Raw genomic sequence first — 72,089 nt, 5'->3', positions numbered from 1 at the left:
AGTAAGATCCTTATCAAACTTGATGTTTGGGATTCCTCTAACCAAATTTCTTTTGACTAGCTTAGAAATTTGATACATGCTAGCATGTCCCAACTTTCTATGCCAAAGCCATTTTTCAGATTCAAAAGATGTAAAGCATGTTACATTTTGTTCCTTTAAATCCTCAAGAGTTAATCCATACACATTGTTACATCTTTTAGCTTCAAGAAGAACATTCCCAGTTTTTTCACACACAACTAAACAAACAAATTTCTTAAAGATAACTTCAAAACCCAAATCACAAAGTTGACTAACACTAAGCAAATTATGTTTCAAGCCATGTACAAGGAGAACATCATTTATACAAGCAGAAAAGTTTTTACCAACTTTCCCAACAGCCACAATTTTTCCTTTTGCATCATCACCGAAAGTGACAAGTCCTCCATCATAGTCATCAAGCTTTATGAAGAAGGTTGCCTTTCCGGTCATATGCCTAGAGCATCCGCTGTCCATATACCACATATTTTCCTTCCTTTTGGATGCTAGGCACACCTACAAAACAAGCTTAAGTAACCTTAGGTATCCAAATCTTTTTGGATCCTTTTACGTTAAACCATCTTCTATGTCCTAAGCCATTGTAATCAAAAACAATTTTATAAACCTTGTCACCAACCACTCTTTCACCGAAAAAGCATTGAATGGGAAAGTGTCCATTCCGATTGCATAGTCTACAAAACCTTGGAGTTGCCTTTTTGTTAAAGTAGGTGGGATCTTGAAATCTTGTGTCATTAGAAGATGAAGCAATATTTTCAAAATGTGAATTTTCAGATTTATAGAATCCCAACCCAGCCTTATCATAAAGAGGTTTTTGACTAGCCAAGATGTGATTTAAACTTTCGGAACTTTGTGTAAACTTGGCCAAGTCTTCCTTAAGTCTTTTAACCTCTTTAAGCAACTCTTCATTTTGCTTAAAACAGTCCACATATGCAAGAACACAATGGTTACTTTCACAGCTCCTAACTTGGGCTCTTAACTGCTTATTTTCTTCAACGTCGGCCTTAAGAATGGTAATTTGCTGTTTAAGTTCTTGATTTTCCAGCAGAAAACATCTTATTTTTTCAGAAAGGTGGTCTATCATAAGATGAAGATCTTCAGTGTTAGGTTTATGAAAGACTACCTGATCTATGTGGTCTTCCATGAGACATGTTTGTGACTTGGTCTCGGTTTCTTCATCATCATCATCAGAGTCATTCTCCAAGTCTTCCCATGTGGCCATCAGTCCTTTCTTCTTTCCTCTTTTCGGCTTTTCCTCCTTCTTCATCTTGGGACAATCAGATTTGAAATGCCCCGTTTCCTTACAATTATAGCAAGTTACCTTGCTAAGGTCTTTCTTTACTCTCCTTGTGCTGCTGCCTTTGCCTTTGAGCTTAGCCATTTTCCGGAATTTTTTTGCAAATAAAACAAACTCATTTTCAGAAGAGTTATCACTGGATTCATCATCCAGAGGGTTAGTCACAGAAGAAAATGCAATTCCTTTCTTTTTTGTATTCTTTTTCAAATAGGTATTTTCAAAAGCAAGAAGATTTCCTCTCAAATCATCAAGTGTCATGGAGTCTAAGCTACTGCTCTCAGAAATAATTAAAGCTTTAGTTTCCCACTCTTTTGTGAGACATCTCAACACTCTTCTCACTAGCACAGAATCAGAATGTGTAATTCCCAGAGCATCTAAGCCAACAATGATAGCATTGAACCGTTCGAACAGTTCATCAATGGACTCTCCTTCCTTCATTGCAAACATTTCATATTCTCTATTTAGCATATCTGTCCGAGTCTTCTTGACAATGGTGGTTCCTTCATGGGTGATTTGCAATTTGTCCCAGATTTCCTTTGCCGTTGTGCATCTTGATACCCGACGGTACTCTTCGAAGCTTATAGCACAGTTGAGCAGATTTATTGCCTTGGCATTTAGCTCTACCTTCTTCCTATCTTCTTTTGTCCATCTTGCTTCAGGTTTGAGAGAAACAACTCCTTCGGCACTTGTAACAGTTGGATATTGTGGTCCTTCCAAGATGATTTTTCAAAGTCTGTAATTCACTGCTTGTACAAATATCTTCATCCTCTCCTTCCAATAGGTATAATTTTTCCCATTGAAAAGAGGGGGTCTGTTGCTTGATTGACCTTCAGTTAGATTATAAGACACCACATTTGCGCCACTGTTTTCTGCCATGAGGATCTTTACTCCAAGCTGCAAAGCTTGATCTCTTTGAGACCAAGCTCTGATACCAATTGATGGTTTCAGTGGCTAAGAGAAGGGGGGGTTGAATCTTAGCCCCCTTTTTATGTTGCTAACGCTTGCTGAACTCAGAGGAGACTTTTCTGTTTTAGCTCGTCTCTGGACACGATACTTTTTGTTTTTGCTCGTCACTTGCCACGAGACTTTTTGTTTTGTCTCGTCACTCGGCACGAGACATTTTAGTTTTTGCTCCTGTGCAGTAGAAAACAGAAATGGAGTTGGAGAGAAGAAAGATTACACCCAGATATATCCTGGTTCAGTTGCTAAGTGCAGTGCAGCCTACATCCAGTCTCCATCACAAACATGATGAAATCTCACTATAATCAATCTGATTACAACTTGTAAAGTGCTAACCCAACTTACAAGGGGATTCCCACAGAATCATGAAACACAACATAGATGAACAAAGGAACTCTAAGACATCTATGGCTTTTTCTTTTAATTTTGCACTCTCTGCCTTTTTCCGCTCTATGGCTTTTTCATTACAAACCTCACTGTTTGCCTTTTTTCATGAGACTCAAGACATGACAAAATTAAACAAAAAAATACAAAACAGAATACATTGAAGGAGAAGAGAAAACTGTTAGCTCAGGTAGCTCTGAGAACACTGTGCCTTGCACTCTCAAATTTTCTCCTTGCTTCAAACAGTAGCTGTCCACCCTTATTATAGAAGAGGGGAGCCTCCACTTATTGAAGCCAAAACCGAACCAACTTCTTCCTCCTTCAACAAACAGAACCGGTTCGGCCACATAGAGAGAGAAGAGATAACCATGTAAAACCCAACATGCAATTACCTCTGGACCTTTCTTGATCATCACCCTTCATCAATCCGAGCTCTCCATCCTTGGCTTGCTCTCCAAGATGGATTTTTGGCCCTTGATGCTTCATGATGATGATGACTTCATCTGCTTCAATCTCTGCCTTCAACCATCACTTCGCCACTCTAGCAACTCCCTGTGGTGGTTGAGCAGAATCAAAGACAAGCCATGCTTCAAGAATCTCTTCCATGCTGGCCGAATCTTCTTCGTCCATTTTTGAGCATGAGAGGCTCAAGATACATCACCAAATCTAACCAAATATAGTGAATATCTCAGCCACAGCTCATTTTTATTTTAGTATGTTTTCTTGCCATCATTAGCTTGATGGTCTTGATGCATGCAACTCCTTCCTTTTCTTTGTTGAAGAGCATTGCGTCCATAGCTTCCTGGACAAGGACCGAAGGAAGAAGAAGAAAGAGATGAGAGAGAATGTGAAGTTAAAGTAAAAGCAATTAAGTGAAAATGAAACAAGTTGATAGATTGCTTTTTACTTCCCTTGCTTTGAGTAGCGTATAGCATTAATCATAATGGTTCCCATCAAATCAAAGTCAAGTTCTCTCTCATGTTTCCAATGTTAACATATTAAAATTTGAAATCCATTCTTAATAAGAGATGGAATCCGTTGGAAAGCATGAAGCCATTTAGCTTTCATTTAAACTTGGTTTCGGACCAAGCTTGGAAACTTTTATCAAAATAATGTTGGGCTTGGTAGCATTAAGATTTAATCTGGCCCAAATGATAACATTTGCTTTCCTGATAAAATTGGGATCAAGCAATGAACACATAGGAAGGCTTTCTTTGGGCTTATAGAGATAAAATATTATGGCCCAACTAATAAAACCATTTCAGCCAAAAATCACACAACAAGAATTACATGGGGCTGAAATTTAATTTATTGGGCTTGGTATCTTTCTTTTTATTTCGGCCCAATTAATAACCTGCAACACAAAATTATTAATTAACATATGTTAGTTGAAGATCAAAATTAATAATTTTGTAATTAAATATTTAATAATGTTTAGTCATCACAAATATTAATTTAGAGTTTTCCAAACTCATCAACGTGAAAGTTAACGTGGCTCCTTGGGGGGTTGTGTGGTTGTTTCCAACGTTAGTTACAATGTTGGGTGTCACTAACGTTGTCGACCATGCTTGCTTCTTACGTTAGCTCCCACGTTAACCAAGTTAACGTGGGAGTTAACGTGGTATATTTCTCCTTAGGCCAACGTTAGTGACAATGTTGAATGTCACTAACGTTGGCGCTTCTCCCCTTTTCTAACGTTAGAGGCCATGTTAACTAAGTTAACGTGGACTCTAACGTGGCCACTTATGAGCATTTGCCAACGTTAGTGACAATGTTAAGTGTCACTAACGTTGGCTCAACTTCCCTTCTCCACGTTAGAGTTCACGTTAACTTAGTTAACATGACTCTTAACGTGGTCAATGATGGCTTTGAGAGCGTTATTGGCAATCACTTTTCTCATTAACTTTGCAAGTTACCTCCCATTCCTTGCTTCCTTTGGTCCTGAAATCAAGCAATAGAGTGCATCAAAGTTCTAGTCCAAGTCATGGGTAATGCAACATACAATTTGTCACTAAACTCATGCAAAATCCTCATGAAATAATGTAAAATGCACAATGTATGGTTGAATCAAGGTGTAAGTGAATATCTACCCAAAACTAGATTATTTCCTAAGGAAATGCATGAAACTAACCTAAAAACAGTAAAGAAAAGGTCAGTGAAACTGGCCAAGATGCCCTGGCATCACATACCAAGCCCTAGGAGCTTGTCTCAAACCATATAAGGCCTTAGCTAGTTTGAAAACATGGTTAGGAAAAGATTTGTTTTCAAACCCAGGTGGTTGAGTCACATAAACATCTCTATCTATTATGCCATTGAGAAAAGCACACTTTACGTCCATTTGGAATAGCTTGAAGCCACAATGAGCTGCATAAGCAAGTAGCAATCTGATGGCTTCCATTCTAGCTACAGGCGCAAAGGACTCATCGAAGTCAATCTCTTCCTCTTGATCATATCCTTGAGCAACCAATCTAGCTTTGTTTCGGACTATGGATCCATCTTCACCCAGTTTGTTTCTGAAAATCCATTTAGTGCCAGTAACTTTCTTTCCATTTGGGTAAGGCACCAATGACCAGACCTGATTTTTCTCAAACTGCTGCAATTCCTCTTTCATAGCTAATACTCAAAATGGATTAGCAAGAGCTTCTTGGATTTTTGAGGTTCAATCTTTGATAAAAGAGCTAAGTTTTTGGATTCATCTCTTTTCAAAGATGACCTTGTTGAAATACTTTTGGAGGGATCACCAATTGTGAATTTCTCAGGATAATTTTTCAGAAACTTCCATTCACTGGGCCTTCTGATTTGTGTTGAAGATCCAGGTTTCTCTTGATCAACAATAGCTTCTGCATCAGTATTTTCAGCTGTGACAGGAGATAATTCCAAATTGTCTCCTGCAGAATTGGAATTTTTGCAGTTAACAAGTGTAACTTCATGAGAACTTGGATTTTGTGGAACTGGTTCAGTGTTCTTTGGTAATTCAGCTTCAAAACCTGGACTATCATCAATGCAAACACTGGGAACATTGTTAGATTCACAGAAAGTGACATGCATGGTTTCTTCAACAGTTTTGGAGTTTTTGTTATAGACTCTATAGGCCTTGCTATTTGTGGAATAACCCAAAAAAATGCCTTCATGTGTTTTAGGATCAAATTTTCCTAAGTTTTCTTTGATATTCAGAATGAAACACTTGCAGCCAAACACAAGAAAATAACTAAGATTGGGAGGATGCCCTTTCCAAAGTTCATATGGGTTTTTTTTTCAAAAACTTCCTAATGATGGTTCTATTTAAAACATAGCAAGCTGTATTCACAGCTTCATCCCATAAGAACTTGGGGATTTCATATTCACATAACATAGCTCTAGGCATTTCTTGTAAACTTCTATTTTTTCTCTCAACAACACCATTTTGTTGAGGTATTCTTGGACAAGAGAAGTTATGCGATATGCCTTGTCTATCACAAAAAGATTCAAAGTATTGATTTTCAAATTCTTTACCATGATCACTTCTAATTGAAACAATTTTTGAACCTTTTTCATTTTGAATCTTTTTGCTGAACTTCTCAAAAACAGAAAAAGCCTCATGTTTATGAGCAAGAAAGAACACCCAGCCAAATCTAGTATAGTCATCCACAATTACCATACCATAACTCTTTCCTCCAAGACTTTGAGTTCTATTAGGTCCAAACAGATCAAGATGTAACAACTCCAATGGTTTCTTAGTAGAGACATCTTCCTTGGGTTTGAAAGAGGTTTTAATTTGTTTTCCCATTTGACAAGCATCACAAATGATGTCCTTATCAAATTTTATATTAGGAAGACCTCTAACTAAGCCTCTCTTTACTAGCTTAGAGATTTGGAACATGCTAGCATGTCCTAACTTCTTATGCCACATCCATTTTTCAGATTCCATTGAAGAGAAACAAGTTACATTTTGAACTTTTAGATCATCTAGAGTGATACCATAAACATTGTCACTTCTTTTGGCAACAAATAAAACAGCCCATGTTTTCTCATTTATGACTCTACAATCAGATTTTCTAAAGGTTACATCATATCCAAGATCACACAATTGACTTATGCTCAATAGATTATGCTTTAACCCATCAACTAAAAAGACACTATCAATGCAAGTTGAAAAATCTTTGCCAACCTTACCAATGGCAATTATTTTACCTTTACTATTATCTCCAAAAGTGACAAATCCTCCATTATACTTGTTGAGTTTAATGAAGAAATTATCCCTTCCGGTCATATGCCTTGAACATCCACTATCAAGATACCACATGTCCATTTTCTTCTTGGATGCAAGGCAAACCTGCATGTTCTTCAACTAACCTTAGGTATCCAAATCCATTTGGATTCTTTGATGTGAAATCTTCTTGGTTGCCCAAGAGCATTAAAATCATGAACAACTTTATATAATTTACTATCATTACCAAAAGACTTAAGAAAGATGAAACATTGAGGAAGATCATGACCATTTCTATTGCACTTGTAGCATTGATTCTTGCTTACTGATTTTTGAGGTTTGCTGAATCCTTTTGGTTTGAAAAGCTTGGAAGAGGAGGCTTCAGATTTTTTAAAGTTTTGTTTGAAGATAGCCTTATTTTCCTCTATGAATCCAAGTCCAGATTTTTCAGACCCAAACCTTTGACTAGCAAGTAGTTTGTTCATATTTTGAGAACCTTGAACAAACTTTACTAAGTCTTCATTCAAATTTTTTATTTGTTCATTCAGCTTTTTGTTTTTAGAAATCAAATCAGTGGAAGCAGTAACTTCATGCTTGAGTTTGAATTTCTCTAATTCAGCTCGCAAGGCAATGTTTTCTTCTTTTAAAAAATTTTCATTACCAGTTTCATTTGCCTTAACCTTTTTTAAAAGAAGATCATTTTCTGTTCTCAAACCCTCATTTTCTTTCTTACATTTTGCATACTTATCCAAGAGTTTCTTAGAGTTCACAGAAATGTCTTTGATAATGTAGTGCAGTTCATCAATAGATAAGTCAGAGAGATCTACCTCATCTTCATCATTATGATCTGCCATCAGACATAGTTGAGCTTCTTGATCTGAGCTGGTGTCGTTCTCCAAGTTCTCCCATGTTGCCAGCATCACCTTCTTTTTGTCTTTCTTGGACTTTTCGCCTTTCTTAAGTTGAGAGCAATCTGACTTGAAGTGACCAGGCTCCTTGCAGTGATGGCATGTGAACTTGACTTGATCTTTCTTGACATCTTTGGATGAAGAGCTTCCTTTGCCTTTTCTTTTGTATCTCAGTAGTCTTCTCATTTTTCTTACAAAGAGAACCATTTCTTCATCTGAGAAACTGTCATCAAATTCTTCTCCTTGGGCTGTCATTCTTGATTTTAGTGCTATGCTTTTCTTTTTGTCATCTTTGTCTTGAGACATGTGAGTGATTTCATAAGCCAGCAGCTTGCCTCTTAGCTCATCATAGGTTATTTTGATCAAATCATTCCTTTCAGAGATGGATGTGCTTTTTACTTCCATTTCTTAGTAAGACTTCTCAGGATCTTCCTTACTAAGGTTTCTTCAGAGTAGTTTCTTCTCATGGCGTCCAGATTGTTGATGATTATTGAGAACCTTTCGAACATTTGATCGATGCTCTCATCCTCCTTCATACTAAACATTTCATACTCCTTCATCAGCATGTCAATTCTGGTTTCCCTCACTTGCTTGGTGCCTTCATGAGTGAGTCTGAGCTTGTCCCAGATTTCTTTAGCCGTTTTACACCTTGACACCTTCCTGAACTCTTCAAAACTGATTGCACAGTGTATCAGGTTGATTGTCTTGGCATTGAGTTCAACTTTCTTCTTTTCTTCATCTGTCCATTCACTATCTTCCTTTGCCACAACTTCTCCATCAGCATTCTGCTTAGTAGGAACGTCTGGACCGTTGAGAATAATCTTCCAGATGTTGTAGTCGATTGACTACACGAAGATTCTCATTCTCTCCTTCCAGCAAGAGTAGTTACTGCCATTGAAGTAGGGAGGTCTATTATTAGACTGTCCTTCAGTGAGAGTGAAAGCCACGATGTTGGGACTCATGTTGTTGGCCATGGATCTTTGCTCCAAGCTGTGAAGCTTGCCTTCTTGAGACCTTGCTCTTGATACCAATTGATGGTTCTAGTTGAATTTGAGAAGGGGGGTTGAATCAAGTTAGCTTAAAACTAAAGTTTCAAGCTTTGTTTTTGCTGTTGCTCGAGTTGCAGGAGATTATTTGAAATTATCTCATATGCAGAACATTAAAAGAGCAGAGAAGAGGAGAAAGAGGCCAGCATGTATCCTGGTTCAGATTCTCAGTACCATGAATCCTACGTCCAGTCTCCACCACAAACCATGGTGGAATTTTCACTATAATTCTGAGATTACATACACCAATACTATTGAATTACTCCCTAATTCAACTAGTTTCTACCCCTAAGCTTTCTTCACCAAAGCTTAGCAACCCCAAAGTGCTGTCCCAACTTGGAAGGGGAATCTAAACAGATTCAATCTCACCAAGTGCTAACCCAACTTGGCAAGGGGAACTAATCCTAGTTCATAAACCCAAATTACATCAGAAATTAGTGGCTATTTTGCATCACTCTTGCCTTTTCTCTCTTGGCTTTTGAACCTCACATAATTGCCTTTTAAAAACAGAAAATAATGCAAGACAGCCATAACACAAAGATCAGAATTAAGCTTGAGTAGAAGAAAAAGATTCCAGCTCAATGTATGAGATGGTGCTCTGTATGTGTGCTTTCTTTTTCTTAACTTGAAATGGTGGAGTGAAGCTTATTATATATCTTCAACTTGGCTTCATTGTAGCTTCATCCTTTTGCTTGTCCTTGCTGTCCGTTGGAGCTGGCACAGCTAGCAAGCTGTCCTTCTTCATCATGCTCCACTACCCTTGCTGTTGGAGGAGCTCGTCCACCACCTCTGTGGTCCTTTTCCTTGCTTTCTTCCATGGCATGCTCTTCTTTTGCATTCTGCTCCATTTCCTTGCTGCTACTCTGTGCTCTTTGCTCGTTTGTGTTTTGCTCAACCACGATCCTAGTATTGCTCAACTGATGTCCTTGGGTTAGTGGTTGTCTTAGTATCCTTTCTTGCTTTTACAGAACCACACCTGTCCTTGCATGATACAGTTGTCCTCCTTTAACATTTAGCAAAGCATATAACCATTTTATTTTTGAACGTTGCTATGAGGATGAGCTTTGGCTCTTTTTCATTGCTGAAGCACTTGCTGGACTTGGACTGAAGCAATATAAACTTGGACATATGAGCCTGCATCATTAAACCACACATTAAATAATATTGGGGTTTCAACCCAAATGAATATTTGTCATCATAAATTTATCCAAAATCAAACTAGACTCAACACTCATAAAACTGAAAAAAAAAATATGTAAAACTATATTCATAGAGACATTTTAAATGAATCATAATAATGGCAAATTAATTTAAAAAAGTTTCAACACGTTAATATCATAAAATACAAACACTTAAAAAACAAATGTAAAAAGATAATGGTAAGTTGGAAAAGACTAATTTAGCCTATGAGAGCTAGGATTATAGCTCTTAATTGTTGAACGTGAGCTCAAACTTATGACGAGCGAGTGAGAATCGGTTCTTTCATCTGCACCAGACATTTGGCAGTTAATAGAGAGAGTGAGTTATTAGAGATCATAAGGTAAAGCTACTCAAGAGATACATTTTTCAGTCACAGGTCCTAGTTGGTAGAGTTAGTTACTAAAATTCTTAGTCTAACCGAGTCTTTTCTAGTTTACTCGATTATGAAAAATTTTAAAATAAACTCTTAGAAAATTAAAAAACAAAGGAAAAAAGAAAACTCTAAAGGCAGATCGTGGACTTGTGTATATTCTTTTCCAATGCTAAACAACAAACATTTAAAGATAATTAGCAATGCTATAGCTATGGCTATCTATATTTATTTATATTATATAATATATAATATTATCCAAACAAATAGCAATTATCTTTTTCGGTTAATTAGATTATTTTTCATTAACAATAGATATAGATTCAATTGAAATTAGTTAATCACTTTAACATATACTAATTAGAATAAAATTAATTTAGCTTGCTAGTTATTTAATATATGATTGTAATTAATTTTATAATAAGAGTACATACAAAGTATATAAAGTTAACCACCTAATAAACACTCTTTTAAATTTTCATTTAAAAAATTTTTTTTTAAAAAAGGCTCACTTTTTTTCTCTCTCAATCTTCACTCTTTTTCTCTTTCTTTTCATTCATCAAACCATTAACACATCATTTATAATCACCTATACATACCATATTCACATATTTAAATGAACATCTTTCAATTTAATATATTTACTAATTTTTTCACACACCGTTACACCCACTAGCACACCACACACTAACACTATATCTTCATCACAAAATTACGACGTCACATATAACTACATCACTAAAAAATCTAAAAGAATAAAGAAATTGCCTGTTTATATGAAAAAACTACCATTATATAATAACCCACACAACGTACTTTGAAAATTTTGTCAACTCTAACACTTTATATCCTATCTCACAACACTTATCATAAGATAAACTAACCCTAAGATATAAGTCCCTTTATCTAGCCATCACCTCAAATTCGAAACCTAGCACCTATGAGAAAGTGGCTATACATGAATGCTGGAGAAAGGCAATACAAGCTGAATTGACAGCTTTGGATCAAAATAGAACTTAGTGTCTCACTAAACTCCCACAAGGTAAGAAAATCATGGATTGCACATTGAAAGGTATCAGATCTTGAATCTGATGTAGTGCTTCAGAGAGAAAGGGATGAGAAGAATCTAGAGAGAGAGAAAAGAGAAAGAGTTTGGAATGTTATTGAATCAAGCTGCTATGTACAACTACAGTTAGGGTATCTATATGGTTAGCTAAGCATAACTAGTAATTGCTGATTAGGCATAACTACCTAACAACTATCCCTCTAATTTGTATAGTCTACATGCTCATCTGTATTGACTATTGTGGACTCACATACACTGTCATGCCCCCTTAAACACAAGGTTGGTGAGACAGCAACCTTGAGTTTGTCACGGCAATCAAGGAACAAGGGGGAAGGAACGGCCTTGGTTAGTACATCAGCAAGTTGAGCAAAGCCTGGGATATGATTGACTCGAATTGTGCCATTGTCTACGTAGTCCCGAACAAAATGGAGGTCCAACTCAAAATGCTTGGATTTAGAGTGAATGATTGGATTAGCAGCAAGTAACACAATATCTTGATTTTCACAAAAGAGCTGGAGAGTAGCTGTTAAAGGACATAGCAACTCAGTTAGCAGGTTTCTAACCCAAATCATATCAGCCACAGCTACTGCCATAGATCTGTATTTCGCCTCAGTGCTAGAGCGTGTCACAACTGTTTGCTTCTTGGAGGACCAAGAAACTGGATTGGGACCAAGGAAGACACAAGTGCCACTGGTGGAATTGCAATTATCAGGGTCACTGCCCCAATCCGAATCACAGTAAGTTAGGATGGACAGATTCCTCCCTTTCTTCAAATGCAGGCCATGATACAAAGTACCACTCAAGTATCAAAGGATGCGTTTCACCACCTTCTAATGGTCCTCGGATGTGGACTGCATAAATTGGCATACCCGATTTACGGAGTATGCAATTTTAAGCCTAGTCATAGTCAGGTATTTTAAGCTACCAACCACACTTCTGTTTAAGGAAGGGTTATCAAAGGGAACACCCCCGGTGGCAGTGAGTTTCAGTGTGGAAGGTAATGGTGTAGAGTAAGGTTTACAACCTTCTAGCCCTGCTTTCTTCAAAAAGTCCTGGATGTATTTCGTTTGTAAAAGGGAGAGACCTCTATCTGCTGTCTTGACAACTTGCACGCCAAGAAAATACTGCAAGTTTCCAAGGTCTTTGAGAGAAAAGTTAAGATTCAGTTGCTGAATAACTTGGCTAATGGCAGAGCCTGAGTCACCAGTGAGAATTATGTCATCAACATAGACGAGAGCATAAAGCCTGGACTGAGGGGTGACTCGTGTAAAGAGGGAAGTATCTGATTTGGTGGGGGTGAAACCCAGGCGTTTGAAGGCACCCAATAGCTTCACATACCAGGCTCGAGGGGCCTGTTTCAAACCATAGAGGGCCTTGGTCAGCTTACAGACCAAGGTTCCATCTCCCTGCTCATAGCCTTTTGGTTGGGACATGTACATATCTTCAGATAAGTCACCGTGCATGAAGGCGTTGTTGACATCTAACTGCTTGATAGGCCACGAGTTTGCAAGAGTAAGAGACAACATAATGCGAATCGAAGCAGGTTTCACAACGGGACTGAACGTTTCCTTGTAGTCCAGCCCTGGTCTTTGATGGAAGCCCTGGGCAACCAGCCTGGCTTTATACTTGTCAATGGATCCATCAGCATTGTACTTGATCCGAAACACCTACTTGCTACCAATGGGCTCCTGATTTGGTGGCAATTTCACCAAATTCCAAGTATGGTTCTGCATGCGGGCAGAGTACTCAGCATCCATGGCAGCCCACCACTTTGAATCAGACAGGGTCTGTTTCACTGATTTAGGCTCAAGGTGAGCATGAAGAGCTCGGGGAAAACCCAATTTTTCTCTGGTAATCATGGGATGAAGGTTCTGAGTCATAGGGTTGGTAGATAGAGGTAAGACCATTTCAGGGGACTGAATGGGGTTAGGAACGGCCTGGGCAGTAGGTGCATCTAAGAGTGTAGCTATTGAGGGGTCAGATCCACTAAGGGGGTTATTTGAGGGTGAAAGCATTTGGGGAGGTGAGAACACAACAGGAGTTTGATGAGTGGTGTTAGTGGATAGGCTTGGAGAAAGGGAATGGGTGGGTGTTATGGTAGAAGGCTGATCTTATGGCATGGGAGGAGCAATAGGGGAGAAGAAGGATGGTAGGGAATGAGGGTCTGTCATCAGATGTGCTATTGATTTTAGTTGCAGGCTGAAAGGGGAAAGTGAAATCTTTGAAGGGAAAATGAGTCTCATCAAAGATTACATGTCTGGTCATCACAACTCTCCCCGATGGCAGTAGGCACTTGTATCCTTTGTGCAAATTGCCATAGCCAAGGAATACTGCTGGTTCAGATCGAAACTAAAGTTTGTTGTGGTTATACGGCCTCAAGTGAGGGTAGCACAGACAGCCAAATACTCTTAAGGCATCATAGGGAGGCTTCTTGCCAAACAAGGTCTCCATTGGCATTTGGTTCTGCAGTGTGGGAGTTGGTAGGGCATTGATCAAGTAAACAGCAATTTGGAAGGCTTCACCCCAAAATTTTGCTGGCATTCCAGCCTCAGCCAAGAGTGTGAGTCCCATCTCAACCACGTGGCGGTGCTTTCGTTCAGCATTGCCATTTTGCTGAGGGGTATGAGGGTAGGAGAACCTGTGAATCCATCCACGAGATTGCAAAAACTTTGACAAACTAACATATTCAGGTGCATTATCACTTTGAAGCATCTTAAGCTTAGTATCTAATTGCAATTCCACCATTTGCTGAAAATGATTAAATACTGATTTGAGTTGAGATCTAGTTGTTAATAGGTAAAAGCAAGTGTATTTAGAAAATGCATCAATGAAGTTTACAAAGTAGACATTTCTATTAGAATCAGGGGAGGGAGCTGGTCCCCAAATATCCGAATAGACTAGTTGTAATGGAGCTGTGTACATTGTCTTGGAATCAAGAAAGGATAATTGGTGTGATTTTCCTAAACAACATAAAGAACAAACAGATTTGGGGAGGGGAATTGACTTATTACAATTGTGCAAGACCACAGAGAGGACTTTATTTGAAGGATGACCTAAACGACCATGCCACAACAAGGAATCACTAACTGAATCAATATTTGTAAAAAAATGCAGCAGCTCCTTCTGCATTGCTTTGGGTATTTGCAAGGTTGAAATTGAGAAACCGATAAAGACCTTTATCAACAACTCCCTTGAGAACAACTTCTCTAGTTTCCTGTGATTTAACATAACAACTATCATGATGAAATTCAAAATAAACATTGTTATCACAGCAGAATTTATAAACACTCATGAGGTTCTTTGTGATATCTAGAACATGTAAAAGTTTCTTCAATAACAGTTTCTTGCAACTCAAATCAGTTTTAATAAATGTATTTCCAACAAGATTGATATTCAAACCTGTACCATCTCCAATTATGACTCGCTCATGACCTGCATAATCTCCCTGATCAGTTAAATTTCTTGCATCATATGTCATGTGATGAGTGGCTCTAGAGTCAAGATACCAGTCTTGATCTTGAAGAGGTGGTGAATTTGCCAGAACATTGCTTAAGTTGGCTCTTGGAGCTATATTTTCTTGAGAGGATGATTTAGCATTTTCTGCCCCATCATATCTATACCAGTAGTGAACTGCAACGTGGCCCGGTTTGCTACAGAGCTGACATTGAGTTCTTAAGACCTGGCCTCTATTTCCTTCATGTCCTCTTCCTTGCCTTGTATCATAATTTCTAGATTCAGCATACTGACTTCTATTTCCTTCATATCCACTTCCATGCCTTGTATCATAGCTTCTAAATATAGCATAGTTTTTATCATAATTTCTATTTTCACCATAACTCGACCATAGCCTCCTCGCATTGTTCTAGCACCATACTGATGAGCGGATATTTTATACGCTTTTTGGCATCATCTTCAAATAGTTTTGGTTATGTTTTGTTTAAGTTTTATTATATTTTCATAGGTTTTAGTGAAAAATTCACATTTTTAGATTCTACTTTGAGTCTGTGTGTTTTACGATGATTTCAGGTGAATTTTGGCTGAAATTGAGGAGCTTTGGAAAATGTCTGATTCAGAGACAAAGAAAGGACTGCAGATGTTGTCGGATTTTGACCTCTGTGCACTCGAAGGAGCATTTCTAGAGATACAGAAGTCCAAATAGCACACTCTCAATGGCTATAGAAATCTAACATCCAGGGCTTTCCAGAAATATATATTATTCTCTGCTTTGCGCTGGAAATGAAGGTCTAAAACTGGCGTTCAACGCCAGTACTTCACCCTCTTCCTGGCGTTGAATGCTCAAAAGGGAGCAGCTGGCGTCCAACGCCCAAAAGGAGTCTAAAGATGGCGTTCACGCCCAAGAAGGGTACTAGCTCGTGGAGTCACCCTTAGCTCAGCCCAAACACTCACCAAGTGGGCCCAGAAAGTGGATTTTCACACTACAAAACTAGTTTATCTTATTTCTGTAATTCTTAGTTATCAGATTAGTATATATAGACAAGAGTTCACCCTTGTTAGTAGCTCTTGGCCACTCTACACGTTTTACATTACTTTTCTGTAAGCTATGAGCAACTAAACCTCTTAGGTTAAGGTTAGGAGCTCTGTTGATTTTTATGGATTAATAATATCACTATTCTATTTCAATCTATACTTGATTCCATTCTAAGATGTATCTTCGTTCTTCATCCTAAATGAATTGGGAGTGTAACTTAACCATCATCCCTATTCTACATGGGTTCTTGCAAGTCCTTAACGGGATAGTATTGAACCATAAGCTTGATTATACATCTCTTAGACGACTAACCCACGACTTCATTGGGGACTTAGAGACATCAGTTCAGCCGAGGTACGGGGCAATTAGGGCCTTTGTGGTGTAGGCTAGAATCCATGGAGCAAAGTTCTCTGATCCAAAAGATCCGACCTTGTCTGTGGCGCTTTGAGTAGGATCACCAAGGGAATAGACTGCTAGAGCTTCACCCCCGTTTAGATTGGATGACCACTTACCTGGTATTTGATCTGAAGCAGAGGAGATTAATGACCACTGACCTGGCATTAGTCACTTACAGCTTGCCATGGAATGAATCATCAGAAGTTGAAGTAGACAGGGAGAAAAGTTGACCAGAAGGAGGAAGCATCTCCAAAGCCTCAACCGTTCTCTTATCACTGATTTCACACCAATTAAGTAATTCTATCTTTATTCTATTTTTATCCATTTTTCACAACAAACTATATTTTCTATCCGCCTAACTGAGATCTACAAGATAGCCATTGCTTGTTCAAACCAACAATCTTCGTGGGATCGACCCTCACTCACCTGAGCTATTACTTGGACGACCCGGTGCACTTGCCGGTCTATCTGTGCGAAACTTGCGGAGTCAATTTCGTGCACCAAGTTTTTGGCGCCGTTGCCAGGGATTGTTCGAGTTTGACAAACTACCGGATTATCTTGTTGCTTAGATTAGATACTTTTTACTATTTTGTTTTGAGTCTTTTGTTTTCTTTTTTAAAAACTTTTTCAAAATTCAACTTTTTTTTCTTTTGTTTGAGTCTAGTGTCCGTTCTTAAGTTTGGTGTCCTTTGTGTGTTTTTTATTTTCTTTAAATTTTCGAAAATTGTTCTTGAATGTTCTTCTTTGTATTCAAGTTGTTCTTATTTCTTTTCTTGTTTTGATCTTAAAATTTTTAAGTTTGGTGTTTTTGGTTGTTTGTCTTTGATCTAAAAAATTTTAAGTTGGGTATCTTTTGGTTGTTTTTCTCTTTCTTCATTAATTCAAAAAATAAAAAAATATCTTTTTATCTTTATTCAAAAATTTCGAAAATCTTGCTTTCTTTTTTTATCTTGATTTAAAAGTTTTTTAAGTTTAGTATTTTCTTGTTAGTAAAGTCAAATTTCAAACCTTATCTTTTTTAAATCTTTTCTTTTAATTTGATTCTTTCCTATCTTATCTTTCTTTTAAAATTTTAAAATTCAAAACTTTTTCAAATCATTATCTTATCTTATCTTAATTTTAAATTTCAAATTCAAATCTTTTCAAAATTCAAATCTTTTTCAAACCTTCACCATATCTTATCTTATCTTATTTTCAAATCTTTTTTAATTAGTTACTTGTTTTATCTTATTTTAATTTTTAAAGTTTGATATCTCTTTAATACTCTTCTTTTCTCTTCCCTCTTTTTCAAAACTTCCTAACTAATTCCTCTCTTCTATTTTCGAAAACTTCTTACCTTTCTCTCTCTTCTTTTTCGAAAATCATCTTTCAATTTTCAAATATTTTTAGTTAATTAGCTTTTAATTTCCTATTCAATTAATAATTAAAATAAAAACAAAAATATTTTAATTCTAGTTTTCCTTTTTACTTCTTAATTTTCAAATTCTTTTACCCCCTGTATTCGAATTCTTCTCCTCATTCCTCTATCTTCATTCTTCTTTCTTCTTCATATCTCACAGGGAGTTCTCTATACTTTGACATAGAAACTCCCATTTTCTTTCTTTCTTGTTTTCTTTTTCTTGTTCACGAGCAAGAACAGAGATAAAGAACCTCTCTTTGATCCTAATCCTGAACCTGAGAGGACCCTAAGGAAGCTTTTACAATAAGTTAAAGCACAACACTCCGGAGAAAACCCCACTGAACTTTTCAAACAAGAAGCTGAAAATACAAACATGGCAGCCGATTAGAATAATGGAGGAGATGCAAGGAAGGTTCTTGGTGACTTCACTGCACTAACTTCTGACTTCTATGGAAGAAGCATCTCTATACCTGCCATTAGAGCAAATAACTTTGAGCTTAAGCCTTAGTTAGTCTCTTTAATGCAACAAAATTACAAATTTCATGGACTTCCACTGGAAGATCCACATCAATTCATATATGAATTCTTGCAATTTTGTGATACTATTAAGACCAATAGAGTGGATCCTGAGGTCTACAGGCTTATACTTTTCCCATTTGCTGTTAGAGACAGAGCTACGATATGGTTGGATTCTCAACCTAAGGAAAGCCTAGACTCTTGGAAAAAGTTGGTCAATACTTTCTTGGCCAAGTTCTTTCCACCTCAAAAGATGAGCAAGCTCAGGGTGAAAGTTCAAACCTTCATACAAAAAGAGGGTGAATCCCTCTACGAAGCTTGGGAAAGATACAAGCAACTAATCAGGAGATGTTCCCCCTGACATGCTCTCAGAATGGACTATCCTAGGTATCTTCTATGATGGTCAATCTGAGATGTCCAAGATGTTCTTGGACCATTCTACTGGTGGATCACTCTACTTGAAGAGAATGCCTGAAGAGGCACAGGAACTTATTGAAATGGTTACAAACAACTAGTTCATGTACACTTTTGAGAGTAACCCTATGCACAATGGGGTAGCTCAGAAGAAAGGAGTTCTGGAGGTTGATACTCTGAATACCATATTGGCTCAGAATAAGATCTTGACCCAACAGGTCAATATGATCTCTCAGTATTTGACTGGAATGCAAGCTGCAACTGGCAGCACTCAAGACACCTCCTATGATGGAGACGCTTATGATCCAGATCAACCCACTATGAAAGAGGTGAATTACATATGAGAACTCTATGGAAACACCTACAACTCCTCATGGAGGAATCATCCTAACTTCTCATGGAAGGATCAACAAAAGCCTCAACAAGGCTTCAACAATAATCAAGGTGGAAGAAACCAAAATAGGTTTAAAAGTAATAAACCATTCCTATCTTCTCACTAACATATGGAGACTTCTAAGCAGAGTCTTTCTGACTTAGCAACCATAGTCTCTGAACTCTCTAAGACCACTCACAGTTTCATAACAGAAACTAGGTCTTCCATCAGAAATCTAGAGGTACAAGTTGGTCAGCTGAGCAAGAGAATCCCTGAGACCCCTCCTAACACTCTCCCAAGCAACACTGAAGTAAACCCAACAGAAGAGTGCAAGACCATCACTGTAGAAGTTGAGGCCGAATCTGAAGGGGATGCTCTAGCATTGAACGCCAGTAAGGAAGTCCCTACTGGGTATTGAACGCCCAAGGAGGAGCCATCCTTGGCGTTGAACGCCAGTAAGGAAGTCCCTACTAGGCGTTCAACGCTCAAAGAAGAACCATTCTTGGCATTGAACGCCAGTAAGAGAATCTTTACTGGGCATTCAACGCCCAAAGTGGTACATAAGCTGGCATTGAACGCCAGTAATAGGGCAGCTGGGCGTTCAACGCCCACAAAACACTTTCCTATTGAAGAACTGAAGGCAACTAAGACTCATGAGGAGAACATAGAAGTTCCATTGAATGCCTTATTGTAAATTATGGATTATGAAGATCACTTCTCCTCTGATGAGGAAGAGGAAACTAGGGAAGAGCAAGTTGCTCGGTACCTAGGAATTCTGATGAAGTTAAATGCCAAATTATGTGGAATAGAGACATTGGAGGAAGAACCTCCAGTGCTCACCAAAGAACTCAATGCCTTGGTTCAAAAGAAACTACCTCAGAAGCTGTCGGATCCCGGACACTTCCTAATTCCTTGCACCAAAGGCACCAGTACCTTTGAGAAGGCTCTGTGTGACCTAGGATCAAGTATAAACCTCATGCCACTCTTTGTAATGGAGAGACTGGGAATCTTTGAGGTACAAATTGCAAGAATCTCGCTAGAGATGGCAGACAAGTCAATAAAAAATGCATATGGTCTAGTAGAGGATGTCTTAGTAAAGGTTGAAGACCTTTACATCCCTGCAGATTTTATAATCTTGGATACTGGAGAGGACGAGGATGAATCCATCATCCTTGGAAGACCTTTCCTAGCCACTGCCAATGCCATCATTGATGTAGCAAGGGGAGAGCTAGTCCTACAATTGCATGAGGACTGTATCTTATTCAAAATACCTAACCCTAACTCTCCCTCTGACAAAAGAGAGACAATTGTGCAACTCTTAGTGTTCCAACCCTCTCTCTCTCAGTGCAAAGTTATACAGAGCCCCCAGACACCAATTCTAAGTTTGGTGTTGGGCAGCCATCATCAAGCACTAAGAATAAAGGTACTAAGAAGAAGGTATCTAAAGGCTGGAGGGACAAGAAAATCTCCACTGAAGGCCTCTCACCTGGCATGAAAGTTGTCTTCACTGACAACCCAGTCATTCCACATACTGTGAACAAGATCCGGTCTCTAGAACATGTGAAACTCATCCATGAGAGCACAGGCAAGAACTTCACTGTAAGGGGTGAAATTCTGATCCCTTATCCATCTCCATAAGGAGCTAACCATCAAGCTAGTGGCGTTAAAGAAGCGCTTGTTGGGAGACAACCCAACCGTGATTAGTTATTTCTGTTTTTCTTTAAGTTTATTTTAAATAATTATTTCTTTAAGTTTGTGATCATGTGAAATAGTTAGAACAGAAACAGAGACAGTCAGAACTGGAAACAGAACACCCTGGAGCAGGTACCTAGCTGGCGTTGAACGCCAGACAAGGAGGCCAGAGTGGGCATTCAATGCCACACAGGGTATCCTTAATGGGCATTCAACGCCCAAGAAGAGTAGTATTGCTGGCATTGAACACCAGCCAAGGAGCATGCAGCTGGCATTAAATGCCAGCCAGGAGGCAGAGACCTGGCATTGAGCGCCAGGAAGGAGGTCCTTTATGGGCGTTCAACGCCCTATGAGGAGCATAAAGCTGGCGTTCAGTCATGGTAAAATCTTGGTTTTTTTAATTATCAGGGACTCCCAAGCACACGAATTCTCTCTAACTAGATAATTGAGGGCTTGTTAGTCAACAGTATAACACGAGGCATATATTGGTGTCAACCAAGAAGATATATATCAATATATCTATTGAAAATGCTTTTATTCATCTAGATTGATCTAAATTGACTTTTTTTACCCCACTCTAATAAAATAAACAAAGAATGAAAATGATTATGAATTCACTATGGTATATACATATACCGTTATATAAATATAACTTCGACAGGTCAAATTCAGCCTTTAAACTACTGTTTAATTATTTCATTGTCATTCTCAATATAACAAGAATGGAATCACGCTCTGTAGGATTTGAACCTACGACATCGAATTTTGGAGACCCACGTTCTACCGAACTGAACTAAGAGCGCTTATTATTTATTTTTTTAATAACATAATAATATTATATTAATAAAATATTATTAAATTTTAAGTGACCCCAATACATCTTGCTTGCATATGCCATATACTATATATAAATATTGATATATATGTATCTCCAATTTGAATCGGTCTCAATTGATCCCTTGTTACTTCTCCTACGATAAGTATTAGTTCGAGATAGGGATGACAGGATTTGAACCCGTGACATTTTGTACCCAAAACAAACGCGCTACCAAGCTGCGCTACATCCCTTTCAATTGGTTTCCTGTGTCATTGTAAAGAATCTTTGTCTTGTTTTCCACATTTTCTCTATTGTATATATATTATATAATATAAAATAATATATAATATAATTAAGAATATAAAAATTCTTATATTCTAATCAGAAAAATTTTAATATAATAATCAAAGAAAGACTTCTTAAGTTAATAAATAATTTAAATAATAATAAATAGGAAATTTCCCTAACATGGAAATCTATTTCATTTTTATGGAATGTTCGGGCAGAAATAGACCCCTTTTTATTAGAAAACAAAAAAGCTATCGAATGAATCGTTGTACATTTCAAATTTGAATTAAGAATTCGGCAGAAAATCCATATACGAGCAGGAGCTGGGCATTCAATGCCCACAAAGGGCAGGGAATTCGAATTCCCTGGCCTCTCAGGACCAGTGGGTCCCACAGAATCTCCACCTACCCCCATCTTCTTCTCTCCCTTACTTTCCCTCTTCTCCACACACTCTTCCCCATAAACCCTCAACCAATCACATCCATATCTCTTCCCAAAACCATCACAACTACCACCAACTACCACCCACTTCAAATTAAAAAATTTAACACCTAATTCCCCCCTCAAGTTCAAAACCTAACCCATCCCACCCTTATAAATACCCCTTCTTCTAACCTTCCAACACACACTTCATACACACAAGCCCCCACTTGGCCGAACCATATCTCCCTCCATCTCTCTCTATTTTCTTTTTCTTCTACTATTTTCTTCCCTTTTGCTATTATTTTGCTCGAGCACGAGAAAAGCTTTAAGTTTGGTGTTGGAAAAGCCTTGCTTTTTGCTTTCCATTCACACTTATGGCACCCAAAGTCGGAGAATCCTCTAGAAAAAGGAAAGGAAAAGCTGTTGATTCCACCTCCAAACCTTGGGAGATGGAGAAATTCATCACCAAATCTCATCAAGACCACTTCTATGAAGTAGTGGCAAAAAAGAGGGTGATTCCTGAAGTCCCCTTTAGGATAAAAAAGAATGAGTACCCGGAGATCCGACGAGAAATCCGGAAGAGAGGTTGGGAAGTTCTAACCAATCCTATCCCGGAAGTTGAAATCTTGATGGTGCAAGAGTTCTATGCCAATGCATGGGTCACTAAACATCATGATACAAGTGTGAACCCAAACCCCAAAAATTGGAGCACCATGGTCCGAGGACGACCCTTAGATTTCATCCCGGAAAGTGTAAGGTTGGCGCTCCATTTTCCAGTAATGCAAGGAGACCCACATCCTTACACTAGAAGAGTCAAGTTCGATCAGAGGCTGGACCAAGTCCTTTTAGACATTTGTGTGGGAGGAGCTCAGTGGAAGATGGATGCTCAAGGCAAGCCTATCCAACTAAGAAGGCTTGACCTCAAGCCTGTAGCTAGAGGATGGTTGGAATTCATCCAACGCTCTATCATCCCTACTAGCAATCGATCAGAAGTGACCATTGACAGAGCCATCATGATTCATTGCATCATGATTGGGAATGAGGTGGAGGTACATGAGGTAATACCTTAATAATTGTAAAAGAAAGCTGAATAGCCTTTCACCTTAGCAAGGTTGGCTTTTTCCCACCTTATATGTCACTTATGTAATTCAGCTAGAATTTTCATAGAAGGAGACATCCCCATTGAGGAGGACAAGCCCATTACTAAAAGAAGGATGGAGCAAACTAGAGAGCCTACGCATGCACCTTAACAAGAGCATGTGGAGCTGCCTCAACAAGAAATTTCTGAGATGCCTCAAGGGATGCGTTTTCCTTCCCAAGGCTATTGGGACCAATTACATACTTCTCTAGGAGAATTAAGCTCAAACATAGATCAGCTGAGGATGGGACATCAAGAGCATTCCACCATCCTCTATGAAATAAGAGAAGATCAAAGAGTTATGAGGGAAGAACAACAAAGGCAAGGGCGTCAAGTGAAAAGCTTAAGACTGAGTAGTTAAAGTCGTGATCCAAAGCAAAAGAGTATGCTTAAGAACTCTAGACACCACTGGCTGGGGATTCTAGCAAAGTTGAATCATAATCTAAAAGGATTCACCCAATTAAGTATCTGTGGCATTTATGTATCCGGTGGTAATACTGAAAAACAAAGCGCTTAGGGTCACAGCCAAGACTCAAAAGAAGCTGTGTTTAAGAATAAAAAAGAACTAAACTAGGAGAGTCAATAATATCATCCGGATTCTAAGTTCCTAAAGATGCCAATTATTCTGAGCTTCAAAGGAAAGTGAGATGCCAAAACTATTCAGAAGTGAATAGCCACTAGTCCCGCTCATCTAATTGAAAATGAGCTTCATTGAAAACTCTGAGATTTATTGTATTCTTCTCTTTTTTTAATCCTACTTAGTTTTTGGTTGCTTAGGGACAATCAACAGTTTAAGTTTGGTATTCTGATGAGCGGATATTTTATACGCTTTTTGGCATCATTTTTATATAGTTTTTGTTATGTTTTGTTTAAGTTTTATTATATTTTCATAGGTTTTAGTGCAAAATTCACATTTTTGGATTCTACTTTGTGTGTTTTATGATAATTTCAGATAAATTCTGGCTGAAATTGAGGAGCTTTGGAAAAAGTCTGATTCAGAGACAAAGAAAGGACTGCAGATGTTGTCGGATTCTGACCTCCGTGCACATGAAGGAGCATTTCTGGAGCTATAGAAGTCCAAATGGCGCGCTCTCAATGGCTATGAAAAGCTAACATCCAGGGATTTCTAGAAATATATAATAGTCTATACTTTTCTCTGGAAATAAAGGTCCAAAATGGGCATTCAACGCCAGCACTTCACCCTCTTCCTGGCATTGAACACCCAAAAGGGAGCAGCTGGCGTCCAACGCCCAAAAAGGAGTCCAAAGATGGTGTTCAACACCCAAGAAGGCTACTAGCTCGTGGAGTCACCCTTACCTCAGTCCAAACACTCACCAAATGGGTCCAGAAAGTGTATTTTCGCACTACAAGACTAGTTTATCTTATTTCTGTAATTCTTTGTTATCATATTAGTATACATAGACAAGAGTGCACCCTTGTTAGTAGCTCTTGGCCACTCTACACGTTTTACATTACTTTTCTGTAAGCTATGAGCAACTAAACCTCCTATGTTAAGGTTAGGAGCTCTACTGATTCTTATGGATTAATAATATCACTATTCTATTTCAATCTATGCTTGATTCCATTCTAAAATGCATCTTCGTTATTCATCCTAAATGAATTCGGAGTGTAACTTGACCGTCATCTCTATTATACATGACTTCTTGCAAGTCCTTGACAGGATAATACTGAACCACAAGCTTGATTATACATCTGTTAGACGGCTAATCCACGACTTCGTTGGGGACTTGGAGACATCAGTCCAGCCGAGGTATGGGGCGATTAGGGACTTTGTCATATAGGCTAGAATCAATGGAGTAGCATTCTCTTATCCGGAAGATCCGACCTTGTCTATGGCGCTTTGAGTAGGATCACCAAGGGAATGGACTGCTAGAGTTTCACCCCCGTTCAGATTGGATAACCACTGACCTGGCATTTGATCTGAAGCAGAGGAGATTAATGACCACTGACCTGACGTTAGTCACTTACAGCCTGCCATGGAATGAATCATCAGAAGTTGAAGTAAACAGTGAGAAAAGTTGATCCAGAAGGAGGAAGCATCTCCGAAGCCTCAACCGTTCTCTTATCACTGATTTCACACCAATTAAGTAATTCTATTTTTATTCTATTTTTATGCGTTTTTCACAACAAACTATATTTTCTATCCACCTAACTAAGATCTACAAGATAGCCATTGCTTGTCCAAACCAACAATCTCCGTGGGATCGACCCTCACTCACCTAAGGTATTACTTGGATGATCCGGTGCACTTACCGGTCTATCTGTGTGAAACTTTTGGAGTCAATTTCGTGCATCACATACCTACCTCTTGAACCTCTGAATGCACCTCTAAAATGCCCTTTGGTGCCTCCTCTATCATTGTGATAGGCCAGATTTGCTTGTAGAAATTGCTCAGGCTTTCTGTATCTCTTTAACATGCTTTCATGAGACAACAATACTGCTTCTAGTTCAGGAACCGGAATTCCTCCAGGTCTTGTTATAATTGATGTGATTAAGGGCACCAACCGAAGTTAATGCATCAACTGTGCTTTTTATCTCCAATAGATACTCGCTCACCGAACCAGAGATCTTGATTGAGCTGAGTCTGTTCTTGAACTGCATCACTTTTGCCTTAATGTGAGAAGAAAAGTGAGCTTCTAATCGCTTCCAGACTTGATGCGTGAACACACACCCAACCATTCTTGTTGTGAATGGTTCGGTCATGGATGCAAGCAACGAGGACTTCAACAGTGCATCCTGTCTCTTCCATCGCATATACTCAGGATTGATAGATTCAGAACTAAAAAGATACATCGTTCTAATATTCTCACCAGTGAGATGATCGAGGAGCTCGTTTCCTTCAACAGTTGATTCGGCTTGATCCTTTCATTGTAAAAAATTGTTTTTATCGAGATTCATTGAGATTGGTACTCCTGTAAAAGTGTTTGATTGTGTAGCAGAAGCCATGGTTTTCAGATCAAGGCTCTGATACCATAAAAGGTATCAGATCTTGAATCTGATGTAGTGCTTCAGAGAGAAATGGATGAGAAGAATCTAGAGAGAGAGGGAGAAAAGGGAAAGAATTTAGAATGTTATTGAATCAAGCTGCTATGTACAATTACAGTTAGGGTATATATATGGTTAGCTAAGCATAACTAGTAATTGCTGATTAGGCAAAACTACCTAACAACTATCCCTCTAATTTATATAGTCTACATGCTCATCTGTATTGACTATTGTGGACTCACATACACTGTCACATATAACTTTTTCTAATAAAAATTCAATCCCGATGGCATCATAGAAAGACACAAAGTCAGGCTAATTGCAAAAGGATTCACTAAAGTGCAAGGAGTGGATCATAGTGATACTTTAGTCTAGTTGTCAAAATGACTACTCTACGAGTAATGTTAGCATTAGCAGCGACAAAGGAATGCTATTAGAGACAATATAATGGGACGCCAATACTGCCTTTCTTCACAAAGATTTAGACAAAGAAGTTTATATGAGGATACCACCAATTTGGATATGTCACAACCAGGTTTTGTCTACAAACTGTAAAAGTCTATATATGGACTTAAGCAAGCAAGCAAGTAATGGAATATTAATCTCACTTAGACTCTTGTTGATTCTGGTTTTAAGTAGTTTTTCTATGATCATTCACTTTTCATCAAGAAACAGTCTAAAAGCTTCACTGTCATCCTAGTATATGTGGATGACAAATTCAAAATATTTTGGTAATTTCAAGTACTACTTGAAAATAGAAGTAGCACACTCCAAGTTTAAAACTCATATTTATCAGTGGAAGTACATCATGGATCTTTTCAAGGATTTTGATTATCTAGATTGTAAGTCATTTTCTACTCCATTTTATTATAGTAAAAAATTTTTAAAAGAGTCAGATACTATTATTTTAACGGGCAACACTACTTATATTCTCTTGTTTTCAACTGCCACATAGGATAATTTTTCTATAATTTATAGTCATAATTTTTGGGTTTACGCCCAATTTATAAACTCAATCAGCACTATTGTTATTGTCTTAAGTAGTGTCATCATTGTATCTGTTTGGCTAAATTATTATTGTTGTTACTGTTGTAATTTTTTTTAAAGTTTATTAGTTATTTAGGCTGCTTTGAAATTAATTAGGATTTTTTAAATATAAATTAGGCTTTAAGTTAGGGGTTTCTTTTCAATCTGGGGTCTATTTCAATTTATAACTCTGGAAAAAAAAAGTCAAGTTGAAAAAAAAAAGAAAAATAGATTCAAAAATTTGATATAAAATTTAACAGATCATATCGGATTGCAAGTTTAAAAACACTAATATCTAATTCGATTTAAGTGCAAGTTAAATTATAAATTTTTTCAAACGGAATTCAACCCAATACATGTGCACTCTTAAAATTTGGTCAATTTACTCAGGAAAGAGAAGTACATGAGTAATTAAAATAATAAAAGAGAGATATGAGAAAAAGTGTATTTAACTGGAAAAAATGCGTTTGATTAACACTTATTTTGACAATGGAATCCATCTATATATAAGTTGAAGCAAGATAATGAACTTTTAAGTAATACTTCAAATAATTTTTTACGAAATTTTTATTTGGACAGTTGGATATTACATTCTTTAACAAATTTTAATTATAAAACTAGTAGTTTACAAATTTTTATTTAGTTAGATAAATTCTTATATCAAATTGTTTAACTATATGAATAGATGTATCTAAGAAATTTTAAAAATTTTTATAGATTGTTATATTTTTATTAAATAATGATGATTTATCTAATTTTATATCACAATTTGATGTAAAAATTATTTTATTTAACAAAATAAAAAGTTAGAGATTAATTTGGTAATTAAAAATTTTTAAGAATTAAATGTATATATTTTGAATATTAATCTATATCGTTTATCTAGATCGATCAATTTTTCTCTCAATTGATTTTGAAAAGTGTGATTTTATTATACAATAAGATTTTTCTCACATTTTTATCTTAATCGATTTTACTTAAGTCTTGTATGTTGGGTTTTTGGGCTCCCTTCTTATGTGGAGAAAAAGTCCAAATGTTAGTATCCAAACCCATGAATAATTGAAGTAACTGAGGTGAGTTAGGGTTGAGTGAGAGGGGTCATTTTGAAAGGAGAATACCAAACACTAGAGAGAAAGGAAGAGAGAAAGTTATTTTCACACATACACAAAGCTATCTCTATAAATTGGTCACTACAGATTCGTTAACCATTGGATCGAGCTCAAATTTGGACAGTGTATTCTAAACATCTGGATCTTTGATTCACCATTCAGATCTTCCATTCAATGTCTGTAGTTGGAGATATTGGCCACACACAGCAGCTCTATTTTTGTGGTATTTTCATCTTCTTGTTTTGAAAGCTTTGAAGCTTGAGTTATTTGACTTGTTGTATGCACGTTTTGTGCAGTAATTTGTGACTCTCTTGTACCCTATTTTTCATCATAGTGAAGCTATTTCCTGGTCTTGGTGACTCGTGATTTTTACTTCTCTCATTGAGGAAGTTTTCCATGTTAAAAATCTTGGTGTGTTAGCTTGTCTCTAATTTCTGGTTTATGTGATTTTTCCGCTGCTATTGGGTATTATTGTGCTGGTGTTAATACTTGTTGTGAATGGATATTGTTGTTCTTCTAATTCTTGCAAGTAGGAAATTGTGTGTTTTATTCCTATCAATTGGCATCAGAGCTCAGTTTTGGGTATTTAGTTATAACTTGCTTGAAAGATGGAGGCAAATAATTCTACTAGGATGATAAGTTTAAATGGCACTAATTACCATCTATGGAAGGGCAAAATGAAGGATTTGTTGTTTGTCAAAAATCTACATTTATCCGTATTCTCTACACAAAAACCAGAATCTAAAACGGATAAAGAATGGGAGTTTGAACACCAACAAGTTTGTGGTTTTATTAGGCAATGGATGGATGATAATGTTTACAATCACATTGCTAACGAGACTCATGCTAGGGCTTTGTGGAATCAAATTGAATCCTTGTATGCTTCCAAGTCTGGCAATAATAAATTGTACTTGTTGAATATGCTGATGAATTTGAGATACAAGGAGGGGTCACAAGTATTAGATCACTTGAATGAATTTCAAGGAATTCTGGATCAGTTGTCAAGCATGGGAATCAAGTTTGAAGATGAGGTTCAAGGATTGTGGTTGCTAAATACTCTACCAGATTCTTGGGAGACATTTTGTATCTCTCTTACTAATTTTGCTCCGAATGGTAAAGTGAGCATGCAACTTTTTAAATGTGGCATTTTAAATGAAGAGATGGGAAGGAAGACGCGGAATTCTTCGTTACACTCTGAAATGTTAGTCACTGAAATCAGGGAAGAAATCAGAATAGAATTCAAAAGAGTAGAGGTAAAAGCAGGAACAAATCCAAGGAAAGATACAAGAATGTTGAGTGTCACTACTGTCACAAAATAGGTCACGTTAAAAAATATTCTATCTTTGGAAAAAGGAAAACAATGGTAAGCAAGAAAAGAAGGAAGATAGTGGTAATGATCGTGTATCTTCTATTTCAGATGATCTTCGTACTGTTGATATTGCTGATTATGAGTACAAGGTCAATCTTGTTTCTGATGATGAGTTCAACTAGGTAATTGATAGTGGCGCCTCAATATATGTTACACCGAAGAAGGAGTTCTTCACTTCTTATACTCCAGGTAATTTTGGAGTGCTTAAGATGGGTAATGATGGCTTGGCCAAGGTTATAGGTGTAGGAGATGTTTGTCTTAAGACTAATATGGGAATGAAACTGCTACTCAAATATGTTAGACACGCTCCAGATGTTCGCTTGAATTTGGTTTCAGTTAAAAGGCTTGATAATGAAGGCTTTGTAAACACTTTCGGCTTTGGACAATGGAAGCTTACTAAAGGCAACTTAGTGGTGGCTCGAGAAAAAGGTACTTCAAGTTTATATGTGATGCATGCCATGATTGCAAAAGGTAGTGTGAATGTGATTGAAAGTAAAGAAGTTTGTAGCTTGTGGCACAGACGACTTGGTCATATTAGTGAAAAAGGACTTAATTATTTGGCTCGAAAGGATGATCTTTCCGGTTTGAAGAATGCAGAGTTAGAGAAATGTTCTCATTACATGGCTGGCAAACAAAGAAGATTATCCTTCAAGAAGCACCAACCTTCAAGAAAATCAGATTTCTTGGAATTGGTGCACTTCGATATTTGTGGTCCTTTGAAGGTACGGTCTTTTAGTGGAGCTATTTACTTTATTACTTTTATTGATGATCATTCAAGAAAACTTTGGACTTATGCTTTGAAAACAAAGAACCAAGCTTTGGAAAATTTCAAACAATTCCAAGCTTTGGTTGAGAGGCAAACAGGTAAAAAGCTTAAATGTATTTGCACTGATAATGGTGGTGAGTATTGTGGACCATTTGATGAGTATTGCAAGCAGCAAGGCATTAGACATGAAAAGACACCTCCTAAAACACCTCAGTTGAATGGTTTGGCAGAAAGAATGAATAGAACATTGATTAAAAGAGTTAGGTGTATGCTTACTAAAGCTAAGCTACCTAAAGTCTTTTGGGGTGAAGCGCTACTTACAGCGGCTCATGTGATTAATATGAGTCCTACAATTGCTTTGGACAATGATGTTCTGGATCATGTTTGGTCGGGCAAAGATGTCTCGTATGGTCACTTGAGAGTCTTTGGATGCAAAGTATTTGTTCATGTTCCAAAGGATGAGAGGTCCAAGTTGGATGTGAAAACAAGACAGTGTATTTTTATTGGGTATGGTCAAGATAAGTTTGGTTACATGCTTTATTATCCAGTTGAAAAGAAGCTTGTAAGAAGCCATGATGTAGAGTTTGTTGAAGACCAGACCATTGAAGACATTGATAAGGCAGAGAAGAGTTAATCACAAGAGAGCAGTGACTTGACTTATGTAGATCCAGTTCAGCCGCCTCCTTCATCAGAACAAACAGAGAATCAAGATCAGGAGCATATGCAGCAGAATGAGCCTTTGGTTCCCGATGACCAGGAGATGGGAGTTCTAATTGATGCTCCAGTTGATGATGTGCTGATAATCAACCTGAGCTACCTGAAGATCCACTAGGTTTCCATCCTAGGAGGTCTACTAGAGAGCGACGACCTTCAACGAGGTATCCTTCTAATGAGTATGTGATATTTACTGATGGATATGTGACCTTGACTGATGGGGGAGAACCTGAATGCTATGCAGAAGCTATGGAAGGCGACGACAATAAGAAATGGTTTGATGCAATGCAAGATGAAATGAAATCCTTGCATGATAATCAAACATTTGAGCTTGTGAAGTTGTCAAAAGGGAAGAAAGCTTTGCAGAACAGGTGGGTTTATAGGTTGAAGCATGAAGAAAATTCTCAGTATCCAAGGTACAAGGCTAGATTGGTGGTCAAGGGCTACAGGCAGAAAAAGGGAGTTGACTATAATGAAATCTTTTCACCGGTTGTGAGAAGATCTTCTATTAGGACTATTTTGAGTTTGGCTGCAAGTCTTCATTTTGAGATAGAGCAAATGGATGTGAAAACTGCTTTCCTTCATGGCGATCTTAAGGATGAAATTTACATGGAACAACCTGAAGGTTTCATGGTAAAGGGCAAAGAGGATCATGTTTGCAAACTAAAGAAGAGCTTGTATGGCTTGAAGCAAGCTCCAAGACCATGGTACAAGAAGTTTGAGTCTGTTATGGCAGAACAAGGCTACAAGAAGACTACTTCTGATCATTGTGTATTTGTTAAACAGTTTGCTAATAATGATTTTATTATCCTTTTGATATATGTTGATGACATGCTTATTGTTGGTCAGAATGCTTCTAGGATTGATATGTTAAAGAAGCAACTTGCAATGTCATTTGCAATGAAGGACATTGGGCCGGCAAAAGAGATTCTTGGTATAAGAATCGAGCGTGATAGAAAGGAGAAAAAACTTTGGTTGTCACAGGAGAAATACATAGAGACAATGTTGCACAGGTTTCAAATGGAGAAAGCAAAGGCCGTCAGTACTCCTCTTGCTACACACTTCAAATTGAGTTGCAAGCAAAGTCCATCAAGTGATGAAGAGAAGAAAGACATGAAAAAAGTTCCATATGCATCAGTCGTGGGTAGTTTAACGTATGCTATGGTGTGCACAAGATCGGATATAGTTCATGCTGTTGGTTGTGCTAGCCGTTTTGTTTCAAACCCAGGAAGAGAGCATTGGAATGCTATAAAATGGATAATGAGATATCTTTGTGGTACTTCTAGCATGAAGTTGTGTTATGGAAGTGATAAACCTATTCTAGTTGGTTACACTGACTCAAACATGGCAGGAGATATTGATTCTAGAAGGTCCATTTCAGGCTTCTTGATCAACTTTGCGGGTGGAGCTGTGTCTTGACAATCTAGATTGCAAAAATGTGTTGCTTTGTCTACTACCGAGGCCGAGTTTATTGCCATTACCGAAGCGTGCAAGGAGATGCTTTGGATGAAGAAATTTTTGAAGGAACTCGGGTTTACTCAAGAGAGGTATGTATTGTTTTGTGATAGTCAAAGTTCTATACATCTTGGTAAAAATTTTACTTTTCATTCTCGATCCAACCATATTGATGTGAGGTATCATTGGATACGTGATGTTTTGGATGCTGAGTTGTTGGAACTTGAAAAGGTTCATACTGATGAGAATGATTCTGATATGATGACCAAGGCATTACCAAGATGGAAGTTTGAAGTTTGTTGCTTAATCGCCGGATTGGCGGTTACCTCCACATAGTCGTGAGGGGGAGATTTGTTGGGTTTTTGGGCTCCCTTCCTATGTGGAGAAAAAGCCCAAATGTTAGTATCCAAACTCATGAATAGTTGAAGTGGCTGAGGTGAGTTAGGGTTGAGTGAGAGAGGTCATTTTGAAAGGAGAACACCAAACACTAGAGAGAAAGGAAGAGAGAAAGTTATTTTCGCACATACACAAAGCTGTCTCTGTAAATTAGTTACTGCAGATTCGTTAACTGTTGGATCGAGCTCAAATTTGGACAGTATATTTTACACATCTAGTTACTTGATTTCACCGTTCGGATCTTCGATTCGATGTCATTAATTGGAGATATTGGCCACGCACAGAAGCTCTATTTTTGTGGTATTTTCATCTTCTTGTTCTTGTTTTGAAAGCTTTGAAACTTGGGTTGTTTGGCTTGTTGTATGCACATTTTGTGCAGTAATTTGTGACTCTCTTGTATCCTATTTTTCATCATAGTGAAGCTATTTTCTAGTCTTAGTGACTCGTGGTTTTTACTTCTCTCATTGAGGAAGTTTTTCACGTTAAAAATCTTGGTGTGTTAGCTTGTCTCTAATTTCTTGTTTATGTGATTTTTCCGCTGCTATTGGATATTATTGTGCTGGTGTTAATACTTGTTGTGAGTGGATATTGTTGCTCCTGTAATTCTTGCAAGTAAGAAATTATGTGTTTTATTCTTATCATTGTATGGTATAAAATTATATTTATGAGATCAATTTATTAAAAAAATTTGAAAAATTCAGATACATTTTCAAAACAAACAGTAAAAGATAGATATTTGTTGCTTAATTATTTAATTAATTTAATATTTAATTCGAGTAAAATTTCTTGAATGGTAGTAGATTATATGCTACATGTTTGAGCCAATCTAACAATTTTTGTTCATATCCTTTTAAGAATACAAACATTTCTCTAGCAGGTTTAAACATCATTAGTTGACAACATCGACTATGAAAATTGGGTTCACTAGTGATCATTTCCATCTTTTGAATCTCAGCCATTACTTTCCAATAGATGCACCGGGTACTAGAAATGTAGACACAATAGTTGAGCGTGATTCAGATAGAGAGGCAATTCTAGTTATTGCATCTGCAATTTGCTTTGAGGCAGAGACTTTAAAATTTTTTTTTCTTTTTTGTTATTTCACAAACCACATCTCTCTTTCTTTTTCCAGTACTCTTTTGACTATTATTTTCTTGAGAAGAGCTAAGATTTATGTGTTGAAATTCAGAACTAACTCCCACATTAGCACCTATACCTTCCTTACTATCTCCATAACTTTCTTCTATGTCAACATGACCTTCCTCAAAGTAGGGAGCCCAAGCAAATTTGCCATCGGCCATAACATCTTTAAATAATATAGTTAACTCATCCTTAAAAGGAAGCCCTTTATTTCTGAATTTTCCATATAAGGAATTTTTCTACATGTGTACAATTAATCAACACATGACTTATTACCAAAATTAAAAATTAAAATTTTTACTTTAATAACAAGTTACTACGTACCAATTGTTTTCTCTCCCACCATTCATTTGGTGCATGAACAGTATGTTTAGTATAATCTCATCCTAAACCCGTTTTTTTGCCAAAAAGCTTGTACCATGCTGAACCATTTCTTCTTAAAATTGTCTCCCTTATTTTTTAATTGAATCTTATCATATTGCTTTTCAGTTTTTTTATTAAATTGAGACAAAACATCATTCCAACCTTTTTTTTGTAAGAGTGGTTCCATTATGTTGCTATTTAGCAACTTGATCTAAATATGCTTGGATAAATTGTTTAGTAGTCTCCATGTCTCATGTTGCTTTTGTCTTTAGAGATTCATCGTTACTCATTATTCTATTAAAAAAAATATAAATTTTAGATATATATATATATATATATATATATATATATATATATATATATATATATATATATAAAAGAATATTTAATTAAATATGTTACCTTTTTATATTGTACTCTCAATAATTTTATTTTAATAAGACTTTTTTGACATCCAACATTCATAGTTTTATTAATATTTATGAATAATTTTTTATTTAGTTTATCTTTTTTAATGGAATCAATTAATCTATATTTTAAAAAAACGATAAAAAATTTATAAAACAAACAATATATATCATATGAATAAAAGAAATATAATAAAAGATAAAAAAAATCATATAAACTATATCAAATAAGAAAAATAAAATAAACTTCGTATAAGATATAAATACAGTGCGTAAAAGGGAAAAAATAGAATTCATATGAACAAGAAATAATAAGAATACGATAAAAAAATTAATAACATACCTGAGAGATTAGAACACTGAAAAAAATAATATAAAAAAGGTCAATAATAAAAATAAGTCAAAATAAAAAGGAATAAAATCAAATAAAAATAAAAAAAGACACCTTACATATTAAACATAAAGAAGCAGTAAATGATAAAAAAAATTCATATGAACTAAAAAACAATAAGAAATAAAAATATAAAAGACAGTACTATACATTTTATAATGTCAAACAAAAAGAAAATATTTTATAATTTATTTTAGTGTCGTTAGTACTCTTTAATTTAGTATCATTTTGGACTATAAATTTTTATTATTTATGACTCTATTGTTATTTATAATTTGTATATAATAAAAACAAAAATAAAGTACAGTAAGAAGTACAATAAAAATAAAAAACAAAAACAAAAAAAAATCATACAAACATAGTATATAATAATTACAACCAACAATATATATCATATGAACAAAAAAATTATAATAAAGTAAATAAAATTCATATGAATAAAATCAAATAAAAAAATAAAAAATATTATATACAACATAAATATAGTACAATGAAAGATAAAAAAAATAATTTATATAAACAAAAATAATAAAAATATCATAAAAATTAATAAAAATAAAATTTATATCAATAATAGTTGTCATTTAAATAAAAAATACAATAAAAATATAATAATAAAAAATTAAAAAAATAATATCAGAACACTAAAAAAATACAAAAAAAATAAAAATCAAAATATGAAAAAAAGAACTAAAAATAATAAAAGAAAAATTAAAATTTTTACCTTGGCAGTGATAGAAACAAATCTGAAAGAATGTGATGAAAAATAAAAATCTGTAACGAAGAGCATAGAGAATTACTGAATTATGTGGTTATGTGCATCTTTTTATAGAAGAAATGAATGGTACAGTTGGTAGATATATAATAAATTTCTTACCTAATTTCTCCAACGGTAATTAATTTTTCCAACGCTGAACGCAGAAGCTAAAAATTTTAGTTTCACGTGATGTTCAAAGGTAAAAATACTTTTAGATTAGGAGTTCCAAAAAATTACCAAATGTAACAATTCAAGACGCTCAAACAAACTTTCTTATTGCTTTCCTTCTAAGATTTGGCCTTTTATATTAGTTAGTTAGGTTTTTTTTTAAATAAATGAAAAACCAACCAAAACTAAATGGGTTCTATCATGTTGGGATATATATATTAAAAAGTTATTAACTTTATTATTTTTAATTATTAATTAGTTATTAATATATAAAAATATAAACTAAAATAATAAAATATATTATTAAATTATTAAACTAAAAAATTAATAATAATTAAAAATAAAAATAATAAATAATAAATTTTAATAACCTCTAATATTTTTTTTATATAAATAAAGCTGAATTTGAACATGCAATGAAGTCAACTCTATAAAATGGCTTTATTATATAAAAATGATCAAATAAAGAAAACTGTTGTATTGACAATTGAAATAAACCACGGCATTTGTTCAATCGAAAAACTTCTGACTGTCTCAGCCTCAACACCCAACCTTCACTTTAATTAACGCGGTTCCTCTCTTAATTAATTAATTATCGCATCAATTAATGAATATTAAATAAGGTAAATTATGACTGTTTTTGGCCGATTTTTTTTGTTACCAAACATTTTCGTTCTTTATTACATGCATGTCTTATACTCACAGTGACTACAATAGAGATTTATTATTATTCTACTGCCACTTTATTATTGCCAGAATGAAAAAATAACCAATGTCAAATATAGAAGCTCATGTTTCAACAAATAGAATCGCATTTAACATAATTTAAGTTATTTATTTATAATAAAAATATTATATATAAACTAAAATTAATTACAGTATTTATATATAAATATATATATAATTTAATTTATTTATAATATATTATATTATAATATATATTTTATACTAATAACTAATTTTAATAGTTAATTTCAATTTACATCTAATATGGTTATATTTATAAAAATAGTCGGATCGGATGTGATATTTTAATTAACTGGATAGTCTACTATCTAAATGTATATTTTACATACTAATCAAAATAATAGCCAAGTTGAATTTGAGGACCACGATGCAAGTAGTATATATCAAAAAGCATAGGGGCGACTCACCTAACACCATTGAATCTCATATTAAACTTCCAAATATACTATATAACGAAAAGAACACGCTAAAAAAGTAGTACAATCATTATATGCAAGTTCTTCTACCTTTAGGCACAATGAGACTCGCTCTGTTTCTTCAATGTCTCTGCCTAGCGCTGCTTCTGATTCATCCCTCCGTTTTAGGGTAACCTTATTACTATGCTTATATATGGCTAAGTTGAATTTAATTTGCATCTGTATATATGATCACTTGCATAATATATATACTTGTTTGATATATTGCTGTTCAGAATTGTGTTTATTATTTATTTATGTTATCAAAGTGTTCATTAATGTTATATATATTTGAGTAATTATTCGATTCAGTCACAAAAATTTTTAAAATTTGATATTTTAGTCTCACAAGTTTTAAAATACACTAAATAATCTTCGAAAATTACTTCTAACAATTTAATTCTTAACCAATTTTTACTGTTTGTCAATAATTTTGTCTGCTGATGTAGAACCTTAAACTTACACACATGACCATACTTGATTTGGTGATAATTACATATAATCTACAAAGACACTTCAGATGTTGTCCCTGGCTTAACCCTTTGTTATCGGCAACATCGTAATTGGCCTTCTCTTTGCAACGGCTAGAACAAGCTAAACGTTATCCACTGCTGGCCATTAAAACAACGGCAGCTATAGGAGATGAAATAGGGTTTTTCATTCTCCGTCGCAACATGCTTAAAGAGGAGAGTGGAGATTGGGTTTAAAATAATGCCGTTTTCTTAAATAAGTTCAGGGACTAAATTGTCCATCTCGTACACGTAGATACTTAAAAGTCATGTGTATGTACGTTAACATTTTACATCAGCAGTCAATGTTATTGACAAATAACAAAAATTGATCGGGACTAAATTGTTTAATGAAAATAAATTTTAGAGACTATTTTATATATTTTAAATTTTAGGAGATTAAAATATCTAATTTTAAAAGTTTTAAATACTGATTTCGATAATTATTCTATATTTTTTTTTCCTTGTGCTTTAGGCGTTTGGATCACCGCCGAGGCCGTTACAGTGATAGCCCAATAAAGCCACCACCAAGACCACCCAAGGCTCCTAGCCACCACCCATGAATCATAAAAAAAGATTGAGTTGTGTCGAATGTATATAACTCACTATATTTTGTAGGTCAAATTTATTAATTTCTGTTATACTATTGAACTAGTTAAACACATAAATTAACTGAATCTCATACCTCATACCTCATCCAGTAAAACGACATGAATCAATTTGATATAAAAAAAAAAATATGAGTATGATTATATGTTATTAGTGTAGAGACCGAACATATAGAGCATATATAAAGTGCAGAACTAGCGTTAAGTAAATCAATTATTTCCTAAATCAATCAGTTGTTTCCTTTTATATTCAGTCTGTTAAAGTTAGTTGTAGTAGAATTGCCTCTTTAGGTTAGCCTCAGTCTCTGTATATAGTACAGAGTCATAACAGTGTATTACCCATCAATTTATAATACAATACATGCATGTTCAGTTACTTCTCTTCCAAGACTTTCCTCTTCAATCTTGAATTTTTTGATATATTGTATGAAAAAATTTAAAGAATTTCGTTAGGGAGACAATAAAGAATCTAAACAATGTGAACAATAGATTTTGAATTTGACTCAATATAAGAAAAAAAAAAATCTCCAAATTATCTAAGCCAAAAAATCCAAACAATTATTTCAAAAAAGCTATTTCAATCTTAATTTACCAAAATATTTTACCCAAACGCCCCTCCAAACCATCTGCCACCCCAATTCTTATCAATCATCCACCTCTCTAGCATTAGAAACTCTCTCACCGGTCATCATCGTCCACCTCTAGTGAAACTAATCATTCACTTAAAGATAAAAATAATAATTTGTATATCTTGAACATCCAGCATATTTTAATTATATAACTAAACTCAATTCAATCAAAAGTTCACATTATTCACAATTATTATTATTTCTCTATACTTTTTCATAAAGAATAAATTCAAAAAAGGGACATACAATAGAAGCTAAACATATGCCACTAAAACTTTACTGCCAAATTCACATGTTCTATAAGGACTAACATGTCCTTTTAAAAAATTCAAACTTAAAAGTTTTTAAATACTTAAAAATAGGAGTATTTAAAGGCACAAAATAAATCTAAGTAACGTGTGATGCAAAGTCATTCAACCACAATTTGGAGTTAGTTATTATTAATTGAAAAGCTTCCCTAGGCAGCTTTACCATCAACAACATGCATTCAACAAATTAGACGTCGCGCAAATGGCATGAACATCCATTGATGCCATGATTGAGGACCCACTTGAAAACCAGTGAAGAAGGTAACAAATGCCGGATAGTAACAATAACCAAATAGGACATGTATTCAACTGCAGTATGCTTTTAGTTTGGAAACATTTTCAGACAAGTGAAATTATAGTCACTGGTCAAAATAAACACAATTTGTCAATTTCTTTCTTTACTTATTCCCATGGATGATACTAATTTTTAATCCGAAAACATGTTCTTAAAATTAAGACTTTCAGTGCTGCTGCATCATAAGTTTCAAAGTCCTTGTAAGAAATTTAGTTATTGCAATCCACGTAAACTAACTTTAGCAGAGAGGAGAGAAAGTGAGGTGACTCTATCAGATAACTAACTTTAGCAACAGTAAACTAATTCTACAAGCTAACTAACTTACAACAAACCATCACTGCATGCAAGTTGTGATCAGTAACTAACTAAGACCACGTGTTAATAACTTAGCCCTTCACGAAGCTGTGAGGTCAGGTGATAGTAACAATATCCAAATCATAATGTCTTGGCCCCAAAAAAAAATGATTAGTCACTGAATCCACATGACATGATACTATACATCCTTTTGAGAGGGTAAAATTTTGTGGCTGCAGCAACCAGAAGCCTCCAATCTTTAACCAATGATGAAATATTATTGATTTCTTCTGATTGAACTAATTTAAGCATTTTAGGCCTTTTGTCTCCTGATCTTTCTCTCGAGTACTGGTAAGACTTCGAAGAAGAACTAAGTGAGAGAATATAAGATGAGAAGACACCGACATATGACTAATTTCATATCCTCTTACACTTGCAACTTTAACAATATGAGAACTTCTGATGGTGCAAACAACAGAAAAATCCAGGAGAATTTTGTCAGAGTGAGTGTTAGAATGTCCCAAGCATTTTTTATTAACTGGTTACTACATAATAAATTCTCTAAACATGAAGCTTGTGAAGCATAGCAACAAATTTAATCACAATCATTCACCTCAAGCAAAGCAGCAAATAAGTTATGACTCTGCAAATAATTGTTACTAAAAACTTGAGTCCGTATGGACGTATGGTTGAACTAATCATTGCTGAAAACAGGATATTTGCTAAGAAAATAGAGAGAACATTTATATTCCAAGATATTATTGTACATAAATTCGCCAGCTTACACAATATGAACATGCACAATAAAGTATTAATATAAATTGATTGATATTTCCAAATAGGATATAAACTCAACCAGAACTATAAGTATTATAGTTAGTTGTTGTTCAGATTAACAGGGTATCGATTGAGATAATTTTTTCTTAAATATAATTGATGTATAAACAGTTAGATTTAATCATACATTGACATAATGTAAAAAATGTTTGACTTTTAGAATACATCCTTAAAAGTTACATTTATTGTAATATATAATCTGTTGATAATGTAAAATTTATTTACAATTTTACATAATAATAATCAAATCATAGTCTACAAGTTTCTTAAAATATGTGCATCTGAACTCTTATTTAATGTGCACATATTTTAAGAAACTTTTCCTAAAGTATAAACTAGCAACAAATGAACAAATGTAACCGCAGCATGTCACAAAATAACAAAGAATGGGGCTACCACACCCCACCATATCTCTTACTACATAAGACCATACCACAACCACATAAATAAATACTTGTTGAGATGCTAAATACATTTTATTTTATTCCCTCAAAACCAGTATCTTTCATCAGCCTATCTATCTACTCAGCACATGCCACGTGGCACTTCATGCATAGTTCAACCACATATAACCTTATATCTCTACACTGATTTCTATCCCCTCTTTTAAGTTTTGAACACAACAAAGCACAAAGCTTTTTTGTGTTAATACTTGCACATTTTTGCAGCCATGGAAACTGGCATAGCATGCTATACTACCCGTGGTGCTTTCTTGCCTACTGGTATTCCTTTCAAGCACTCTCCTCCTTCTATATCTCCATCTTTTGGCTTCAAGGTAATTAATATAAGCACTACAATCATAACATAGAGTTCATATATATGAAAATGATTCAATACTTGCACTATATATATGTGTGACTTGTGAATTGAATGACAGAGAATGAATGTTTCAACTTGTGTGTAATATTTACAGAGCCTGAAATCAAGCTCTTTATTTGGAGAATCACTAAGAGTGTCATCCAAATCAACACATAAGGTTTCAAAGGCAAAGGGCGTTTCACACATAACAAGATGTGAAATTGGTGACAGTCTGGTGAGTTTCTTATACATACCGAAAGTTTCCGTTAAATAACTGTCTCACCATAAATATCAGAAGATATAAATCTATTTAACGAATTTAATTTTGATGAACTGTGGGCGTAAAGCAGTTTTACACAAACAGATACAACTGGACGACTATGTAGATTGAAATTAAACTCTAAAAAATGAAACAAATATAGAAACAGACACAACTTTTCTATCTTGTCTTTGTCCAATGCAATCTGAAACAAACTAATTTTGGTATATATTTGTGAATCGTAGGAAGAATTCCTTACCAAGGCAACACCAGATAAGGGGTTGATTAGGTTGTTGATGTCCATGGGAGAAGCACTAAGAACAATTTCTTTCAAAGTGAAGACAGCATCTTGTGGTGGAACACAATGTGTCAATTCCTTTGGGGATGAACAGCTTGCTGTTGATTTGCTAGCTAACAAGCTTCTCTTTGAGGTTCTTTCAATATCAATTAAGAATTCAATTGCTGTATACATTGATAATGTAAAAGAATTCTAAACAAATTCTATCTTATTTGTTGCATAGGCTTTGGAATACTCTCATGTATGCAAGTATGCATGTTCCGAGGAAAATCCAGAGCTCCTCGACATGGGAGGTCCAGTGGAAGGTCTCTAATGACAATGCAATTCAATTCTTGGAATGATGTCATTTGTTTTTTTCTGTGATTATGATGCATTTGTGTGTGAATTTTGCAACTTAAACAACAGGTGGATTTAGTGTTGCATTTGACCCCCTTGATGGATCCAGCATAGTGGACACAAATTTCACAGTTGGAACAATCTTTGGCGTGTGGCCAGGCGATAAGTTGACCGGAGTCAGCGGTAGAGATCAAGTCGCCGCCGCCATGGGTGTTATGGGTCCTAGAACCACCTATGTCATTGCTGTTAAAGGCTTTCCCGGAACTCATGAATTTCTTCTTCTTGACGAAGGTTGAAACAAAATAAAACTTAATAATATTTTAAAAACTTTTGATTAACTTTAGACCCTTTTATCTTTTATAGTTTTTTGGCAAATGTGCAAAGGTTCATGATATATTGATATGACAAAGTTATATATCTTGTTCATATTTTAGGAAAATGGCAGCATGTCAAAGAGACTACAGAAATTGGTGAAGGAAAATTATTCTCCCCGGGAAATTTGAGAGCCACAGCTGACAACCCCAATTATGACAAGGTCTAACACTGTTAACCAAAGTCTTATAGCAGAAAAATATTGAGGATTTACCTCTACTATGATGATGACATTTATATGAATGAATACTTATTCCATCTTTCTGTTTTGTTCATCAGTTGATCAACTACTATGTCACTGAAAAGTACACTTTGAGATACACAGGAGGAATGGTGCCAGATGTCAACCAGGTTATTTATTTATTTACTTTTTCTAACACAATCATGCATGCCTTATTTTTGAGAAACTACTATCTATTGATACAGTGACATTTTAACATATCTTTTAATAAGGATTATACTATTTTTTCCCCCCTTGAAATGGCACTCTGTTAACTAATATGCAGTTCTTGTGTAACCCACTTAAGTGTTCCATGAGCATGGAATATATTCATATATAAGTGACAAACCTATTTGGTAGTTGAGACAAGTACATAGACAACAAAGATCCTTTATTCCATGTCCAATAAGAAAGGCGAAGACTCATATGCGGATATTTTTATATGAAGTTGATAGTTGAGAATTGTCAAATGATTTGATATATTTGACTAAATTTTCATCTAACAATTTTTAACTATTAGTTTCACGTAAAAACAACTAAACATGAATTTTCACACTTAAAAAGATGGGGACAATGAAGACAGAACCATGAGACAAATTTTAAACTTTTGTCTCTTGTTGACATCTTTGGCTTCCTTTTTTATTTGAGACACATGTTTGAAGCTCATTTTCATGCTAACAGAGGAAATCTCCAAGCATTCAAAGTGTCTATTTCTTTTGTATTGCAGATTATTGTAAAAGAGAAGGGCATATTCACAAACGTGGCATCCCCATCAGCAAAAGCCAAGTTGAGGCTTTTGTTTGAGGTGGCTCCTTTGGGGTTGTTGATTGAGAATGCTGGTGGTTACAGCACTGATGGTCAACAATCTGTGCTAGACAAAGTTATAACCAATGTTGATGACAGAACTCAAGTTGCTTATGGATCAAAGAATGAGATCATTAGGGTTGAAGAAACCCTTTATGGTTCATCTAGGCTCAAGGGTGGTGTACCTGTTGGAGCAGCTGCTTGATTAAGATTCTTCTTGCCATCCAATTTTCAATCTCAATTTTTATTTTTGCTCTTTTTTATATAGATAAAATATGTAATATGTACAACTTAGTCATAGATATATTATGTTTATGACTATGATGACAAACTTGAATTTGTGCTGGTATGACTAGTACATATAGCCATGAATCCCATTGTGCATTAAGCCAATCACTTCATCCGTTCTTAATTTCTTATTACAACCATAAGTTTACGGCAATACTAGAGGGAGAATAATTCAGAGTTATTTTATTTAATTTAATATTTATAATTTTATGTATCTAATATTTAAAATATATTTAATTTAATGAATTTGAGACATCATTATTTTATATTTATTATTTAATTTAATCATTACTATATGTTTTATTTAATTTTATATTGATGAAAGGATTAAAATGAGTCTAATTAATTAATTTGAAATATCATTTTGATCTACTGTATTGATACTTAATAGTATATGTAAATACTGAGCTAATGACAATTGAATTAAGAACGAAGGCAAATTCACAAAAGTAAATTTTAAGAACCTTAGCAGCGAGGGATTATTTTGATTCATGTTGAAAATTTTAGGAACTATTTTAGGTATTATCTTAAATATATTCAAAGAATTAATATAAGTCACAAAGTGAAAAATCGATGTCTCAATTGATTAAATTGAAAATTCAAGGTAGATGCTATGTTACAGTGAACCCATATTGCCGTTAATTTTAACGCTGAATGTTTCTAAAAGTAAAAAATTCCATTAAAATTAAATATTTTAAAAATAAAAAACCTCATTTTAACCCTAGTTTTTACATGAATTTTGAGTCTCAATACTGCAGAAAAATCCTATTACACTCTTTGTTTTGTTTCAAATTTACCCTATATATTACAAGACTGCTATACATACAAGTCCTACAAGTCGGGTCAAACCTAACTAGGGATGTCAATGGGGCAGGGCGGGGGCGGGGGATGCCTCCCTGCTCCCCATCCCCACCCTCAGATTTGCTCCCCATCCCCGCCCCATTCCCCGCCGTGGGGGAATATTGCTCCCCATCCCCATTCCCCACGGGGCCCCATTCCCCGCGGGGACCCCATTCCCCATCTACATAATAGTTCTAACTAATTATTAATTTCCATATGAATAGAGCTGCAAGTATCTATTTTATACAAAAACTGCAAGATTTTATACAAAAAGTATAAATAATACGATGGTGACTTCTCTCGAAATAACGCAATAGGGGGACGCAACGACGAGTCAAAGGACAAAGCAGTGGACGAGGTAAGAGACATGGCAACAGAGAGGAGAATGGACACGACGGCAGAGTTATAAAAAAGAACGCCGCAAATAGAAATTACGACGCGATAAGGGTGATGGCACGGTGAGGTGTGACGATTCGGTGAGAAGGGTGACGAGGGGGTGGCTGCAGAGAGGTTAGATGGAGTATGGACAGTCTTAGGGATCTCTGAATTGAAGAAGGGTTATGCAAATAAGGATTAGGAGTTTTGGGTTTCTACATATGTGTGTGTGAGAAATGACTAAAAAACATATATGAGAAATAAACTATTAAGGATAATTTAAGGAATTCATAAATTTCGGGGAATAGCGGGGACGGGGCGGGGATCCCCGCTCGGGTCCCCACACCTGCTTCGGGGGAATTTTGTCCCCCATCCCCATCCCCGCGGGGAAAATTCTCCACAATCGGATCCCCATTCGGGGCAGTCCCCGCAGGGATCCCCGCGTCTCGGGGAATTTTGCCATCCCTAAACCTAACAAAAACAACCCTCACCTATACGAGTGTGTAAATACGCGCTCCACTCAACCGTTTCAATAGCGCGCTCATTCACCATTATGAAAGACGATTCCTCTTCTTCCTCGATCAAAACTACAACCCTGAAAATTCAAACCACGTTCGAAATCTCTCAAAAAACTGTCAAAATCGTCGCCAACACTCGAGGAAATCAACAAGAAAACTTCAAAATCTTCATCAAAAAACACCGAAACAAAAGAAGAAAGATTATTCAAGGTACTGTTTCACTAATCATCAAGGTTTTTCACTTTTCTCTTTCTCATTTCGAACGCGAAACACTATATAGTCGTATTTCTGTTTATTAAGTAGATTCATTATGTGTTCTTGGTTGAAAATAGATATTACTGTTCTTGTCAAATTGTTCAATCGATGGTAACTGTTTTACGTTCTGTTTCGTGAATAGTTTAATGTATATTTTAATGTGTTCTTGTGCATGTTTGGAATTGAGTTTGTATAAATAGAAACTTTCGTTGTATTTCAAGTAAATTCGACTGTAACTGGTGCTATTGTTCTTGAATTTGTACTTGTACTTCTGGTGTCATTTGATGCATGTTTGGTTGACTTGAATATCATTTTGAACTCATATTATGTCATGTAATTTAAAAAATAATAAAGATGTATGTGACTGGTATTTGGGTGTATGTGGCTGGTATTTGGGTGTATATCAATCGAATTCGAGTGTAACTGGTGTTGTTGTCCTATAACTGGTGTAACTAAAAACAGAGTATTGTCTTGTGCTTCTGGTGTCATTTTATGCATGTTTGGTTGACTTGAATATCATTTTGAACTCATATTATGTCATGAAATCCAAAAAATAATAAAGGGTGTATGTGGCTGGTATTTGGGAGTATATCAAGCATATTCGAATGTAACTGTTGATGTTTTTATCTATTAACAATATTTTTTATTCCTTGCCGTAAAAATGGCAAGCAAGAACCCTGGTGGAAAAAAATACAATACAAGCACATATATCTTAGACCAACTCAATTTTCTTTGTATAAATATAGCTTATTTAAATAATTCTCGTTTCATTTCTTTACAGAAAATCAAAGATCTGAGATGCTCAACAAGACTATTGAATGAAAAGTTCCAACACATGAGCGAAGAAAAGAAAGCCATCGTCCGAAATTGGGATTTGATGGTTTGATGCACATTCCTCCGATGTATCTGCCACATAAACTCTTGAAGGAGTTAGCATATAGCTTTAATGTGGTAAGAAACAGATTGGACATCTAGTACGGTGAATTGACCATCAACCCCGAAAATATAGGAGCTGCCCTTGGCTTGAATGCAATTGGTAACTGATTGCACAAAACCTTTATACTTGCTTTATTGGTAATGTATTCGTAATCTATTATTCTGAACTCATATTATCTCATGATATCAAAAAATAAATTGAGGTGCATATGACTGGGATTTCAATATATTTCAAGTGAATTGGAGTGTAATTGGTGATCTTGTTTTGCTGCTTTTGTAGGGGACCTGTTTCCAGAAAAAAAAAGTTAATTTTAATAGTTATCTAAGGAGGAAAAAGAAGTCTTTAGAAGGTTCTAGGATAAAACATTGAAGAATCTAACGGATGAGATGATGGATATTGGTGTTGACACTGATGAAGATCGGCTTATTTTCAAAAGGATTTTCATCATCTATATTCAAATGGCGTTCTTGTTGCTGACAACGATAAACAAAGTTTCTCTAGTCCACATGCCTCTAATTTTTTATCTGGACAACATAAGGGAGTGGAACTGGGGTAGTCATGTCCTCGAATTTATCATCAAGGGCATAAGCGAGCACCACTTGAAAAAAAATCTATTGATGGCTACCTCTATGCCTTGATGATTGGATACTTTCATGAAACAAAACACAAAAATAAGAATGCAGATGCAATCCCTGGACCGCCCTGGGTAAGGCATTGGAATAGGGAGTTACTGCTTCAGAGGATCAAAGCTGAAATTGACTGTCATATGGTAACTGAACAAAATTCTGTCTCTAATTTGGGTATATTTATTTTATGTACATGGTGTAAACTAATGTTTTAACTATTTCAGAGCATCGTCAAGAGGGAAGAAGTGAAAAAAAAATTGAAGACAATGAAAAAGGAAGAAAAAAAGAAAAAAAAAAGAAAAAGACAAAAAAGAAGAAGGACATTTCATCGGAGAGTGATATTGCTATTTCCTCTAAGTCTGAGTCTGAACAAGACTCAGAAGAACCAACAAAAGCAAGAAAACAACCAACCAGGAAAACAAAAAAGTAAATAATATTTTTTTGTGTATTTTGTCATTTTTACGATGTTTTTTTGTTAATGATTGTTTGCTGTCCAGAATGGTATCCAAAAAGAGGAAGCAGATTGTAGAGGATTCCTCTTCAGAAAGCAAAAGTGGATCTGATGATGAGTAAGATTCTGAAATTGTCATTGCATTACTATGTTTTCTGTTTATATCAAAATTTTATGTATTAACAAAGTGTTTCTCATTTATTGTCAGAAGTGAAAAATTGGAGCCAATAATAAAACAAAAATCGAAGAAAAAAGTTCAGACTCTACCAAAAAATTATGCATTGATACTTCTTTGATTGTGTTTGTATGATTGATACTTCTTTGATTTCCAGGACGCAATCCAAAAAAAGAAAGCACATTGTTAAGGATTCATCTTCTGAAAAAGAAAGCACATTGTAAAGCTATCTTACTCTTTTTTATCAAAATTTTATTTATTAACTTATTCTTTTGTATGTATTGTCAGAACTAATGTCAAAACTGAAGAAATACAACAATTTTTTAGAGAATCAAAAAAGAAAAAAACAAATGAAAAGGCTGCACAAGGGTATGTTGAATTTGGGTGTATATTGTCGATTTTTTAAGGTGTTTTTGTTGCTGATAATTTTTTTTTTTGCTTTCCCATGATGCAAGAAAAAAGGACAGACATACCGGAAGCTGGGCTCCAATCGACGAAATCTCACTATGATTCATCTGAAACGTAAGATGATTTTTGTTTTTATTATTAATGATTTTTTTTGTTTACTTTTACTGAATAATGTTTATTTTGTCCTTAGAATGCCGAAGGTGAAGTTGGGAAGTGAAAATGATCCTGTGTTTCAAACACAGACGAATCAAAACAGTGTAAACAAACCAAGTGATAGCATGTAATTTCTGTTTCTATTGCCATTTGCTTAATTCTTGTGTTACCATCTTCTGCTTTTGATTATGTATATATATATATATATATAGAAAAAAAGCCTTTAATATTTTATTCAAGAAAAAAAAGGCAAGAAAAAAAAAGAAAATTCTGCGACTAAGTAAGTTCTAAAAAAAATAGAGGTTGTGTTTCTATTCAATGCTTGAGGTGTATTCTGACATGATTTCGGTGGATTTCAGGTTGGGTGCAGAAGAAGAATCATTCAACGACTCGGCTCACCAAAAAATGATTGTTGTTCAGAAAGAGACACATTTGCAATCTAAACGGCTCGAGATGTGAGTTTTCCAACTAAATTTCAACCTTCTAATCTTCTATTTTAAGAGAGTTTATTAACTTTTTATTTTTGTCTTAGTTAGAGTTCCGCTTCAAGTATGTTTATCTCTGTCAGAGACGAGAGCATCAAGCCCTTTGCAGAGTGAACCAACCCCTCCAAAGTCTCCGAGCGAGAAAATTAGAGAAGAAACAATTAAGGGGTAAGGAATAATATTTTGTTACATGTCTTTTATATAGAGGTGTATTTGGTTCTTATTTCGGTGTATCTCCTGTGAATTGAGGTGGAATTGTTTTTTTTTTCTAATTTAAAACCTTTTGTTTTACCCTACAGTACTCCACAACCCCCATCAACCTACTGAAAGCACACCCACGCAGAGCCAGCAGCTCCATCTAAAATGTAAGTTCTACACAATATTACTCTCTTTCGATATCATTCGTCTATTCTTATTCTTATAGTATTTTATATGTCAACATGCAGTTAACCACCCCCTCAAATCACTGCTGCATTGGTGATAATGGCCAGGACAACATCCTTTATACCGAAAGCATTTCCCGTGCCATCATTCAGCCTTGTCTTTAAAAGCTAGTACATATATTAAAGCTGAGGTAATCTTAAAATAAGATTAATGATTTTATTATGAGTTGTGACTCCAATGTTGATGTAATTAATTTGGGTTTTTTATTTTTCTAGATTGTGACTGCAATGTGTCTAATTCTCAACAAAAAAAGAATTAAAAAATTTGAAGAACAACTTTACTATCTCTCCTTGATATTGTGGTAAGGTGTATTAAGCTCAAAGTTCAGTGTATTTATGTAATATATTGTGTGTAGTAACTATTTCTTTCGGTGTTATACAAATTCTGCAGAATATGGCTTTGGGGAATCATGACTGCGAGTTCTTACATAAAAAACAAAAAAGCCCTTCGACATTCAGGATTACAAAATGTTCATCCCTTATTTGGACATGAAAAAATTGGCATCCCATCCATATGTAAGTTTTCGTTTCTAAAACTTCTTATTACAATTATTTCTGTAGGTGCCAATTAAACTAAAACATTGTTCCGTCTAGCCAAACTTCAGATATTTGCCCCGATTTGCTACGGAGAACATTGGTAGATATAGATGGTGGATATTAAAAAGAGAAAATTTCCTGTCATTGACTCGTATCACAAGAAGTGTCCCTCAAAATCAAGAATGAAACTTAATAGATTTGTTGTAAGTTGAATCTGTTTTCTCTATAAATTTCTGGGTTTCTGTGTGTTGTTAGCTGGTGTGGATATGTGTGAAAACATGTTTCCTATGCTTTAAAAATATTAAATTTAATTATCATTTATTACCATTCGATGCTGTGATCTGTGTGTTAAGTATTTTCAAGCTTCATAGGGCAGGAATGGCTTAGAGGATAGAAAGGAAACATACAAAAATGGAAGGAAAGCACAAAAATGGAGTTTTGAAGAAAAGGCAGCGACGCGCACGCGTGGACGACGCGGATGCGTGTCTAGCGCAAAATGCCAGCGACGCGTACGCGTGACCAGGAAAAACTCCAAATGACGCGAACGCGTGACCCACGCGTACGCGTGACGGACGCCACGTGCAGAAAATTGCAGAAGTCACTCCCAGCGATTTCTGGACCCTTTTTCGGCCCAAATCCAAGCCAGAGAATGGGGGAATCAAACAGAACGAAGAGAACAAATTGATGGAACATTCAATATACATAATTTTTAGATTTTAGATGTAGTTTTTAGAGAGAGAGAGGCCCTCTCCTCTCTCATAAGTTTTAGGATTAGGATTTCAACTTCTTCTCAAATTCCAGGTTCAATGTTCCTTTAAATTAGGATTCTTATATTTTCATTTATTCCATAGTATTTTTTCCATTTAAATTTTATTGTTTATTTAATTGCTTCCAGTTTTATTTCAATTATCATCTCTACTCTTTTATATCTTAAATCCTTATTCAGAGTTACAATTGGAAAGCTTTTATGACATTATTAATGCAAAGAGTATTTTTCTATTTACCTCATTATTTGTTTGATTATCTTCAAGTATTTATTTAGTCATTTATTATGTGAAATTGGTATCCATGTCAATGGAGTAGATTTTCCACTTGACATGGGGGTTGATTAAGAGGAGGCACTTGAAGTGGAATGCTTAAGTGCTTAGTTAAATTGGACATTGTTGGCTAATTCTGTATCTACTAACGCTAGACCTTCCCAAGGGAAAGGACTAGGATTTGTGGATAAGAGTCAGTTCAATCACTTGACTTTCCTTTACTCAGTAAGGGTTAACTAAGTGAAAACAACAACCTCTTGACACTACACTTGAGAAAATCCATTAAGGATAGAACTTCCAATTAATCACACCCCCGGTCAAGGCTTTTTAATTAATTATATAAATTCTCTTTTTAATTTTCACTGCTTTAAATTACAATTATTTATTTTTCTGTTCTCAAACTCAAAAATCTTCTCAGAAAAACCCATAACCAATAATAAATACACTTCCCTGCAATTCCTTGAGAGACGACCCGAGGTTTAAATACTTCGGTTATAAATTATATTGGGTTTTGTTACTTGTGACAACCAAAGTTTTTGTACGAAAGGATTCTCTGTTGGTTTAGAAACTATATCTACAACGCGATTATTTTTATAAAAATTCTTTACCGACAGAAACCCGATCGTCAGCGCGCGCACAAGTGCGAGCTAGGCGACGCGTACGCGTGACCCATGCATATGCGTGACCCGAGTCACGTGAGCTCATTAATGCAAATCGCTAGGGGCAAATTCTGGGCCTCCAAAACCCAATCCAGCTCATTTTTGAAGCTATTTCAACCCCAATTCAAGTGGAAACAAGGGGGCAATTAGGTTTAGCTTTTCTATGTTTTTCTCTTAGTTTCTAAAGAGAGAAACTCTCCTCTCTCTCTCTAGAATTAGGTTAGGTTTAGTTAACTTCTCTTTAATTCTTGTCTTAATGTAGTTTCATTTATGTTTCCTTGCTTTATTTTTTTAGTTCTCTTAGTTCTTCTTCTTCATTTCTCTTTTATGTCATTTTTCATTTTATGAACACTTTTGTACTTCTTTAATTTTTATTAATGTAATTTATGTTTTATGTTCATTTAATGCTTCCTTTAGTTGTTATTATCATTTTCTTGCTTTTGGTAGTTAGATTTTATTTTTAATTCATTTTAATATTATTTTATTCTTATGCACACCAAGTGTTTGACAAAATGCTTGGCCTAGTTTTTACATAGTTTTTCTTCACTCTTGGCTTGGTATTGAGGACTTTGGTGACCCTTGAGTCATTGATGTCCATTCTTGTTGATACATTAGAGTAGTTAGTTGATTTGGTTTCCCTTAACTTTAAGTGACCCATTAATAGTGTTGACTAGGACTTAGGGATTGGAATCAACTATGCCTATTTGACTTATCCTCGATGTAGGGTTGACTAAGTAGGATTAACTCTTCATAATCATCATGTGTTTGTAGTCAATGACTAGGGGTAACCTTAGCTCCCAATCCTTGCCAAGAGGTTTCTTGCATTTGAATTTTTCTTTCCTTGCATTTAATTGCTTTGACTTTTATTGCTTTGACTTTTAATTCCTTGCATGATCATTAATTGTTTTCATTTAATTTCTTGCATGTTAAGTTAGTTTCTTACTATTTACACTTCTTTCTTCTCTTGCAATCAATCATAGCCAATAATCTTAGCACTTCATTTGTAACTCCTAGGAAAGACGACCTGGGATTTCAAACTCCCGGTTATTGTGTTTTGATTGTGACTATCTTTTAGAATTAAATTTGATTGTTGGCCAATTGTTGGGTTGGGAACTATACTTACAACGCCAATTCTAATTTTGAGAAAAGAAAAATTCCTAATCCGTTTTCGGCTTAATATCAAAAAACATGGTGAAAAAGGTAAGCAACTCTATATCCTGAAGCTACATCATATATCTTGGATCAGTTGAGTGTCCATTGAATTTCATTCTCCCCTTCTCTTGGTACTGTAGATAGAATTCTCTGGGCAACATCTTAAGAGAATATTGAATTAATTAGGGACTAATTCCATTGCTTATGTGCAGAGAACAGATCTCGAACTAAGAAGATTGAATGTCCAACTTAGGACTGACTTGTAAGAGGTGGTACTAAGAATGGATACGGAGGTGGGAGCCATGGATCTCTAAAGATTCGGATTGCTGTTCCAGAACCAACTCTCTAGTTTAAACCCTTTTCAATGACACTTCTACCTGCAAGGATACTCCTCCATCCCCAAGAAGGTAAGGACCCCAACTCTGCATCTAGAATAGAATTATATCTGAAATATTTTCCTTTTAAGATTCTAGATAATAAAGAATTAGGATTAGTGGCAATTCTCCAATATTGTTTACCTAGAAGAGCCAAATTTTGTGCATGTAGGTCTTTAAAGCCAATCCCTCCTTCTTTCTTAGCCTTTGTCATTGTATCCCAACTAATCCAAGTCATACGACGTTCTGCAGCTTGTTGACCCCACCAGAATTGATTAAGAATGCCATGAATTTTCTTGATTAGATTATATGGAAGTTTGAAACAAGACATGGTATATATCGGGATTGCTTCTCCTACCGCCCTTAGTAATACATGTCTTCCTCTATTAGATAAGAGACATCATTTCCAGCCTTGGACCTTTTTGATAACCCTTTCGTTGACAGCAGAAAAGGTGGCCTTTTTCGATTTATTTACTAAAGAAGGCAATCCCAAATACTTGTCTTGAGCTCCAATGTGTGAAATATTCATGGTAATAGCAAGTGATGTGCGTATATCATGAGGAGAGTTATTGCTGAAAAATATTACAGATTTATTAAGGTTAACTTTTTTGCCACTGAAGCTTTCAAAATCCCCTAATAAATCTAAGATCCTCCCACAATTGTCTTCTGATTCCTTACAGAATAATATAGAATTATCTACAAAAAGTAAATGATTAACCTTAGGACATCTTCTTGTAATCTGGATCCCTTGAATGTGCCGGTTTTGCTCTGCTTTGTGTAGCAAGAAGGAAAGGCCTTCTGCACAAAATAGAAAAAGAAAAGGAGATAGAGGGTCACCCTGACGGATGCCTCTATTTGGTTTAAAAAATCTGTATGGTTGGCCTTCCACAACCACAGAGTAAGAAATTGTCGTTACCAATTCATGAATCCAACCTATCCACGTAGAATCAAATCCCATCTTCTTCATGATAAACCATAAAAATTGTCACTCAACCCTGTCATATGCTTTACTCATGTCAAGTTTAAGGGCCATCTCATACTCTAAACCTCTCTTTTTCTGTTTGAGGTAGTGCATACACTCATGTGCTATCAGGATATTAACTGAAATGTGTCTCCCCTTTAGGAATGCGCTCCGACTAGGGCTAATAAGTTTATTCATACACCTTTGTAATCTATGAACCAGTATCGTAGAGATGATTTTGTAGAATACAGAGGATAAACTAATGGGTCGTACTTGGGACATATCACAAGCATCAGAAATCTTAGGAATGAGACAGATGTTAGTGTGGTTGAAACTCCTTAAAATGCGCCCTCCTCAAAAGAAACTTCTAACTACCTTGAATATATCCTCACCCATAGTATCCCAGTAAAATTGGAATAATTTAGCTGTCATCTCATCTTTTCTTAGAGCACTTTGCGGGTGTACACTAAAGGTAGCTTTCTTTACTTCCTCAAAAGAGATCGGACGTTGTAGCCTACGGTTCATGCTAGCTGTAACTTTAGGCTCAAAGTCTAAGAAAAAAGGCCCAGAATTTGCCTGATTTGTGGAAGTAAAGATGCCCTTGAAATACTCTTCTGCCACCCTTGCGATGATTGCATTAGAAGTAGCCCACTCTCCATTCTTAGCCTTGAGTCTCCAAATCTTGTTCCTCCTAAATCTAGCCTTAAATTTTCGATGGAAGAAGCTAGTGTTTTTGTCTCCTTCTTTTAGCCATTTAATTCTAGATTTATCCTTCCAATATAGCTCTTCATTCAAGTAGGCTCTCTCTAATTTTTGCTCAAGTTCCATGATTTCAAGACCTCCCATTAAATCTGATGCCTTCATTTTTTTTAGCTGTCCTGTAATTTCATCAATCTATTTTTTAGAGTTTGAAAGACTACTCCTCTGCCATATGACCAACTGGTATCGAACGAGTTTAAACTTTTGAGCTAGTCGAAACATAGGGGAGCCTTTAATTTCTATGTTCCAAACCTCACTAATTAAAATTTGGACTGAATCCTCCTCACACCATTGGGTCTGGAATTTAAATCTTCTTTTTGAATGTTCAGTTTGTGGATTAGTGTCAAAAAGGGGAGGGACATTGTCAGAATCTGTCTTGGACAATCTAAGAACTGTTGGATTAGGGAACAGTTGCAGCCATGTTTCTGCCACTTAGATTCTATCCAATCGTTCTTGAATAAATTCGCTTGCTCTCCGCTTATTACTCCAAGTGAAAGGTCTAACAATCATTCCCAAGTCAAGTAAAGCATTATCACTAATAAAATAATTAAAATCTGTTATAGAAGATTGTGATTTAAGACTACCTCTATTTTTTTCACTTTGATCAATACTAGCATTAAAGTTTTCCAAAATATATGAGTTACGTTGTTGCTGCGGTAAAATTACTAACACCTCTTGAAATTGTGTTAAATGGATCTGTATTGTTATTTTTATATTATAATTATTTATTAATTAATTTATACATATTATATTACTATATATAATAAATATTTTTAAAAATAATAGTTATTTTTTAAGAAATATATTAAAAGACCATCAAAATTTATTATTTTTTGTGTTTAATTAATCGTTAATATTTAAAAATATGAGTTAATGTATGTTGTTAAATTATTAAATTAAAAAAAAATTGATTAATTGTTAAAAGTGATAGTTAAAATCAATAAATTTTAATGACATTTTAACATATATAAGTCATAAATCCGAGAATATTTCATTTTATGAGCACATATTCTATGATAATAGCAAGTAATCCCCAAAACTTCATTAATATTCCGGGCATGACCCCACCTACCCCAAAACAAGTAACAAGTCTATCCTCTTCTTCCATCTCAAGTCGCATCTCATTCATTTTCGTTAAACCCTATAAACTCCACTCTCCACACTCTTCACACTCTTCACCTGCACAACGACGTCGTTTCTATCCGTATAACCATGAACCCTTCCACCCTCACTCCTTCATCTTCCCGTTCTCTTCTATCACCCTCTCCCTTCCTCCAACCAACAACCTTAAACCACCAACGACGCCGTTTCAGGGTCTCCTTCCCTCGCTGTTCCGATGACCGCACTTCCTCATCCTCTTCTCCCCCTCCGCCGTCACCACCGCCGTCCAAACCGCAGAAGGACCTCAAGGGACTCGAAGTCCTCGTTGACAAGCTGTCGCCGCCTGTCAGGCTAGCCACCTCCGCCGTCATCGTTGCCGGCGCTGTCGCCGCCGGGTATGGCCTCGGGACGCGCTTTGGTGGCAGTCGAACTGCCGCGTTGGGCGGTGCTGTCGCTCTAGGCGCCGCCGGTGGTGCCGCAGCGTATGCACTGAACGCCTCTGCTCCGCAGGTTGCGGCGGTGAATTTGCATAACTACGTTGCTGGAATTGATGACCCTTCGAAGTTGAAGAAGGAAGATATTGAAGGCATTGCCAATAGGTTAGTCTCAATTGCTATTAACATTTTTTTATTTCTGAAATTGTAAGCGTCGATAGTAGTTAAGTCAAACTAATTTGAAAAATGAGAATTTAATTTAATGAAGTACTTTTAGTGCAAAATAAAATGTCATAAACTTGGAAGGAAAAAAATGCATTTTTAAAATTGATGCTTTACCATTATACAATAGCTACTCGAGTAATTTTTACTCGGTTTAGTTTCTGCTAGAATGGTTCATTGTGAAATTAGCTGACTTTTTTTTTTCCCCTTCAGGTATGGTGTGAGCAAGCAAGATGAGGCTTTTAAGGCAGAGATTTGTGATATTTACGCCGAGTGAGTACTTTTTTTTGTTGACTTGTTGCTTGTTAGCAGGCTTGGGTAGTGATAATGATTTTGGCTATAGTTATGCATCACATGATTCATTTGCTTGTTTTTCTTTTCCGATGGTTAAAAGGTTTGTGTCGTCTGTCCTTCCTCCTGGTGGTGAGGAACTTAAAGGTGATGAGGTTGATAGGATAATCAGTTTCAAGAATTCCATAGGGATTGATGACCCAGATGCAGCAGCTATGCATATGGAGGTATTCTTGTCTTAATTGTGGACATACATGTGGAAAAGGATTATTCTTTTTCTCTTATTTTGGAGTGAAATCAGTTTTACCTCTTATTAGTTTGTTGCTTGTTGACTGAACCAGATTGGTAGGAAAATCTTCAGGCAAAGGCTGGAAGTTGGGGACCGTGATGCTGATATTGAACAACGCCGGGTAAGTCAGTTGTGGTGCAACTAAATTTTGATACCATGCTGGCTTTAAATTAAATATTTGGAGCTTGACCATTTTTAGTGAGTCTCCAGTGCAGGCGTTTCAAAAGTTGATTTATGTGTCGAATCTTGTATTTGGAGATGCATCATCATTCCTTCTGCCTTGGAAGCGTGTTTTCAAGGTCACTGATTCCCAGGTATCTACTTAATAATTTACTAATTATGTATCAAATGGGGCTCAGTGTATTGTGATTTGTGAGTTGTATTTTTAATTTTCAATGAGGCTAGTATACGAGCATAGATTTATGATCAGGTATTTTTATTTACCTGGTAAAAGCATGAACTGATTTTCTGCTTGAATTGCACTTTGTGCTGCTTGTTAAACTTGACAAACTGACGTGGATGGTGGTCTCATTTCTTATGATTTTATTATTCTTTGCTGTCATTTTTTTCCGTTCGGATTAGTTGTTAATTATTATCTATTTACCAGGTTGAAGTAGCTGTCCGTGACAATGCTCAGCGATTGTATGCTGCGAAGCTGAACTCAGTTGGCAGAGGTAATTGTGAAAGCATCTAGCCTTATTTGGTTTTAAAAGTGCTCAGTTAACTAAAATTTTGTCGTATTGTCAAATTGTCATCTATTTTCTAGTTTGAGTTTGGCTTGTTAATGGGAATATTGTTTGCCTGTTGGTCCAACTTATATTAATGATGAGACATGATTATGTATTATATTCTTATGTTTATTTTTGGTGCAATTATCATATTAACCAAACGCCTAAAAAGGTTCTAGTTATGTTCATTTGCTATGCTGCTCTATGTTTTGTGTTCTCTAAAATTGGTATTATCCAAACAAACGAAATTTATCATTTAGTAATCTTAAGGAGTTGCAAATTGTTTCATCTTCCTTGGTGCTAACCAATAATATTCTTGTCAGATATTGATGCAGGACAACTTGTTGCACTTAGGGAAGCTCAAATTTTATATCGCCTTTCTGATGAGGTGCAATCTCTTATATCTTTCATAAATTTCTAGTGTTCTTGTTGCTATCATATAGTTCTGTGGTGTAGCATAATTTATTCATTAATTTAAAGGAAATTTTTTTTTTGAAGGTTGCGGGGAACTTGTTTAGAGAGCACACAAGGAAATTGGTGGAGGAAAATATTACCACAGCGATTGGTGTTCTTAAATCTCGCACTAGAGGAGTGTAAGATTCGTGGTTCTTGAAAGTCTTCTTAAAATCCCCAATGTAATAATGTCGATAGTTTTCTTGACCCAGATATTCTTTCAATTAAGGGATCAGGTCATTGTGGGTTTTTCATCAACAATTGCCCATGCCTACCATGTTAACATTTGCAAAGGATGCTTGCATCTTAAATTTCTAGATATTCTTCTCCTCGCCACTTGTTTCCTTAATTTTACTGTTCATTTCTTAATGTATTCAGATGTTGCAAATTTGAATTTGCCACTTCTAACTGTCTCTATTTCCAGTCCTGGGGTCAGCCAAGCAGTTGAGGAGCTTGATAGGGTATGGTCATTCAATAATTTACTTATCTCATTCCAGCACCAGATAGATGTGGATCGGTTTGCCCGTGGTGTCGGTCCAGTTTCTTTAATAGGTATCTTGACTATCTGTTGTTATGTTATTTATTTACCTTTGATCTTGTTTTATTCTTTTACTTTGCAATTGTGATGTTAACTTCAATCAATATGTGGCATAGGTGGTGAGTATGACGGTGATAGAAAAATAGAGGACTTGAAACTTCTTTACAGGGCATATGTTTCAGATGCTTTATCTGGTGGGCGCATGGAAGATAATAAGGTAAATCGCCATAATATTCTAGTGTAAAGCAAATGTGTACTTTGTTGATAAACTAAGATATTTTTGAACTTGAGTTAGGGTCCATGTTCTCCTAGGAGTTATTTTGGTTGAACAGTTCATTTCCTGAAAAAATTGTATCGGATCATGCGGAAGATATTGATATATGGACTGGATAGATTAAATTTCAGTTTAGATTGCTATATATTGATGCCATGCTTTCTTAAAATCGTATAACTTAAAATTTTACTTACACTTCCTATTGGTGTAAGCCTCCTGCATTTTTGTTTCTGTGTACCATGTTTCAATCTTCCTCTTGACACCAAATTCTGATTGAACAGGTTTTTCAATACATGCTAGTGAATCCTTGTTAACCATAAATTCATGTCAATTTTTCAATTGAAGTATTTATTTTCAGAACTTCAGTGTAAGGTAGTTAGTTGTTTATGGTGGGTATATTTTAGCTTCATAAAACAATTCTTGGGTCCTTGCTTAGCTTTATATCAGGTGGATTATGTGCTGTTAAGTTGCACAAGCATAAGATTTCAACTTAAATATAGTACATGCAGTCTAATTCTGTTTTCATGAATCAGCATTTAGTCAAGCAAAGCCACATAACTTTGTGCTGAAAAGCATGATATTCATTACTCTATAGGTTGTTATTGGTTTGAGATGGAAACTTGATCTCTGTAAACATTCATTAATATGTTTACAACTTATTTCAGATTGCTGTACTAAATCAATTGAGAAATATATTTGGATTGGGCAAACGCGAGGCAGAAGCCATTTCACTTGATGTTACATCCAAGGTATATCGTAAACGACTTGCACAGTCTGTCACAGATGGCGAGTTAGAGATGGCAGATAGCAAAGCAGCATTCCTTCAAAAGCTATGTGATGAATTGCATTTTGATCCAGAAAAGGCCGGTGAACTTCATGAAGGTAAGACTTACTCTTATATCTTCTGTCATGTTCACAGGAGGTTTTAGAGAATATCAGGCTTGAATTATTAAACACTTTATGATTTGTAAGTTCCAATTCATGTGTGGATTGTAGCAAAAATATACATGCATGTGATTATTAGTCTTACTTTTAACATGATGTGGCTGTTACATTTGTTATTCTTTTTAAATTCTTAATTACTTCATTAAAATGCAATCTAACTATACCTTCTCATTTAAAGAAATTTACCGGCAAAAGCTTCAGCAATGTGTGGCTGATGGGGAGCTCAGTGAGGAAGATGTTAAAGCTTTGTTGAGGCTACGTGTGATGCTGTGTGTACCTCAACAGACTGTTGAAGCAGCTCATGCAGATATCTGTGGCAGTTTGTTTCAAAAGGTATATTGAACGAGAGAAAAGATGTATCTAATTGTTATTGAATCAGTCATGCATTGTTAATTCTCACTTATATAAACCAATAATCAATATTTGTATATATAGTAAAGTACCTAATTAACGCCTCTGACTCTCCAATAGAATCGGTTATAACAGAATCATATTTGACCAAGTTAAGTGTTGTCTTCTTAGTGCTTATCCCTACATTTATTGATATATATTACTAATCTAATTCATGCATCTTCTTCAATAGGTTGTCAGAGAAGCAATTGCATCCGGGGTTGATGGATATGATGCTGAAACCAAGAAATCCGTACGAAAAGCAGCACATGGCTTGCGACTTACCAGGGAGACTGCTATGTCTATTGCAAGCAAGGCAGTGAGTATCCATTTATCAGGACCTTTATTCTCAATTTTAGAATTTGAATAGGCTTATAACTTGCTAGCTGTTTCTGTATCATTACAGGTAAGGCAGATATTTATTAACTACATAAAACGTGCACGATCAGCAGGAAGTCGTACAGAGTCTGCGAAGGAACTGAAGAAGATGATAGCTTTCAACACCTTGGTGGTGACTCAGTTGGTGGAGGACATTAAAGGGGAGTCGGCTGATGACTCAACTGAAGAACTAGTGAAGGAGGATATTGTTGTGACAACAGAAGATGAAGAATGGGATTCAATTCAAACACTCAAAAAAATTAGACCAGACAAAGAACTCGTGGAAAAGTTGGGAAAGCCTGGCCAGACAGAAATTACTCTTAAAGATGACCTTCCAGAAAGGGACAGGACTGATCTTTACAAGACTTACTTACTTTACTGTCTAACCGGTGAAGTGACAAGGGTTCCATTTGGTGCTCAGATCACTACAAAGAAGGATGATTCAGAATATATTTTCTAAATCAGCTCGGTGGGATCCTGGGATTGAGTGGTAAAGAAATAGTTGAAGTACATAGGAGTCTAGCCGAGCAAGCATTTAGACAACAAGCTGAGGTAATTTTAGCTGATGGACAATTAACGAAGGCCAGGGTGGAGCAGCTTAATAACCTGCAGAAGCAAGTAGGTTTACCTCAAGAATATGCTCAGAAAATAATCAAGAGTATAACCACCACAAAGATGGCAGCGGCCATTGAAACTGCTGTGACACAAGGAAGGCTCAATATTAAGCAGATTAGAGAACTTAAGGAAGCCAATGTTGAGTTAGACAGCATGGTATCCGAGAACTTGAGGGAGACCCTCTTCAAAAAAACTGTTGAGGATATTTTCTCGTCAGGCACCGGAGAGTTTGATGAGGATGAAGTATATGAAAAAATCCCAGTGGATCTCAACATTAACAAAGAGAAAGCAAGAGGGGTTGTTCGTGAGCTCGCACAAGCTAGATTAAAAAACTCACTTGTCCAGGCCGTGTCGCTATTAAGACAGAGAAAACATCCAGGAGTGGTAAGTAATTTTCTAAAGCTTCATGTATACTTGTGCGAATATATTTCTGGATTCGGTCGTTACAGATAGACATAGTCAATGTGATTGCTTTGTGCCTTTGATTGCATGTGCAGGTTTCTTCTCTCAATGATTTGCTGGCTTGTGACAAAGCAGTACCTGCACAACCGCAATCATGGGAAGTGCCAGAGGAACTTGCTGATTTATACACTATATACTTGAAGAGTGATCCGGCTCCTGAGAAATTGGCGCGATTGCAGTATCTGCTCGGCATAAGTGATTCTACAGCAGCTGCTCTTAAGGATGTTGGAGATGCTTTGCTCAATAGTACTGCTGAGGAAGAGAACTTTGTATTCTGAGTGTTGTATTAAAATGTTTGCCGTTAGGCATATTGGTAGCTGCCACAAGTCTGCCATTTTTTGTTCAGCAGTAGTGAAAGAGAAACGATTATGATGTAATTCTTCAGAATAAAGATGATCGCAGTGTTAGGTGTTGAAATTTCTGATAAGCATTATATTGTAACAGTTAAATTAATAGGTTGCGGTATTTTTCTTTTTGATTATAATGACTAATGAGTGAAGATGAGTAAAATTACTGTCAAACAATACCATATCCTATTTTTCCTCTTAAAATTTTTGTAACGTTTTTACTCCCCTTCTATTTTGGGTCGTGATAACATGTATTTTCATCATTAGCCTACATCACAATTTGTGTGGAGACAATATTCTGTAATCTGTAGCATTGGAAGGGTAAAGTGTATTCTCAAAGAAATATTGTGTATTTATTTTGCTTTGAATGTTGAATTGATATAGATTTTTTCATCAATGGTCGAGATGTGGAATTTTTCAATTACGCTATGTTCTGGTTTTAGAAATATGCATAATATTAATATCATTGGATTAGTTGTTTTTTGATGAGTGAGATGATGGGTTCTTATATAAAGTAGACTAATATTGTTTCTTCATAAAACATTAGAGTTTGATTACGAGAAAGTGATATTTTGTTTTAAATTTGATCCATTCAAAAATTAATACCTAACATGTTATTTCTTTTTTATTGAATTATAACTATACTTTATCATAAAGTATAAAAATAGTATTCCATAATAACAAGCACCATTTGAAATATGTATAATTTTTTTTTTAAAAAAAATTCTATATGTTTTAGAACATACATATTTATAGCATGAAAATAGTCTCCTCGACAAAAAGGATAATGTTGAACAACACCATGGATAAAATAGTATATTAGAAAATCAACAAGATTGTTTAAACAAAAATGTTATGTAGGGGTAGCAATGAAGCGGACAGGGACGGATTTTTGTCCTATTCGATCCTACTTCATTATATAATAATTCGCATATAACCTGTTTTGTTTCTATTTATGGTAGTAAAAAGTTAAACCTTAACCCGTCTTTTGTGGGTACTCACCCTGCCTCTATAATTATTAAAATTTAATAAATAAAATTAAATTTCAAAATTTATATAGCCATCATTACATATATAATATAAATTAAAGTAAAAACTTAAATATGATACAATATTATTAATTATTCTACATATAATATATAGGGTAAAAAATGCATATAAGCCAAGGGGAGATTTTTATTACGCAATTCAGCCAAACCAGATACTCATTCATCAATCAACCAAAGCACACTATAATGTAATTCGAAGCAACAAAATTCGAATTATATTTCTTCATAATTTGAATCGATCTAGCTCGAATTATGCCCAACCATTGCGTACAAGTAGTTCGAATCAAGTTGCTACGAATTATACAACCATAATTCGAATTTAATCAATTCGAATTACTTGCATAACGCGACATAGGGGAAGTTCGAATCATATCGATTCGAATTACTCATTTTTCGTTACAAATGGTAATTCGAAATAAGTTGATTTGAATTATATATATATAGTGCGAATGAGGATGATTCGAATTACTGTGAACCAGACCTGTATATATATGATGTGAATGTGAGTTGCTCTCATTAGAGGGGTCAGATGGCTAGTGAGGACAGTTTTCTAGTATTGGTTCACCACAGAGAATTGATTAAAAGGAAAACTCGGTCCGGTGTGAAGTTCACCGATAAGGATCCTCTCTGTATTATCGTGAGGCCTACGACGAGCTATGATGACATTGTTAGCTCTGTACTGCTGAAACTTGGTCTGGAAGGTGTGAAAAGGGTTAAGAAGTTTTTCTATCGCATTTCAATCATGGTGCTCCAAGATACCGTGAAGTATGATTGTTTCACGATCGGGAGTGATGAGGACTTGCAGGTCATGTTTCATTGTCGCCGGCAGTTTCCTGAGGTGAGGACACCAGAGCTGTTGGCAAAGTTGGTTGACGTGGTATCCAGTTCGGGGGGTTCGAACCGGAATACCAACACTTTAGCCACGGTAGCCGGTTCTAGCTCTAGACCTGCCGTTGCTTCTTCCTCCGTCCCTGCGTACGAGCCACCCATCCAGCCTGTCGCCTCCCCTTCGTTCGCTGTTGATATCAACGGCGGTGTTGGCAACGAGGTTGGAACATGGGAACTTCTTCCGACCTCAGTACAATGTGCTGCACCGGTTGGGGTTGGAGACGGATTGTTTGATGATCTAGAGGATGATGATGTTGAGCCGGATATGATTGCTGATGAGTCTGGCGATGATATTGGAGTGAGTGCGTCTCCGGACGCCACCGCTCCACGAATGCACTCACAAGGGGCTCGTCTAATCGGAACTATCTGTCGTTCAGTCTCGCAAGATGGTATAATCCGGCCATCTGCAAGTACGGAATGTACCTCTCATCAAGTCGCATCCCCTGCTGCCGTCGCATGCTCGATATGCAACGCCGGGGCTGCGCATTACATGGACCGCATAATTAGAACGAATTACAATACCACTAACATATACAATTCATGACGTAAAGAACTAACAAATACTACATGCAATAGAAGATATAGTAAACCACTACCAAAATTGCATACATAAACTGCAAACATAGACCGCTTCTAAAAACCACATGCAAAGCAAAATGTAGTAAACCGCTAGCAAAACCGCATCATAAAACCGCATCCAAAAAACCACTAACATAAACCACATGCAAATCCACTAGAAAAAACCACATGCAAAACCACTCAGTTAACCACCTCCAATACCACCAACCTAAACCGCTGACATAAACCGCTAAAATAAACCATCGACAAAACCGCAAACAAAACCTATAGACTAAACCGCATGCAATACCACTAACCCAAACCACTAACATAAACCGCCAATCAAACTACATGCAAAACTGCTAAAATAAACCACTTGCAATACCGCTTTCATAAACCACTAACATAAACCACTATCATAAACCACTATCAAAAACCACTATCAAAAACCACTAACCTCTTCGTTGATCACCCCGGCGATATGAGCAACTCCATCCAAATGATACAGCCTCTCCGGATCGTCCCTCATCGCCTGAATATGCCGCTCAAGTCTTTGTCACCCCGATTCTAGGTCGTTTTCTCTGGGATTTGGTGGGGTATGAGAATAGAAAACTGATTCGAATGACCTTGGTTCGAACTCCTTATATAGGCGACTCCCTTGTAATTCGAATCAACTTATTTCGAATTACCATTTGTAACGAAAAATGAGTAATTCGAATCGATATGATTCGAACTTCCCCTATGTCACGATATGCAAGTAATTCGAATTACAATTCGAATTATGGTTGTGTAATTTGTAGCAACTTGATTCGAACTACTTGTACGCAATGGTTGGGCATAATTCGAGCTAGATCGATTCGAATTATGAAGAAATATAATTCGAATTTTGTTGCTTCGAATTACATTATAGTGTGCTTTGGTTGATTGATGAATGAGAATCTGGTTTGGCTGAATTGCGTAATAAAAATCTCCCCTTGGCTTATATGCGTTTTTTACCCTAATATATATATACCAGGGCAAAGAGGGAACAAGTATCACCTAAACTCGACTCCATTTCACCCTGCACCAAGGCCGGTAGGGACAACGTAGATACTCACGTGTTCGGATAGTGTTACCATCTCTATTGCTATGTGCTCATTAAAATTAGTCACCATGCATTTGTATATAAATATATACATTGTTTAACTCATTTTTAATGTGTATTTTATATTTTAATATATATTTTATACTAATAACTAATTTTTGTGATTAATTTTAATATACCTAACATAATTGTTGTCTAAATATATATAACACCATCTAAATTGATAGAATATTATTATACGTAAAAATATACTAACCATGCTGGATTCCACTTTTTTTTGTGCCACTAAACAAAATAGGAAAAAATTAAATTAATTAAATTTATTCTAGGGGAAGCCAAAAAGAGTATAAATTATATGATTGGAAGAAATTTAAATGTTTCTAAAATACATATGTTTCAATAGTTTTATTTATTGATTTTAATTATAAAAAATATATAATATATATTAATTAAAATTAATGGTTAAAATTACTGAAACATCAGTGTTTCAAAAATATTTATGAAGGTTCTTGATGGTTTACAGAAGAAGAGTTGAATCTATGACATTCTTTTAATCTTAAATAATAAATTTTCAAACTAAATTAAAAACTGAAATTTTGCTTATGTTTAGACTGAGAGAATGATTATGTAGGAGACAATTTTATTGTCTCATAAATCGTAAAAAATAGAATTAGAGCAAGGAAGAAAAAGATGACTTAGTCATGTATCCTTGTTCAGCTGTCTTGTGTAATGCAACCTATATCTATTCTCCATCACAGCAATGGTAGAATTTTTACTATCTTTTCAAATATTACATACACCAATTCTTAAGGACTCAACCTAATTCTATTAGGGACAAATCAAATTTCTTCCTAAGCTTGACTTAGCTAAATTCACTTCCTAAACTCACACTAAGTGCTCACCTTTGTAAAAAATATCTCTCAGATACATAATACAAAATAAGAATACAATAAAAAGAGATAAGACATAAATCTAGGCTTTTCTTTCCAAGTTCCTCTCTTTACTTTTTCTCTCAATGGTTCTTTCTTAATGCTTCACTTATATGTCTTTTTTCACTGAATAGAAACAAAAAAAGATACAATATACAAACAGAATATTCAATAATAAACCATGAAGGAGACAATGTTGAACAGCTCAAACTCTATAAGATTAACTCAATTTCTGAACTCTCAAACATAGCTATTCATCTTGGCGGAATGCTCTCTTTTATATAGGTGCAATGCTTCCAAGACTTCAAACTTTAATTTGTGAAGTTTCTCTCTTTGCTGATTTCGGGTTCTCTCTCCTTGCCAAAACTGAAGTTGATTTTTTCTTTTTGTATGGCGTGAGGTTGCTTATTCTTTAAAGTTAGCTCCTTGATTCTTGAACCAATTAAGGTCTTCACTTTCTTTTCTTTACTCAAACCCAAAAACATGGATTTGAAATCAGAGTTAAACAATGCAACTTCATTGGTAACAGATCCTCAATAGATTTGATAAATCAGAACCATTAACCTTGTACTTTGGCCTCAAGTTTTGATATTAGCCATTGATTCACAGCAGAAAAAAATAATCACCACTTTTTTCATATTACTCAAAATAGTTACTCAAAAATTAAACCCAATTAAACTTTTAATCCAACCACCAACATATTTGTGATTACCAAATAATTTATTATTTACTAAACTCAATCATTTAAAATTTTTTCTCTATTTCATTATAGAGTCCACTAACCCAATAGTAACCACTTCCCAACTTGATACTAGAGTTGGTGATTGATAGATGCCTGCTCCGAAAAATGCCAAAGCCAGATTGAATACCACACTTTGTTGGGTTGACTAATTTAAAAAGAAAACAACAATTTATTTTTTTGGGGTTGATGTTTATCTTTTAGATTTATTAATATTTTTTACATTGAATTTCCACTAGTTTTTCTTCAATAATTATACTTCCATATCTCATTTTCATCTGGTCATCAAAATAGGAATCAAATTCTCTTTTGTTTTGCTTTCAACATGAATATGCATGCAATGATTATTACATGCATCTTCCTAAAGTTCTCATATATGTTTTAAACTTTCTTGTTATTTAAATATTTTATTTAAACTTCTCCGCAGGAGCACTATTTTTCAATACTGTAGTGGGGGTGCGTAGTGCATAAGTTGGGTATTATTGCATACAATGTAACAGCTTGGGTCAAATCTTTTTTCTTGCAAATTTGAAATTTCTAAAGTTTTATTATATTCTACTCTCTACTCCCTATTGTGGATTGCATAAATATTCTCAACATCAAGAAAAAGTAAACAATGTCACCTTATCCGAAAAAGAAAAGGGGAAAGCCGGAAAAGTGAATATATAAGTTTTTAATTTTTAATTTTTGTATTTAATCACATTAAAAACTTTAGAGTCTTACTATTTAAATAAAAACAATATATTTTAATATCCTAGACGGTATATTTAGATTACTTTCTTCGTAAAACCCTTTTTTATTTTTTTCCTTTTCTTCTTTTCTAAGGAAGTGTGTTAGATAGGTCTCACAAATATATTTCGACACTTCAAGATTATAGATGAAATTTTCCTTTTTTTTTTTTTTATTTAATAAGCGGCTGGTTTATGAATTTTGAAATGTACGTACTTAACTCACTACAAGTATTTATTGAAGTTGTGTCTAGCTATTGATTTAGATTTAATTAACTATTGCATGATTTCCACCATTTTACTTCCTCTAGCAAAACTTACTTGAATATTATTCCGTTTACTTTTGGAAATCTTCATCATCATTTTGAGATGTAGACGCCACTTATGTAATAGTTAAGTATAGAAATCTTTGAAAGTTGAAATATATATTTGGACTACAAGTAATGTGGTTTTGGCGAGTAACGACCAATTCAAAAAATTTTGATAATGAAAGTAAAGTATACATAATATGATAATAATTTTTACAATTGTATTATGTTAGTGAAAAAGATTATTAGTTTTCAAATTATCTAACAAACAAATTAAAACAATAAAATTATAATTTAAAATAATAATAAATAATTTAAAATTTCATATTTTTTGGATTTATATTTTTAAAGAATTGAATAATATTTTTATTATCAATACAATTAAATTTCTCTCTCTCTCCTCTCTCTCTTTTATTTTATATATGTCACTAAACAATCATTTAAAAATTTATCTCGCATACGATTATAAAAGTTAACTCTTTATAATGTTTATAACAGAAAAAATTCTTTCAGCTCATACCATTATTATGGATAAAACTAGAATTAATTAAAAAAAATACTAATAGATAAATAATATTAGAACGGAGAGAGAAATTATATTTTTGAAATTTAGATTTAGAATACTAACTTAATTTTTATTTTCTTTATTAATTATTATTATTATTATTATTATTATTATTATTATTGTTGGAAATAAGTAGTATGACCACAATCCAATCAATCATGTGTCAAATAATTTGCTATTGTTATTATATTAAAATGTTAATATAATAAAGTCCTTGATTAAATTTAGAGATTTATCATTGTGATAGTGATCATAATATTGAGAGATAAATCTTTTATAATTTAATCTAAATTGTTCTTGGTCATAGGATTATTAAAAAGGACATTAATAATCCGGAAAGATCAATATATATATAATGGTATTCATTGGATGAAGATTAATAGATATTCATTTATTAAATTATATATATAGATGATGCATATAGAGATATGGCCATTGAACTGACTCACTTTGAGAATTCCTAATGGTTATAATTACCGTATATTTGTCAATAGGATATTCTCAAAATGAATACAGTAATAGAGTTTCCTTTGACCTGCGACTGTCATAGTAATTAACAATGTATTTATTATACTTTGATTCCGGACACCTAATACCCCAGGGTGCTAGTTGAATGGATATTGGGTATGATTTAAATACTTGTAGAATTAATGATTAGTTAATAAGGAATCCGTCAACTCTCGGTAAAGAGTTTTAGCTCTATGATTATAATGACTAAGATGAATAAAACCTTGGCCAAGGGGATTGAATGAATGAAGAAATGAGTTTCTTAGGTCATTCACAGTTCATTATAATAATGGTAACAAGTTAGAGTTTGACAATTAAATCATACTCTAAGAGTTAACTAAGAGCTGGAAAGATGGAAGGAATTATACTTTGTTCTTCTAAGGTTCTTAGTAAAAATATATTACTTCATACTATCGGGTCGTTGAGGAGTGTTGCTAGACGCCAACCTTGATTAGTAAATTTAGTATGACTAATTTACTACCCGCTTAGTATTGAACCTATAGGGTCACACACTAACGAGTGTTCTAATCTTTGCTGTAGAATTATTTAATTATTAATTTGATTTGATCAAATAAATAATTATATTAATTCAAATGGAATATTATTATATTTTTTGCTAGCACCAAGAATATAATAATAGTATGATAATTGAGAATATTATATGAGATTTGAGAATAATTAGTTATTCTATTTCTAAACTTGAATTCTAAATTTGGATGAGATCCTAACTGATTCGGTTTCAAATTGAGTTATGATATGATTCATAAATTTGAAAGATTCAAGTTTAAAATAACAAGATATGATTTAAATTTGAATTGAGAATCAAAATTTAAAATCAGTAACAAATCTCATACTATATATATGTATGCCAAGAGTAGAGGAATGTGAAAGAGACGAGAATAAAACACAAGGGTTTTATTCCTTTACCTCTACACACATAAATGTATGTGAGCCTGATTCTTGGAGAAGAATTTAATGACATGCAAAGAGTTGCAAGAGGTTTCTCAATTTAGATCAGATGTCCATTGGTCAAGGAGTTGACAGCAAAGGTTGGTCTCGGTGTGGATACGCATAGAGTCTTCGTACAATCGAAGAATAAAGTTTTTACTAAAGCGTCTAAAGGTATTTAGATCTGATCTATATATTATTGGAATAAAGTTTAAGCACAAAATAGATCTTTAAGGATTACTTTCTTTTCTTCCGCTGCGTGTTATGTACACATGTAATCCTTCAATTATTATTATTATTATTATTATTATTATTATTATTATTATTATTTATTAAATAATCAATATAATATTTTTATAACATGATGAATGGTGGAATCTTCTTTAATTCTTATTAGACTGTGAAGTATAGACCAAGAGAAACAAAATTTAAGTGGGTCAAATTTATTATTTGAATGGGAGACAAACGAATTTTTTTCTTATACATTACATAGAAGTTTATAACAATTCAGTGGGAACACTTGTCCCCACCATACCCTTTAATGTAAAACTGTCACTAATAATTTTGGCGGATTTGCAGAGAACTTACATTTCTTAATTTTTTTAGCAACGTTATATGAAAGATAAAAATTATCTAAATTCTTGTCATGATAGTA

General features: G+C 35.0%; 2 protein-coding genes, 1 long non-coding RNA gene and 2 other non-coding genes across 5 annotated transcripts; 3 read left to right on the top strand and 2 right to left on the bottom strand.

The window, feature by feature from the left end:
* Positions 1–21,458: 21,458 nt before the first annotated feature.
* TRNAW-CCA (transfer RNA tryptophan (anticodon CCA)) lies at positions 21,459–21,532 on the bottom strand. Its single transcript has one exon. It is a non-coding gene; the product is annotated as a tRNA-Trp (tRNA).
* Positions 21,533–21,723: 191 nt separating this feature from the next.
* TRNAP-UGG (transfer RNA proline (anticodon UGG)) lies at positions 21,724–21,797 on the bottom strand. Its single transcript has one exon. It is a non-coding gene; the product is annotated as a tRNA-Pro (tRNA).
* A 15,827-nt stretch (positions 21,798–37,624) lies between these two features.
* On the top strand, positions 37,625–39,157 carry LOC112766809 (uncharacterized). The gene is made up of 2 exons (XR_003184562.3): positions 37,625–37,794; positions 38,649–39,157. It is a non-coding gene; the product is annotated as an uncharacterized lncRNA (long non-coding RNA).
* Positions 39,158–41,600: 2,443 nt separating this feature from the next.
* On the top strand, positions 41,601–44,624 carry LOC112766024 (sedoheptulose-1,7-bisphosphatase, chloroplastic). The gene is made up of 8 exons (XM_025811874.2): positions 41,601–41,919; positions 42,058–42,177; positions 42,447–42,632; positions 42,723–42,804; positions 42,905–43,126; positions 43,270–43,370; positions 43,487–43,558; positions 44,155–44,624. The coding sequence occupies exons 1-8, from the start codon at positions 41,815–41,817 to the stop codon at positions 44,434–44,436; spliced, it is 1,170 nt and encodes a 389-aa protein (XP_025667659.1). The 5' UTR covers positions 41,601–41,814; the 3' UTR covers positions 44,437–44,624.
* A 12,094-nt stretch (positions 44,625–56,718) lies between these two features.
* LOC112766892 (protein TIC110, chloroplastic-like) lies at positions 56,719–63,335 on the top strand. The gene is given in 16 exon segments (XM_025812794.3): positions 56,719–57,364; positions 57,635–57,694; positions 57,816–57,939; positions 58,054–58,122; positions 58,217–58,315; positions 58,609–58,675; positions 59,053–59,117; positions 59,228–59,322; positions 59,607–59,734; positions 59,837–59,937; positions 60,660–60,876; positions 61,118–61,272; positions 61,523–61,648; positions 61,736–62,159; positions 62,162–62,706; positions 62,820–63,335. Coding segments are annotated over 16 exon segments (3,006 nt in total). The 5' UTR covers positions 56,719–56,876; the 3' UTR covers positions 63,063–63,335.
* The last annotated feature ends 8,754 nt before the right edge of the window (positions 63,336–72,089 follow it).

This window comes from Arachis hypogaea, chromosome 17, assembly GCF_003086295.3.
Source record: "Arachis hypogaea cultivar Tifrunner chromosome 17, arahy.Tifrunner.gnm2.J5K5, whole genome shotgun sequence".
In the NCBI taxonomy this organism is placed as follows: Eukaryota; Viridiplantae; Streptophyta; class Magnoliopsida; order Fabales; family Fabaceae; genus Arachis; species Arachis hypogaea.
The sequence above is the reverse complement of the archived record's forward strand: the minus strand, read 5'-3'. Positions and strand labels throughout refer to the sequence as shown.

Coding starts and splice junctions, on each gene's coding strand:
- LOC112766024 (XM_025811874.2), top strand. CDS start 41,815: ATGGAAACTGGCATAGCATGCTATACTACCCGTGGTGCTTTCTTGCCT. Junction 41,920..42,057: donor CTCCATCTTTTGGCTTCAAG/GTAATTAATATA, acceptor TAATATTTACAG/AGCCTGAAATCAAGCTCTTT. Junction 42,805..42,904: donor CATGGGAGGTCCAGTGGAAG/GTCTCTAATGAC, acceptor CTTAAACAACAG/GTGGATTTAGTGTTGCATTT.